The sequence below is a fragment of the Somniosus microcephalus genome, chromosome 3 (genome assembly GCF_052327205.1).
Source record: "Somniosus microcephalus isolate GS21.2 chromosome 3, FLI_Smic_1.0, whole genome shotgun sequence".
Taxonomy (NCBI): Eukaryota; Metazoa; Chordata; class Chondrichthyes; order Squaliformes; family Somniosidae; genus Somniosus; species Somniosus microcephalus.
This window is the reverse complement of record NC_140989.1, coordinates 59358134-59430222: the sequence shown is the minus strand read 5'-3', so window position 1 is coordinate 59430222 and position 72089 is coordinate 59358134. Positions and strand designations below refer to the sequence as shown.

The following is a 72089-nucleotide window of genomic DNA, read 5'->3' as shown; positions in this document are numbered from 1 at the left end:
TAAAAGGAGAGATGACCCGAGACTAGAGCTAGCGTGGGACCAGCGAGAGAGGAGGGGATAAAAGGAGCGATGACCCGAGACGAGAGCAAGAGAGGGACCAGCGAGAGTGGCGGGGATAAAAGGAGCGATGACCCGAGACTAGATCGAGAGAGGGACCAGCGAGAGTGGCGGGGATAAGAGGAGCGATGACCTGAGACTAGAGCGAGAGTGGGACCAGCAAGAGTGGCGGGGATAAAAGGAGCGATGACCCGAGACTAGAGCGAGAGAGGGACCAGCGAGAGTAGCGGGGATAAAAGGAGCGATGACCTGAGACAAGAGCGAGAGTGGGACCAGCGAGAGTGGCGGGGATAAAAGGAGCGATGACCTGAGACTAGAGCTAGCGTGGGACCAGCGAGATTGGCGGGGATAAAAGGAGAGATGACCCGAGACTAGAGCTAGCGTGGGACCAGCGAGAAAGGAGGGGATAAACGGAGCGATGACCCGAGACTAGAGCGAGAGTGGGACCAGCGAGAGTGGCGTGGATAAAAGGAGCGATGACCCGACACTAGAGCGACAGAGGGACCAGCGAGAGTGGCGGGGATAAAAGGAGCGATGACCCGAGACTAGAGCGAGAGAGGGACCAGCGCGAGTGGCGGGGATAAAAGGAGCGATGACCCGAGACTAGAGCGAGAGTGGGATCAGCGAGAGTGGCGGGGATAAAAGGAGCGATGACCCGAGACTGGAGCGAGAGTGGGACCAGCGAGAATGGCGGGGGTAAAAGGAGCGATGACCCGAGACTGGAGCGAGATTGGGACCAGCGAGAGTGGCGGGGATAAATGGAGCGATGATCCGAGACTAGAGCGAGAGTGGGACCAGCGAGAGTGGCGGGGATAAAAGGAGCGATGATCCGAGACTAGAGCGAGAGTGGGACCAGCAAGAGTGGCGGGGATAAAAGGAGCGATGACCCGAGACTAGCGCGAGAGAGGGACCAGCGAGAGTGGCGGGGATAAAAGGAGCGATGACCCGAGACCAGAGCGAGAGAGGGACCAGCGAGAGTGGCGGGGATAAAAGGAGCGATGACCCGAGACTAGAGCAAGAGAGGGACCAGCGAGAGTGGCGGGGATAAAAGGAGCGATGACCTGAGACTAGAGCGAGAGAGGGACCAGCGAGAGTGGCGAGGATAAATGGAGCGATGACCCGAGACTAGAGCGAGAGAGGGACCAGCGAGAGTAGCGGGGATAAAAGGAGCGATGACCAGAGACTAGAGCGAGAGAGGGACCAGCGAGAGTAGCGGGGATAAAAGGAGCGATGACCTGAGACTAGAGCGAGAGTGGGACCAGCGAGAGTGGCTGGGATAAAAGGAGCGATGACCACAGACTAGAGCGAGAGAGGGACCAGCGAGAGTGGCGGGGATAAAAGGAGCGATGACCCGAGATTAGAGCGAGAGAGGGACCAGCGAGAGTCGCGGGGATAAAAAGAGAGATGACCTGAGACTAGAGCGAGAGTGGGACCAGCGAGAGTGGCGGGGATAAAAGGAGCGATGACCCGAGACTAGTGCGAGAGAGGGACCAGCGAGAGTAGCGGGGATAAAAGGAGCGATGACCTGAGACTAGAGCGAGAGTGGGACCAGCGAGAGTGGCGGGGATAAAAGGAGATATGACCCGAGACTAGAGCTAGCGTGGGACCAGCGAGAGAGGAGGGGATAAAAGGAGCGATGACCCGAGACTAGTGCGAGAGTGGGACCAGCGAGAGTGGCGGGGATAAAAGGAGCGATGACCCGAGACGAGAGCGAGAGAGGGACCAGCGACAGTGGCGGGGATAAAAGCAGCGATGACCCGAGACTAGAGCGAGAGAGGGACCAGCGAGAGTGGCGGGGATAAATGGAGCGATGACCCGAGACTAGAGCGAGAGAGGGACCAGCGAGAGTGGCGGGGATAAAAGGAGCGATGACCTGAGACTTGAGCGAGAGTGGGACCAGCGAGAGTGGCGGGGATAAAAGGAGCGATGACCCGAGACTAGAGCGAGAGAGGGACCAGCGAGAGTAGCGGGGATAAAAGGAGCGATGACCCGAGACCAGAGCGAGAGTGGGACCAGCGAGAGTGGCGGGGATAAAAGGAGCGATGACCCGAGATTGGAGCGTGAGAGGGACCAGCGAGAGTGGCGGGGATAAAAGGAGCGATGACCCGAGACGAGAGCGAGAGTGGGACCAGCGAGAGTGGCAGGGATAAAAGTAGCGATGACCCGAGACTAGAGCGAGAGTGGGACCAGCGAGAGTGGCGGGGATAAATGGAGCGATGACCCGAGACTAGAGCGAGTGTGGGACAAGCGAGAGTGGCGGGGATAAAAGGAGCGATGACCCGAGACCAGAGCGAGAGAGGGACCAGCGAGAGTGGCGGGGATAAAAGGAGCGATGACCCGAGACTCGAGCAAGAGAGGGACCAGCGAGAGTGGCGGGGATAAAAGGAGCGATGACCTGAGACTAGAGCGAGAGAGGGACCAGCGAGAGTGGCGAGGATAAATGGAGCGATGACCCGAGACTAGAGCGAGAGAGGGACCAGCGAGAGTAGCGGGGATAAAAGGAGCGATGACCAGAGACTAGAGCGAGAGAGGGACCAGCGAGAGTAGCGGGGTAAAAGGAGCGATGACCTGAGACTAGAGCGAGAGTGGGACCAGCGAGAGTGGCGGGGATAAAAGGAGCGATGACCCGAGACTAGAGCGAGAGAGGGACCAGCGAGAGTGGCGGGGATAAAAGGAGCGATGACCTGAGACGAGAGCGAGAGTGGGACCAGCGAGATTGGCGGGGATAAAAGGAGCGATGACCTGAGAATAGAGCGAGAGAGGGACCAGCGAGAGTGGCGGGGATAAAAGGAGAGATGACCCGAGACTAGAGCTAGCGTGGGACCAGCGAGAGAGGAGGGGATAAAAGGAGCGATGACCCGAGACGAGAGCAAGAGAGGGACCAGCGAGAGTGGCGGGGATAAAATGAGCGATGACCTGAGACTAGAGCGAGAGTGGGACCAGCGAGAGTGGCGAGGATAAATGGAGCGATGACCCGAGACTAGAGCGAGAGAGGGACCAGCGAGAGTCGTGGGGATAAAAGGAGCGATGACCCGAGACTAGAGCGAGAGAGGGACCAGCGAGAGTGGTGGGGATAAAAGGAGCGATGACCTGAGACTAGAGCGAGAGAGGGACCAGCGAGAGTGGCGAGGATAAATGGTGCGATGACCCGAGACTAGAGCGAGAGAGGGACCAGCGAGAGTGGTGGGGATAAAAGGAGCGATGACCCGAGACTAGAGCGAGAGTGGGACCAGCGAGAGTGGCGGCGATAAAAGGAGCGATGACCCGAGACTAGAGCGAGAGAGGGACCAGCGAGAGGGGCGGGGATAAAAGGAGCGATGACCCGAGATTAGAGCGAGAGAGGGACCAGCGAGAGTAGCGGGGATAAAAGGAGCGATGACCTGAGACTAGAGCGAGAGTGGGACCAGCGAGAGTGGCGGGGATAAAAGGAGCGATGACCCGAGACTAGAGCGAGAGAGGGACCAGCGAGAGTAGCGGGGATAAAAGGAGCGATGACCTGAGACTAGAGCTAGCGTGGGACCAGCGAGAGAGGAGGGGATAAAAGGAGCGATGACCCGAGACTAGAGCGAGAGTGGGACCAGCGAGAGTGGCGGGGATAAAAGGATCGATGACCCGAGACGAGAGCGAGAGAGGGACCAGCGAGAGTGGCGGGGATAAAAGCAGCGATGACCCGAGACTAGAGCGAGAGAGGGACCAGCGAGAGTGGCGGGGATAAATGGAGCGATGACCCGAGACTAGAGCGAGAGTGGGACCAGTGAGAGTGGCGGGGATAAAAGCAGCAATGACCCGAGACTAGAGCGAGAGAGGGACCAGCGAGAGTGGCGGAGATAAAAGGAGCGATGACCCGAGACTAGATCGAGAGAGGGACCAGCGAGAGTGGCGGGGATAAGAGGAGCGATGACCTGAGACTAGAGCGAGAGTGGGACCAGCGAGAGTGGCGGGGATAAAAGGAGCGATGACCCGAGACTAGAGCGAGAGAGGGACCAGCGAGAGTAGCGGGGATAAAAGGAGCGATGACCTGAGACTAGAGCGAGAGTGGGACCAGCGAGAGTGGCGGGGATAAAAGGAGCGATGACCTGAGACTAGAGCTAGCGTGGGACCAGCGAGATTGGCGGGGATAAAAGGAGAGATGACCCGAGACTAGAGCTAGCGTGGGACCAGCGAGAAAGGAGGGGATAAACCGAGCGATGACCCGAGACTAGAGCGAGAGTGGGACCAGCGAGAGTGGCGGGGATAAATGGAGCGATGACCCGAGACTAGAGTGAAAGTGGGACCAGTGAGAGTGGCGGGGATAAAAGCAGCGATGACCCGAGACTAGAGCGAGAGAGGGACCAGCGAGAGTGGCGGGGATAAAAGGAGCGATGACCCGAGACTAGAGCGAGAGAGGGACCAGCGAGAGTGGCGGGGATAAAAGGAGCGATGACCCGAGAGTGGAGCGAGAGAGGGACCAGCGAGAGTGGCGGGGATAAAAGGAGCGATGACCCGAGACTAGCGCGAGAGAGGGACCAGCGAGATTGGCGGGGATAACAGGAGCGATGACCCGAGACTAGAGCGACAGAGGGACCAGCGAGAGTAGCGGGGATAAAAGGAGCGATGACCCGAGACTAGAGCGAGAGAGGGACCAGCGAGAGTGGCGGTGATAAAAGGAGCGATGACCCGAGAGTGGAGCGAGAGAGGGACCAGCGAGAGTGGCGGGGATAAAAGGAGCGATGACCCGAGACTAGAGCGAGAGTGGGATCAGCGAGAGTGGCGGGGATAAAAGGAGCGACGACCCGAGACTACAGCGAGAGTGGGACCAGCAAGAGTGGTGGGGATAAATGGAGTGATGATCCGAGACTGGAGCGAGAGAGTGACCAGCGAGAGTGGCGGGGATAAAAGGAGTGATGACCCGAGACTAGTGCGAGAGTGGGACCAGTGAGAGTGGCGGGGATAAAAGGAGCGATGGCCCGAGACCAGATCGAGAGAGGGACCAGCGAGAGTGGCGGTGGTAAAAGGAGCGATGACCTGAGACCAGAGCGAGAGTGGGACCAGTGAGAGTGGCGGGGATAAAAGGAGCGATGACCCGAGCATAGAGCAAGAGACGTACCAGCGAGAATGGCGGGGATAAAAGGAGCGATGACCCGAGACTAGAGCGAGAGTGGGACCAGCAAGAGTGGCGGGGATAAAAGGAGCGATGACCCGAGACCAGAGCGAGAGAGGGACCAGCGAGAGTGGCGGGGATAAAAGGAGCGATGACCCGAGACTAGAGCAAGAGAGGGACCAGCGAGAGTGGCGGGGATAAAAGGAGCGATGACCTGAGACTAGAGCGAGAGAGGGACCAGCGAGAGTGGCGAGGATAAATGGAGCGATGACCCTGGACTAGAGCGAGAGAGGGACCAGCGAGAGTGGTGGGGATAAAAGGAGCGATGACCCGAGACTAGAGCGAGAGAGGGACCAGCGAGAGTAGCGGGGATAAAAGGAGCGATGTCCAGAGACTAGAGCGAGAGAGGGACCAGCGAGAGTAGCAGGGATAAAAGGAGCGATGACCTGAGACGAGAGCGAGAGTGGGACCAGCGAGAGTGGCGGGGATAAAAGGAGCGATGACCCGAGACTAGAGCGAGAGAGGGACCAGCGAGAGTGGCGGGGATAAAATGAGCGATGACCTGAGACTAGAGCGAGAGAGGGACCAGCGAGAGTGGCGAGAAGAAATGGAGCGATGACCCGAGATTGGAGCGTGAGAAGGACCAGCGAGAGCGGCGGGGATAAAAGGATCGATGACCCAAGACTAGAGCGACAGTGGGACCAGCGAGAGTGGCGGGGATAAAAGGAGCGATGACCCGAGACTAGAGCGAGAGACGGACCAGCGAGAGTGGCGGGGATAAAAGGAGCGATGACCCGAGACTAGAGCGAGAGTGGGACCAGCGAGAGTCACGGGGATAAAAGGAGCGATGACCCGAGACTAGAGCGAGAGAGGGACCAGTTAGGGTGGCGGGGATAAAAGGAGCGATGACCCGAGACTAGAGCGAGAGAGGGGCCATCGAGAGTGGCGTGGATAAAAGGAGCGATGACCCGACACTAGAGCGACAGAGGGACCAGCGAGAGTGGCGGGGATAAAAGGAGCGATGACCCGAGACTAGTGCGAGAGAGGGACCAGCGCGAGTGGTGGGGATAAAAGGAGCGATGACCCGAGACTAGAGCGAGAGTGGGATCAGCGAGAGTGGCGGGGATAAAAGGAGCGATGACCCGAGACTGGAGCGAGAGTGGGACCAGCGAGAGTGGCGGGGATAAAAGGAGCGATGACCCGAGAGTGGAGCGAGAGTGGGACCAGCGAGAGTGGCGGGGATAAAAGGAGCGATGACCCGAGACTAGAGCGAGATTGGGACCAGCGAGAGTGGCGGGGATAAATGGAGCGATGATCCGAGACTAGAGCGAGAGTGGGACCAGCGACAGTGGCGGGGTTAAAAGGAGCGATGATCCAAGACTAGAGCGAGAGTGGGACCAGCAAGAGTGGCGGGGATAAAAGGAGCGATGACCCGAGACTAGCGCGAGAGAGGGACCAGCGAGAGTGGCGGGGATAAAAGGAGCGATGACCCGAGACCACAGCGAGAGAGGGACCAGCGAGAGTGGCGGGGATAAAAGGAGCGATGACCCGAGACTAGAGCAAGAGAGGGACCAGCGAGAGTGGCGGGGATAAAAGGAGCGATGACCTGAGACTAGAGCGAGAGAGGGACCAGCGAGAGTGGCGAGGATAAATGGAGCGATGACCCGAGACTAGAGCGAGAGAGGGACCAGCGAGAGTAGCGGGGATAAAAGGAGCGATGACCAGAGACTAGAGCGAGAGAGGGACCAGCGAGAGTAGCGGGGATAAAAGGAGCGATGACCTGAGACTAGAGCGAGAGTGGGACCAGCGAGAGTGGCGGGGATAAAAGGAGCGATGACCCGAGACTAGAGCGAGAGAGGGACCAGCGAGAGTGGCGGGGATAAAACGAGCGATGACCTGAGACTAGAGCGAGAGTGGGACCAGCGAGATTGGCGGGGATAAAAGGAGCGATGACCTGAGACTAGAGCTAGCGTGGGACCAGCGAGAGTGGCGGGGATAAAAGGAGCGATGACCTGAGACTAGAGCGAGAGTGGGACCAGCGAGAGTGGCGGGGATAAAAGGAGAGATGACCCGAGACTAGAGCTAGCGTGGGACCAGCGAGAGAGGAGGGGATAAAAGGAGCGATGACCCGAGACGAGAGCAAGAGAGGGACCAGCGAGAGTAGCGGGGATAAAATGAGCGATGACCTGAGACTAGAGCGAGAGAGGGACCAGCGACAGTGGCGAGGATAAATGGAGCGATGACCCGAGACTAGAGCGAGAGAGGGACCAGCGAGAGTGGCGGGGATAAAAGGAGCGATGACCCGAGACTAGAGCGAGAGTGGGACCAGCGAGAGTGGCGGGGATAAAAGGAGCGATGACACGAGACTAGAGCGAGAGAGGGACCAGCGAGAGTGGCGGGGATAAAAGGAGCGATGACCCGAGATTAGAGCGAGAGAGGGACCAGCGAGAGTAGCGGGGATAAAATGAGCGATGACCTGAGACTAGAGCGAGAGTGGGACCAGCGAGAGTGGCGGGGATAAAAGGAGCGATGACCCGAGACTAGTGCGAGAGAGGGACCAGCGAGAGTTGCGGGGATAAAAGGAGCGATGACCTGAGACTAGAGCGAGAGTGGGACCAGCGAGAGTGGCGGGGATAAAATGAGCGATCACCCGAGACGAGAGCGAGAGAGGGACCAGCGAGAGTGGCGGGGATAAAAGGACAGATGACCCGAGACGAGAGCTAGCGTGGGACCAGCGAGAGAGGAGGGGATAAAAGGAGCGATGACCCGAGACTAGAGCGAGAGTGGGACCAGCGAGAGTGGCGGGGATAAAAGGAGCGATGACCCGAGACGAGAGCGAGAGAGGGACCAGCGAGAGTGGCGGGGATAAAAGCAGCGATGACCCGAGACTAGAGCGAGAGAGGGACCAGCGACAGTGGCGGGGATAAATGGAGCGATGACCCGAGACTAGAGCGAGAGTGGGACCAGTGAGAGTGGCGGGGATAAAAGCAGCGACGACCCGAGACTAGAGCGAGAGAGGGACCAGCGAGCGTGGCGGGGATAAAAGGAGCGATGACCTGAGACTAGAGCGAGAGTGGGACCAGCGAGAGTGGCGGGGATAAAAGGAGCGATGACCCGAGACTAGAGCGAGAGTGGGACCAGCGAGAGTAGCGGGGATAAAAGGAGCGATGACCCGAGACCAGAGCGAGAGTGGGACCAGCGAGAGTGGCGGGGATAAAAGGAGCGATGACCCGAGATTGGAGCGTGAGAGGGACCAGCGAGAGTGGCGGGGATAAAAGGATCGATGACCCGAGACTAGAGCGAGAGTGGGACCAGCGAGAGTGGCGGGGATAAATGGAGCTATGTCCCGAGACTAGAGCGAGAGTGGGACCAGCGAGAGTGGCGGGGATAAAAGGAGCGATGACCCGAGACTAGAGCGAGTGGGGGACCAGCGATAGTGGCGGGGATAAAAGGAGCGATGACCCGAGACTAGAGCGAGAGAGGGACCAGCGAGAGTGGCGGGGATAAAAGGAGCGATGACCCGAGACTAGAGCGAGAGAGGGACCAGCGAGAGTGGCGGGGATAAAAGGAGAGATGACCCGAGACTAGAGCTAGCGTGGGACCAGCGAGAGTGGCGGGGATAAAAGGAGCGATGATCCGAGACTAGAGCGAGAGAGGGACCAGCGAGAGCAGCGGGGATAAAAGGAGCGATGACCTGAGACTAGAGCGAGAGTGGGACCAGCGAGAGTGGCGGGGATAAAAGGAGCGATGACCTGAGACTAGAGCGAGAGTGGGACCAGCGAGAGTGGCGGGGATAAAAGGAGCTATTACCCGAGACTAGAGCGAGAGAGGGACCAGCGAGAGTGGCGGGGATAAAATGAGCGATGACCCGAGACTAGAGCGAGAGAGGGACCAGCGAGAGTGGCGAGGATAAATGGAGCGATGACCCGAGACTAGAGCGAGAGAGGGACCAGCGAGAGTGGCGGGGATAAAAGGAGCGATGACCCGAGACTAGAGCGAGAGTGGGACCAGCGAGAGTGGCGGGGATAAAAGGAGCGATGACCCGAGACTAGAGCGAGAGTGGGACCAGCGAGAGTGGCGGGGATAAAAGGAGCGATGACCCGAGACTAGAGCGAGAGAGGGACCAGCGAGATTGGCGGGGATAAAAGGAGCGATGACCAGAGACTAGAGCGAGAGAGGGACCAGCGAGAGTAGCGGGGATAAAAGGAGCGATGACCTGAGACTAGAGCGAGAGTGGGACCAGCGAGAGTGGCGGGGATAAAAGGAGCGATGACCCGAGACTGGAGCGAGAGAGGGACCAGCGAGAGTGGCGGGGATAAAACGAGCGATGACCTGAGACTAGAGCGAGAGTGGGACCAGCGAGATTGGCGGGGATAAAAGGAGCGATGACCTGAGACTAGAGCTAGCGTGGGACCAGCGAGAGTGGCGGGGATAAAAGGAGCGATGACCTGAGACTAGAGCGAGAGTGGGACCAGCGAGAGTGGCGGGGATAAAAGGAGAGATGACCCGAGACTAGAGCTAGCGTGGGACCAGCGAGAGAGGAGGGGATAAAAGGAGCGATGACCCGAGACGAGAGCAAGAGAGGGACCAGCGAGAGTGGCGGGGATAAAATGAGCGATGACCTGAGACTAGAGCGAGAGAGGGACCAGCGACAGTGGCGAGGATAAATGGAGCGATGACCCGAGACTAGAGCGAGAGAGGGACCAGCGAGAGTGGCGGGGATAAAAGGAGCGATGACCCGAGACTAGAGCGAGAGTGGGACCAGCGAGAGTGGCGGGGATAAAAGGAGCGATGACACGAGACTAGAGCGAGAGAGGGACCAGCGAGAGTGGCGGGGATAAAAGGAGCGATGACCCGAGATTAGAGCGAGAGAGGGACCAGCGAGAGTAGCGGGGATAAAATGAGCGATGACCTGAGACTAGAGCGAGAGTGGGACCAGCGAGAGTGGCGGGGATAAAAGGAGCGATGACCCGAGACTAGTGCGAGAGAGGGACCAGCGAGAGTTGCGGGGATAAAAGGAGCGATGACCTGAGACTAGAGCGAGAGTGGGACCAGCGAGAGTGGCGGGGATAAAATGAGCGATGACCCGAGACGAGAGCGAGAGAGGGACCAGCGAGAGTGGCGGGGATAAAAGGAGAGATGACCCGAGACGAGAGCTAGCGTGGGACCAGCGAGAGAGGAGGGGATAAAAGGAGCGATGAACCGAGACTAGAGCGAGAGTGGGACCAGCGAGAGTGGCGGGGATAAAAGGAGCGATGACCCGAGACGAGAGCGAGAGAGGGACCAGCGAGAGTGGCGGGGATAAAAGCAGCGATGACCCGAGACTAGAGCGAGAGAGGGACCAGCGACAGTGGCGGGGATAAATGGAGCGATGACCCGAGACTAGAGCGAGAGTGGGACCAGTGAGAGTGGCGGGGATAAAAGCAGCGACGACCCGAGACTAGAGCGAGAGAGGGACCAGCGAGCGTGGCGGGGATAAAAGGAGCGATGACCTGAGACTAGAGCGAGAGTGGGACCAGCGAGAGTGGCGGGGATAAAAGGAGCGATGACCCGAGACTAGAGCGAGAGTGGGACCAGCGAGAGTAGCGGGGATAAAAGGAGCGATGCCCCGAGACCAGAGCGAGAGTGGGACCAGCGAGAGTGGCGGGGATAAAAGGAGCGATGACCCGAGATTGGAGCGTGAGAGGGACCAGCGAGAGTGGCGGGGATAAAAGGATCGATGACCCGAGACTAGAGCGAGAGTGGGACCAGCGAGAGTGGCGGGGATAAAAGGAGCGATGATCCGAGACTAGAGCGAGAGAGGGACCAGCGAGAGCAGCGGGGATAAAAGGAGCGATGACCTGAGACTAGAGAGAGAGTGGGACCAGCGAGAGTGGCGGGGATAAAAGGAGCGATGACCTGAGACTAGAGCGAGAGTGGGACCAGCGAGAGTGGCGGGGATAAAAGGAGCTATTACCCGAGACTAGAGCGAGAGAGGGACCAGCGAGAGTGGCGGGGATAAAATGAGCGATGACCTGAGACTAGAGCGAGAGAGGGACCAGCGAGAGTGGCGAGGATAAATGGAGCGATGACCCGAGACTAGAGCGAGAGAGGGACCAGCGAGAGTGGCGGGGATAAAAGGAGCGATGACCCGAGACTAGAGCGAGAGTGGGACCAGCGAGAGTGGCGGGGATAAAAGGAGCGATGACCCGAGACTAGAGCGAGAGTGGGACCAGCGAGAGTGGCGGGGATAAAAGGAGCGATGACCCGAGACTAGAGCGAGAGAGGGACCAGCGAGATTGGCGGGGATAAAAGGAGCGATGACCCGAGACAAGGGCGAGAGAGGGACCAGCGAGAGTCGCGGGGATAAAAGGAGCGATGACCCGAGACTAGAGCTAGCGTGGGACCAGCGAGAGAGGAGGGGATAAAAGGTGCGATGACCCGAGACTAGAGCGAGAGTGGGAACAGCGAGAGTGGCTGGGATAAAAGCAGCGATGACCCGAGACGAGAGCGAGAGAGGGACCAGCGAGAGTGGCGGGGATAAAAGGAGCGATGACCCGAGACTAGAGCGAGAGTGGGACCAGCGAGAGTGGCGGGGATATAAGGAGCGATGACCCGAGGCTAGAGCGAGAGTGGGACCAGCGATAGTGGCGGGGATAAAAGGAGCGATGGCCCGAGACTAGAGCGAGAGAGGAACCAGCGAGAGTGGCGGCGATAAAAGAAAGGATGACCCGACACTAGAGCGAGAGTGGGACCAGAGAGAGTGGTGGGGACAAAAGGAGCGATGACCCGAGACCAGAGCGAGAGAGGGACCAGCGAGAGTGGCGGGGATAAAAGGAGCTATGACATGAGACGAGAGCGAGAGTGGGACCAGCGAAAGTGGCGGGGATAAAAGAAGCGATGACCCGAGACTACAGCGAGAGTGGGACCAGCGAGAGTGGCGGGGAAAAAAGGAGCGATGACCCGAGAGTGGAGCGAGAGAGGGACCAGCGAGAGTGGCGGGGATAAAAGGAGCTATGACCCGAGACTAGAGCGAGAGAGGGACCAGCGAGGGTGGCGGGGATAAATGGAGCGATGACCCGAGACTGGAGCGAGAGAGGGACCAGCGAGAGTGGCGGGGATAAAAGGAGTGATGACCCGAGACTTGTGCGAGAGTGGGACCAGTGAGAGTGGCGGGGATAAAAGGAGCGATGACCCGAGACCAGATCGAAAGAGGGACCAGCGAGTGTGGCGGTGATAAAAGGAGCGATGACCTGAGACCAGAGCGAGAGTGGGACCAGTGAGAGTGGCGGGGATAAAAGGAGCGATGACCCGAGACTAGAGCGAGAGAGGGACAAGCGAGAGTGGCATGGATAAAAGGAGTGATGACCCGAGACTACAGCGAGAGTGGGACCAGCGGGAGCGGCGGGGATAAAAGGAGTGATGACCCGAGACTAGGAGCGAGAGAGGGACCAGCGAGAGTGGCGGGGATAAAAGGAGTGATGACCCGAGACTAGTGCGAGAGTGGGACCAGTGAGAGTGGCGGGGATAAAAGGAGCGATGACCCGAGACCAGATCGAGAGAGGGACCAGCGAGAGTGGCGGTGATAAAAGGAGCGATGACCTGATACCAGAGCGAGAGTGGGACCAGTGAGAGTGGCGGGGATAAAAGGAGCGATGACCCGAGACTAGAGCAAGAGAGGTACCAGCGAGAATGGCGGGGATAAAAGGTGCGATGACTCGAGACTAGAGCGAGAGAGGGACCAGCAAGAGTGGCGGGGATAAAAGGAGTGATGACCCGAGACTAGAGCGAGAGAGGGACCAGCGAGAGTGGCGGGGATAAATGGAGCGATGACCCGAGACCAGAGCGAGAGAGGGACCAGCGAGAGTGGCGGGGATAAAAGGAGCGATGACCCAAGACTAGAGCGAGAGAGGGACCAGCGAGAGTGTCGGGGATAAAAGGAGCGATGAACCGAGACGAGAGCGAGAGAGGGACCAGCGAGAGTGGCGGGGATAAAAGGAGCGATGGCCCGAGACTAGAGCGAGAGAGGGACCAGCGAGAGTGGCGGGGATAAAACGAGCGATGACCCGAGACTAGAGCGAGAGTGGGACCAGCGACAGTGGCGGGGACAAAAGGAGCGATGACCCGAGACTAGAGCGAGAGTGGGACCAGCGAGAGTGGCGGGGATAAAAGGAGTGCTGACCCGAGACTAGAGCGAGAGAGGGACCAGCAAGAGTGGCGGGGATAAAAGGAGCGATGACCCGAGACTAGAGCGAGAGAGGGATCAGCGAGAGTGGCGGGGATAAAAGGAGCAATTATCCGAGACTAGAGCGAGAGTGGGACCAGCGACAGTGGCGGGGATAAAAGGAGCGATGACCCGAGACTAGAGCGAGAGTGGGACCAGCGAGAGTGGTGGTGATAAAAGGAGCGATGATCCGAAACTAGAGCGAGAGAGCGACCAGCGAGAGTGACGGGTATCAAAGGAGCGATGACCCGAGACTAGAGCGAGAGTGGGACCAGCGAGATTGGCGGGGATAAAAGGAGCGATGACCCGAGACTAGAGCGAGAGTGGGAACAGCGAGAGTGGCGGGGATTAAAGGAGCGATGACCCGAGACTAGAGCGAGAGTGGGACCAGCGAGAGTGGCGGGGATAAAAGGAGCGATGACCTCAGACTAGAGCAAGAGTGGGACCAGCGAGAGTGGCGGGGATAAAAGGAGCGATGACCCGAGACCAGAGCGAGAGAGGGTCCAGCGACAGTGGCGGGGATATAAATAGCGATGACCCGAGATTGGAGCGTGAGAGGGACCAGCGAGAGTGGCGGGGATAAAAGGAGCGATGACCCGAGACTAGAGCGAGTGTGGGACCAGCGAGAGTGGCTGGGATAAAAGGAGCGATGACCCGAGACTAGAGCGAGAGAGGGACCAGCGAGAGTGGCGGGGATAAAAGGAGCGATGACCCGAGACTAGAGCAAGAGAGGTACCAGCGAGAATGGCGGGGATAAAAGGTGCGATGACTCGAGACTAGAGCGAGAGAGGGACCAGCAAGAGTGGCGGGGATAAAAGGAGTGATGACCCGAGACTAGAGCGAGAGAGGGACCAGCGAGAGTGGCGGGGATAAATGGAGCGATGACCCGAGACCAGAGCGAGAGAGGGACCAGCGGGAGTGGCGGGGATAAAAGGAGCGATGACCCAAGACTAGAGCGAGAGAGGGACCAGCGAGAGTGTCGGGGATAAAAGGAGCGATGACCCGAGACGAGAGCGAGAGAGGGACCAGCGAGAGTGGCGGGGATAAAAGGAGCGATGGCCCGAGACTAGAGCGAGAGAGGGACCAGCGAGAGTGGCGGGGATAAAACGAGCGATGACCCGAGACTAGAGCGAGAGTGGGACCAGCGACAGTGGCGGGGACAAAAGGAGCGATGACCCGAGACTAGAGCGAGAGTGGGACCAGCGAGAGTGGCGGGGATAAAAGGAGTGCTGACCCGAGACTAGAGTGAGAGAGGGACCAGCAAGAGTGGCGGGGATAAAAGGAGCGATGACCCGAGACTAGAGCGAGAGAGGGATCAGCGAGAGTGGCGGGGATAAAAGGAGCAATTATCCGAGACTAGAGCGAGAGTGGGACCAGCGACAGTGGCGGGGATAAAAGGAGCGATGACCCGAGACTAGAGCGAGAGTGGGACCAGCGAGAGTGGTGGTGATAAAAGGAGCGATGATCCGAAACTAGAGCGAGAGAGCGACCAGCGAGAGTGACGGGTATCAAAGGAGCGATGACCCGAGACTAGAGCGAGAGTGGGACCAGCGAGATTGGCGGGGATAAAAGGAGCGATGACCAGAGACTAGAGCGAGAGAGGGACCAGCGAGAGTGGCGGGGATAAATGGAGCTATGTCCCGAGACTAGAGCGAGAGTGGGACCAGCGAGAGTGGCGGGGATAAAAGGTGCGATGACCCGAGACTAGAGTGAGTGGGGGACCAGCGATAGTGGCGGGGATAAAAGGAGCGATGACCCGAGACTAGAGCGAGAGTGGGACCAGCGAGAGTGGCGTGGATAAAAGGAGCGATGACCCGAGACTAGAGCGAGAGTGGGACCAGCGAGAGTGGCGGGGATAAAAGGAGCGATGACCCGAGACGAGAGCGAGAGTGGGACCAGCGAGAGTGGCAGGGATAAAAGGAGCGATGATCCGAGACTAGAGCGAGAGAGGGACCAGCGAGAGTGGCAGGGATAAAAGGAGCGATGACCCGAGACTAGAGCGAGAGAGGGACCAGCGAGAGTGGCGGGGATAAAAGGAGCGATGACCCGAGACTAGAGCGAGAGTGGGACCAGCGAGAGTGGCGGGGATAAAAGGAGCGATGACCCGAGACTAGAGCGAGAGAGGGACCAGCGAGAGTGGCGGGGATAAAAGGAGCGATGACCCGAGACTAGAGCGAGAGTGGGAACAGCGAGAGTGGCGGGGATTAAAGGAGCGATGACCCGAGACTAGAGCGAGAGTGGGACCAGCGAGAGTGGCGGGGATAAAAGGAGCGATGACCTCAGACTAGAGCAAGAGTGGGACCAGCGAGAGTGGCGGGGATAAAAGGAGCGATGACCCGAGACCAGAGCGAGAGAGGGTCCAGCGACAGTGGCGGGGATATAAATAGCGATGACCCGAGATTGGAGCGTGAGAGGGACCAGCGAGAGTGGCGGGGATAAAAGGAGCGATGACCCGAGACTAGAGCGAGTGTGGGACCAGCGAGAGTGGCTGGGATAAAAGGAGCGATGACCCGAGACTAGAGCGAGAGAGGGACCAGCGAGAGTGGCGGGGATAAAAGGAGCGATGACCCGAGACTAGAGCAAGAGTGGGACCAGCGAGAGTGGCGGGGATAAAAGGAGCGATGACCCGAGACTAGAGCGAGAGAGGAACCAGCGAGAGTGGCGAGCATAAAAGGAGCGATGACCCGAGACTAGAGCGAGAGAGGGACCAGCGAGAATGACGGGGATAAAAGGAGCGATGACCCGAGACTAGAGCGAGGGAGGGGCCATCGAGAGTGGCGTGGATAAAAGGAGCGATGACCCGAAACTAGAGCGACAGAGGGACCAGCGAGAGTGGCGGGGATAAAAGGAGTGATGACCCGAGACTAGAGCGAGAGTGGGACCAGCGAGAGTGGCGGGGATAAAAGGAGCGATGACCCGAGACTAGAGAGCGAGAGGGACCAGCGAGAGTGGCGGTGATAAAAGGAGCGATGACCCGAGACTAGAGCGAGAGTGGGACCAGCGAGAGTGGCGGGGATAAAAGGAGCGATGACCCGAGACGAGAGCGAGAGTGGGACCAGCGAGAGTGGCGGGGATAAAAGGAGCGATGATCCGAGACTAGAGCGAGAGAGGGACCAGCGAGAGTGGCAGGGATAAAAGGAGCGATGACCCGAGACTAGAGCGAGAGAGGGACCAGCGAGAGTGGCGGGGATAAAAGGAGCGATGACCCGAGACTAGAGCGAGAGTGGGACCAGCGAGAGTGGCGGGGATAAAAGGAGCGATGACCCGAGACTAGAGCGAGAGAGGGACCAGCGAGAGTGGCGGGGATAAAAGGAGCGATGACCCGAGACTAGAGCGAGAGTGGGAACAGCGAGAGTGGCGGGGATTAAAGGAGCGATGACCCGAGACTAGAGCGAGAGTGGGACCAGCGAGAGTGGCGGGGATAAAAGGAGCGATGACCTCAGACTAGAGCAAGAGTGGGACCAGCGAGAGTGGCGGGGATAAAAGGAGCGATGACCCGAGACCAGAGCGAGAGAGGGTCCAGCGACAGTGGCGGGGATATAAATAGCGATGACCCGAGATTGGAGCGTGAGAGGGACCAGCGAGAGTGGCGGGGATAAAAGGAGCGATGACCCGAGACTAGAGCGAGTGTGGGACCAGCGAGAGTGGCTGGGATAAAAGGAGCGATGACCCGAGACTAGAGCGAGAGAGGGACCAGCGAGAGTGGCGGGGATAAAAGGAGCGATGACCCGAGACTAGAGCAAGAGTGGGACCAGCGAGAGTGGCGGGGATAAAAGGAGCGATGACCCGAGACTAGAGCGAGAGAGGAACCAGCGAGAGTGGCGAGCATAAAAGGAGCGATGACCCGAGACTAGAGCGAGAGAGGGACCAGCGAGAATGACGGGGATAAAAGGAGCGATGACCCGAGACTAGAGCGAGAGAGGGGCCATCGAGAGTGGCGTGGATAAAAGGAGCGATGACCCGAAACTAGAGCGACAGAGGGACCAGCGAGAGTGGCGGGGATAAAAGGAGTGATGACCCAAGACTAGAGCGAGAGAGGGACCAGCGAGAGTGGCGGGGATAAAAGCAGCGATGACCCGAGACTAGAGCGAGAGACGGACCAGCGAGAGTGGCAGGGATAAAAGGAGCGATGACCCGAGACTAGAGCAAGAGTGGGACCAGCGAGTGTGGCGGGGATAAAAGGAGCGATGACCCGAGACTAGAGCGAGAGTGGGACCAGCGAGAGTGGCGGGGATAAAAGGAGCGATGACCCGAGACTAGAGAGCGAGAGGGACCAGCGAGAGTGGCGGTGATAAAAGGAGCGATGGCCCGAGTCTCGAGCGAGAGAGGGGCCAGCGAGAGTGGCGTGGATAAAAGGAGCGATGACCCGACACTAGAGCGAGAGAGGGACCAGCGAGAGTGGCGGGGATAAAAGGAGCGATGACCCGATACTAGAGCGAGAGTGGGACCAGCGACAGTGGCGGGGACAAAAGGAGCGATGACCCGAGACTAGAGCGAGAGAGGGACCAGCGAGAGTGGCGGGGATAAAAGGAGTGATGACCCGAGACTAGAGCGAGAGAGGGACCAGCAAGAGTGGCGGGGATAAAAGGAGCGATGACCCGAGACTAGAGCGAGAGAGGGACCAGCGAGAGTGGCGGGGATAAAAGGAGCGATGACCCGAGACTAGAGCGAGAGTGGGACCAGCGACAGTGGCGGGGATAAAAGGAGCGATGACCCGAGACTAGAGCGCGAGTGGGACCAGCGAGAGTGGTGGTGATAAAAGGAGCGATGATCCGAAACTAGAGCGAGAGAGGGACCAGCGAGAGTGACGGGGATCAAAGGAGCGATGACCCGAGACTAGAGCGAGAGTGGGACCAGCGAGATTTGCGGGGATAAAAGGAGCGATGACCAGAGACTAGAGCGAGAGAGGGACCAGCGAGAGTGGCGGGGATAAATGGAGCTATGTCCCGAGACTAGAGCGAGAGTGGGACCAGCGAGAGTGGCGGGGATAAAAGGAGCGATGACCCGAGACTAGAGCGAGTGGGGGACCAGCGATAGTGGCGTGGATAAAAGGAGCGATGACCCGAGACCAGAGTGAGAGTGGGACCAGCGAGAGTGGCGGGGATAAAAGGAGCAGCAACCCGAGACTAGAGTGAGAGAGGGACCAGCGAAAGTGGCAGGAATAAAAGGAGCAGCGACCCGAGACTAGAGCGAGAGTGGGACCAGCGAGAATGGTGGGGATAAAAGGAGCGATGACCCGAGGCTCGAGCGAGAGAGGGACCAGCGAGAGTGGCGGGGATAAAAGGAGCAGCGACTCGAGGCCCGAGACTAGAGCGAGAGTGGGACCAGCGAGAGTGGTGGTGATAAAAGGAGCGGTGACCCGAGACTAGAGCAAGAGTGGGACCTGCGAGAGCAGCGGGGAAAGAAGGAGTGGCGACTCAAGAAGAGATAGCAATAAAAAAATAATCAAGGAGTGTTGTCACAGGACAGCAGTTAGGTGATTAGTGAGTGAGTATTAATATTGTTTTTCTCTCTGACCTAGGACCGTGTTTTAAACTAGGACAGGAATACTATAGCCTACCATATTTAATTTATAGCTTAACTAGTTAAACTAATTCATATAACTGTAAATAATCATTGAATAAAGACTTTGACTAATTAAATAAATAAAATAAGGCTAGACTAAGATATGGCAGGGCAGGTTGTGTGTCTGTACTGCAGTATGTGGGAGTTTGTGTACAGGACTCCTTTCTAACCCAATATGTAAAAAGCCCAACAAGGGAGGATTCACTATTGGATCTAGTAATGGGGAATGAACCAGAGCAGATAAGCAAAGTAAACTTAGGGGAACATCTAGGCAATAGTAACCATAATATAATATGCTTTAAGATGATAATTGAGAAGGACAGAAGTATGTCGAAAACCAAGTTAATAGAATGGAGAAAAGCTGATTTTGAGGGGCTGACAGTAGAATTTGAGAAAATAAATTGAGTAACAATACTGGCAAACAACGATGTAGAGCAGCAATGGGAAACATTTAAAACAGTGTTCAACTGAGTGCAGGAACAATATATTCCGCTAAAAGTGAAGAACAAACTAAACACTAATGAGACTCCATGGATGTATAAAGCCATAAGGGAACAATTGAGGGTAAGGAAAGAGGCATACATTAAGTACATGGACAGCAGGGGAGTGCATGATAAGGGAGAATATGAAGAGATTAGGAAAGAAGTCAACAAAACAATTAGGAAGGCAAAGTGGAACTATGAAACTAAATTGTCAAGGAACATAAAGCAAAATAGTAAAATATTTTACAGGCACATCAATAAAAAAAGGAAGGTTGGGATGGCAATCTGGCCATTAAGGGATAGTCAGGATAATACCACAGGTAATGATAGAGAGATGGCAGAAATATTAAATAATTATTTTGCTTCAATATTTACCAGGGAGATAGAGCAGGTGGACATGACATTGGATGATGAGGTTAGTAATGAGATAAGTGCATTTAAAATAAAAAGAGGGGATATATTAAATAAACTAATCAAACTCAAAGAGGATGAAACCCCATGCCCGGATGGATTGCATCCACGCATTTTAAAATAATCTAGGGAAGAGATAGCAGAAGCATTACTATGTATATTTAATAATTCATTAGAAAAAGGTGTAGTGCCAGAAGACACTAACTTAATACTTATATTCAATAAGGGGAATAGAACATGTCCAGGGAATTATAGACCAGTCAGCTTAACATCAGTGGTAGGAAAAATAATGGAATCCCTACTAAAGAAGAAAATAGAACATCTAGAAACCAAAAATATAATAAGGAATAGTCAGCATGGATTTCAAAAGGGAAAGTCTTGCTTGACCAACCTCATTGAATTTTTTGAAGAAGTAACAGAGAGAGTAGATAATGGTAATGCAGTAGATGTAATTTATCTAGATTTTCAAATGGCCTTCAATAAGGTACCACATATAGACTGATGAACAAGGTCAGATAATGCTGAGTCAGGGGACAAGTAGCAGAATGGCTAGTTAGCTGGCTTCAAGACAGATGTAAGAAGTCACACAACACCAGGTTATAGTCCAACAGCTTTATTTGAAGTCACAAGTTTTCGGAGCGCTGCTCCTTCGTCAGGTGACCTTTGTCAAGTCACCTGACGAAGGAGCCGCGCTCCGAAAGCTTGTGATTTCAAATAAAGCTGTTGGACTATAACCTGGTGTTGTGTGACTTCTTACATTTGCCCACCCCAGTCTAACTCCGGCATCTCCACTTCAAGACAGAAAGCAGAGAGTGGGGGTAAAGGGTAGCTATACACAGTGGCAGAAGGTGGGTAATGGTGTTCCACAATATCAGTGCTGGGACCACTGTTGTTCACAATTTAAATTAGCGATTTAAACTTTGGAATCAAAAACACAATTTCTAATTTTGTGGATGACACCAAATTGAGGGGGGGGTGCAGGGGAGATAGTCAATACTGAGGAGGACTGCAACAAATTACAGGAGGATATTAATAAACTTGCAGAATGGGCATATAATTGGCAAATGAAGTTCAACACAGATAAATGTGAGGTATTACATTTTGGTAGGAAGAATAGGGAGGTCACTTATTACTTGGAAGGTGCGAGTCTAGGTCGGATAGAGGAACAAAGGGATCTTGGAGCACAAATACACAAATCACTAAAAGTTGTGACACAGGTTAGCAAGGCCATAAAAAAAGCAAACTAAGCACTCGGTTTTATTTCTAGAGGGATAGAATTGAAAAGTAGGGAAATTATGCTAAACCTGTATCGAACCTTGGTTAGACCACACTTAGAATACTGCATACAGTTCTGGTCGCCATATTACAGAAAGGATATAGAGGCACTGGAGAGGGTGCAGAGAAGATTTACAAGGCTGATACCAGAAATGCGAGGGTATACATATCAGGAAAGGATGAACAGGCTGGGTCTCTTTTCTCTTGAAAAAAGGCTGAGGGGTGACCTAATAGAGGTCTATAAAGTTATGAAAGGTTTTGATAGCGTGGATACAGAAAGAATGTTTCCACTTGTGGGGAAGAGCATAACTAGAGGCCATCAATATAAGACAGTCACCAAGAAATCCAATAGGGAATTCAGAAGAAACTTCTTTACCCAGAGAGTGGTGAGAATGTGGAACTCGCTACCACAGGGAGCGGTTGAAGCGAATAGTATAGATGCATTTAAGGGGAGGCTAGACAGGCATATGCGGGAGAAGGGAATAGAGGGTTTTGCTGATAGAGTTAGATGAGGAAAGACAGGAGGAGGCTCGAGTGGAGCATAAACGCCGGCATGGACTGGTTGGGCCGAATGGCCGGTTTCTGTGCCATATATCCTCAGAGCTTCTGAGTTAACGAGGGGAAAATCAATTGCGGCGTCTCACTGGAAAGTAGAGAGTTAAAGACTCAGAAAACAGTTCTTCCTTTATTTTTTTGCTCACTAGAGGATGAGAACAAATCTCTTCTGTAGCTCATTGGTGTATTCCTGCTTACAACCACATAACCAATTTTGATATTACCATTCTGGCAACAAAAAAATGTCCTGCTATCCCCTCCACACGTGAAGGCACTGGTTCCATTTGGTGCCATGAGCCCTCTAGTGCTTCGCATAAGTTGCTACTCTTCACGTGTGACTCCAGATAGTGAATGGCTGTAGGCCATTCAACTAGAGGTGACATATTAGTTGACTGTAATCCAGTCATCACCCTATATCCACACATGCGCGATTCAAGGACTAGTCACTGGGCAGCGATCAACAGCAGTAACCCTGGCCCATAACCCAGAGGTGCTGAGGCCCATTGTAGTGTGCCAAGTGCTGCCCTGGCTGAGAGCAGCTCACATAGCACAGACCACAGATTTTATCTTGGACCTTTCTTGTCCACATGACTCAATTCTACACGAGACACTGAACTTGCCAATTGATCCACCTCGGGAGCTTTTCCTTTCTATTTAACAATAACTACTTAGAAAAGCAAAGAAACAAAAAATTAAGCTTCTTAACTATATTTGATCTTTGAACATATCTAGGCTAGGCCAGAGAAATCAAATGAACTCCTGTGATGACCCTTATCAGCTGTTACTAAGCCATTCACACTGCTTCAAAATAAATAATCAATGAGCTTTATTGATTATGAAATAGGGATTGTCTTTTGCCCAGTTTTGTCCTACTAAAACAGCCTTCGCTGAAAGTGATGCATTCTTGATTAGCTTCGGACACAGTTAGTCCTGTGTAGTCCTTAGTGACATTACCACATGTTAAAGTTCAAAGGGAAGCCTCTTTAGCCACACTATTATGTACTTGCTACAACTTTTAAAACCCAGTTGAAATGAAGGTGAAATATGCTGGTCCTCTTATAGTTCCCACATCTGTGCACTGCTCAGCTGCCTGTTTCTCGGTTGCTGTGCCATGTTGCCAGACTGCTGTCTCTGATTAATGAAGACGAGAGTTCTCCTCTATTCCACTCCAGATATGGCATAATACCTTTCCACAAACTCCATGTCAACATTTGCTGGAATGCAGCTGGCGGTTCCTGCTACCTTCGTGGAATGCCAGGTTGACTAAAAAAGGAAAAGAATAGGGCATTCAGTGCTACGATAATAAAAGGAAAGGAATACCCATTCAATGTTATGATAATAGGAGATGAAATGAAATAACAGTGACTTAAAATCACATCATGCTTCAGCATTGTGTCCTTGCAGTGGGTCGAGCAGTTGCCAACCCGACTGATTGCAGCAACACAATAGCAGCTTTTATGACCTTCAGCAACTTATTGCCATGAACTCAGAAAGTACTGATACTCCATGCGGAGTTTTTTTCCCTTAATGATTTCTGCCATCAATCGTAAAGACTGGTGGTGGCTCTAAATACTGTTACATTCCTCTTTTAACAGGAGAATGCCTGTTTTCATCCATAATTAATGACTCAGTATACCATGATCCAAAAATTGCAGGGACAAGTAACTTTGAAATGCACTTTCTGCGAACAAGATTCTGTTAGTGAGTTGGTAATTATGGTGAAAACAGGCGATCTCCCATTTTTCGTGAATAGAGGAATTTCAGATCTAAATCTTATTCATAATAACCAGGTCCGTTCCATTCCATTCAGTTAAATGATTCCCCTGCTCAACTAGAGCTCCCTGTAATTAGAGCAGCCGCCAGCACTTTGAGGAGCTTTCCAAAAGTGCACCGCTCTGCTGAAGGAGCTCACTGTTTCTGGGGTACAGTGCTTCACGTACTTGGCACCCACCAGTACCTTACTCAAGTGCTTGTTCTTCATGTGTGAGCCTAGGCAGTGAGCATGGGCAGGCTATTCAACTTTGGATTACATCACAGCTGAACCTGATCTTCATCAAAAACTCAAGCAGATTTTACTGTGTGGTGATCCTGACTGAACGTCGCCACACCTCCCCACCCCACCCCCCCAACCTCTCTCGAAGCCCAGGCACACTGAGGCGAATTTTAACATCCCAGCACTAACCTGGCTGAAATTAACTCGCTCAGCAAATGCGTTCTCTTTTTCTTTCTTTCCCGACCTGTATGGTTCAGTACCTCGCCGAGCAGTGTGCATCTTGTATTTGAAGGTACAGCAGCTCAGTTTTTGTCCTGGCCTTTCCCGAGGCTCTGCAATTCTCCTCCTCTTCGGGATCTATAATTTGCCCCTACAGACCATTTAGCCTGACATGAGTAGTAGGGAAAATGCTAGAATCTATTATTAAGGACGTGGTAACAGGGCACTTAGAAAATAATAATAGGATTGGGCAGAGTCAACACGGATTTATGAAAGGGAAATCATGTTTGACGAATCTGTTAGAGTTTTTTGAGGTTGTAACTAGCAGAATAGATAAGGGGGAACCAGTGGATGTGGTGTATTTGGATTTTCAGAAGGCATTCGATTAGGTGCCACACAAGAGGTTATTAAACAAATTTAGGGCTCATGGGATTGGGGGTAATATACTAGCATGGATTGAGGATTGGTTAATGGACAGAAAACAGAGAGTAGGAATAAACAGGTCATTTTCGGGTTGGCAGGCTGCAACTAATGGGGTACCGCAAGGATCAGTGCTTGGGCCTCAGCTATTTACAATCTACATCAATGATTTGGATGAGGAGACCAAATGTAATATATCCAAGTTTGCTGATGATACAAAGCTGGGTGGGAATGTAAGTTGTGAGGAGGATGCAAAGAGGCTTCAAGGGGATATAGACAGGCTAAGTGAGTGGGCAAGAACATGGCAAATGGAATATAATGTTGAGAAATGTGACGTTATCCACATTGCTTTTCTATTTTTCCTACCAGAGTATTTTTTAAATGGTGAGAGATTGGGAAATGTTGGTGTTCAGAGGGACCTGGGTGTCCTTGTACACAAATCACTGAAAGTTAACATGCAGGTACAGCAAGCAATTAAGAAAGCAAATGGCATGTTGGCCTTTATTACAAGAGGATTTGAGTATAAGAGTAAAGACATCTTACTTACAATTATATATGGCCCTGGTGAGACCACACCTGGAGTACTGTGTACAGTTTTGGTCTCCTTACCTAAGGAAGGATATAGAGGGAGTGCAACAAAGGTTCACCAGACTGATTCCTGGGATGAGAGGGATTGTCCTATGAGGAGAGATTGAGTAGACTAGGCCTATATTCGCCAGAGTTTAGAAGAATGAGCGTTGATCTCATTGAAACATACAGAATTCTTACAGGGCTTGACAGGGTAGATGCAGGGAGAATGTTTCCCCTGGCTGGGGAGTCTAGAACCAGGAGTCACAGTCTCAGAATAAGGGGTCGGCCATTTAAGACTGAGATGAGGAGAAATTTCTTCACTCAGAGGGTGTTGAATCTTTGGAATTCTCTACCCCAGAGGGCTGTGAAGGCTCTGTCGTTGAGTATATTCAAGACAGAGATCGATAGATTTTTGGATATTAAGGGAATGAAGGGATATGGGGGTAGTGCGGGAAGGTGGAGTTGAGGTAGAAGATCAGCCATGATCTTATTGAATGGCGGAGCAGGCTCGAGCGGCCAAATGGCCTACTCCTGCTCCTATTTCTTATGTTCTTATGTTCTAACCCCATTTCCCTGCCCTTTCCCTGTATCTTAGAAATGTGGCAGATGAATTCTAGATGTGGGACTTTTATATATACACAAGTAGATTTCCCATGGCATTGCTTATGGTAAGTTGGAGGGAATAGTCTCTCTATCAAGTTCATGTTCCTGTTTTCTCTGTGTCACTCCTCTTCTAATTCAATTTAACTCTTGCTTATCTCTTCTCTCTTGCTTCCCTCTCTCTGCTCTTGTGCTTCTTTTTATTTCTTCTGTTCTTTTGGATGGGAGGTGGTGTGTGACGTTCCAGGGAATGGGGCTGTTGAGGCCTTCAGGTCTCATTTTTGTGGTGACAGATGTGGGGAAATGCAGTTTGAAGGCCTCAGCCAATCCTTTCACATCCTCTATTGTTTCACCTGTCCTGGTTGCTTCCTCTTATCCTCTCATTGCCATTGTGGTGCATACTATTTCCCCTTACTACTACCTCCTCCCAGCAATCATTCACTCACATTGCATCTCCGACTGTTTTCCCCTCACCACGCACACCATATACTCCCAAGCCCCTTGCTGCCATCCTGTCTTGCCTGCCACTGTCAACTCCATCATCTGATCCCACTTCATCCCCATCCCTTTTTCCACCATCTGCTGCCACCTCTCCTCCCACCCTCCCCATGAACCCCCATATCACCTATCTCATCCATCCTGTATGACCTCCCCTCCCCTCAGCTGCCATTGTGAGAGCTGGTTGCCCCTGAATGCTGTTCCCCTGGCCCTATGCTCCACCATTCCTCGCATACAATTTTTTTCCATGAGTCTGCAGCCCTTCATCCCCCCATTCCCTTAGCCTCAACACGTTCCCTATGCCCAGCAGCCCGATGCCAAAGGCTTGTGTCTCAATCCCCTTCCCTTTCTCTTGATAAGCTGCTTCTTCTTCAGCAGTTACCCAGCAGTGAGAAACTGCCAATTTATTTTCTAAAACTCTTATAACGCTATAATTAGAATATAATGCTATGTTCTATTTATAATGCTATGAGTACTTTAAAAAAGAAACTGCTTGTTGGGAACTGCTTCCTAATGTTGGGAAACTGGCAAAGAAGGAAGGGGTTAGCAGTGAGTGGAGGAGCAGGTTGAGAGAGTAGTGAGGCCTAAACCACCACCAGGGGGGCAGAATCGGAAGTGGGGCACAGGAGGAAGGATCAACGGGACCTAAAGCAGTGCAGAGGTGAGAGAGCATGGCAGAAGCAGAAAGAGGCCTATAGTAGTGCAGAGGCAGCAAGAAGGGAGAGTAGCGTCTAATGTGGCCCAGAGGCTACAGAAGTAAGAGGTGGACCTCATATGATAGACAAGAGGTAGAAGTGGGAACAAGGTCCAAAGCAATCCCCTGGGAGACTTACAGTTTGCGTTGAACTGATAAACAAGGCATAATGGGGGCTGAGGAGCAGGGCACATTGGGAGCAATTTTGCTGCCTCCTTGGTATTTCTTGGTTGGTAGTTTTCATTCCCTCTTGCTACTTGTTGATTAATAATTTCTAGAGATAACTTTGCGAAGCACCACTGCCTCTTAGAACCACTCTAGGTATGAGTGCAAGTCGGAGAATCAGGATTGCATTGCAATCTCTCGGTCACCAACTCGCACTCACAGTTAGCGAGCCTCTGCGCTGCCAGCAGAGCGCCTCAAAATTATCCCTGTGTCTCTCTGTCTGACCATCTCCGTCTTTTGTTGTTATATCAGCGGGTTTGACTACTTTGCAATCTTAGACCTTTGCATTTGCTGCACTTATACTACCAATAGAGGATGGTTATACAACAGCAGGCAGTATAAGTATGTAATGACTGACAATTTAATATCATTATGAATCACTAAAGGTACTTTTATATTATTAGAGGAGTACAGCCAGTGGGAGACGTACACCAAACTCTCCATCGCTGCATTTCATGATATAAATACCCCTTCTCCTGGGGAACTGATAGACTCACATTTACACAGCTCAACGATTGTATGAGTGGGCCATCGGATTAAGGGAGCTGGTTTTAGGAAGGTAAACGTGGGGACCTGATTTCTCTACATTTGGACAGATGTAGCAGCTTGGAAACTGGCACATGATTGTAAAACTAAAAGGGGGACAGCAACAAATGGAGGTCGCTCTTCCCCCTCTTCCCAGACAGGAATAGCAAAAACAGAGTGTAAAAGTGCCTAAAAACAAATAGAACATGTATAAAGGCTCAAGAGAATGAATAAAGGCTTCTGCAGTTCAAACGGCAACAACATACTTTTTTAGGGGTGCTTGAAATTTTCCTCCATCAACTTTTTTTTTTAAAAAGAGCTTAAATCTGTTTTGCTGGCTTCCTCCCACAATCCCCTTCCCCCACTGGGAAGGAACATTCTGCTGTGTTTTCAACACAACATACAGCGAATTCAGTGACAGACAGGTCGACCGTGAGCACAAATACTTTCTTTCATGGTCTACGATCTGAAATGAAAGGAACAAATGAAACTTGTTGTCATGGCAGCTGCTTTTATCTCCCTCTCTGATTGGCATGCGTAATAAATACGAATACCGTAAATCTTTCTTCCACTGCAGCTCTTATGTAAGCCTGGACCTGCTCCAGCACCCTCAGCATAGCTTGTTCTATTTAGAGCCAGACCCGTCACAAAAAAAAAGATGCTAGACTTCCCAAAGGATGATTTCAGAGCTGAAAGAAGATTCTGAAACTCTTCTTAGAAACTCTTCCAAAAATATCCAGTGCTTATTTTTCCAATCAGAATTTTTGTGCCGTAAATTCGATGTCATGAGGTAAGCGCTATATGTAACATTTTTCTTTTTTAATCCTCACCAAGTTTCTGTTTCTCCCTCACCATCTGAGGGCATTAACCCTTTGTTGGAGTAGAATCCACGGGCACTTGCTGCCCTAGCATAATTTACCCAAATGACCATTAACTGAGTGTTGACAAATTAGTGAACCGACGCCCAATCCAGCCCTGTGCATGTGTGGCAGGGGTCACCGGACAACCAACTCAAGACTCCAAGGTCAATTATTGAATCCCTATGACCATCCCAGGCCTCACAAGGAAGCCTTGAGCCTCCCTTGCCCCAGGCGTCCCCTGATCGCGGGCAGAAAGCTGCCCCACCTCTCCGATCATGGCCAGAAAGCTTTCCCAGTTCACCTCCAGAAAGCTCTCCCAGATCACCTCCAGGGTCCCTCCGCCTCAACAGGTGGCCAGAGAAGTTCCTAAGCGCCCCCAGTCGCGCCCTCCTGCCTGCCGACCATGAAGTGGATCTGGCCTTGTTCGGGCGGGACTCTGAAAAATGTATTTAAAACAGCTGGGCTGCCATGTCGCCGGACTCTCAGTGTGATAAATCCATGTAGTGAGACAAGGACTCGAAGAGGCGAGGTATTAGGATTAATAAGAGTACTTTATTAACAACTGGGAAACACGTTTACAGACAGCCTGCATCAGCATTCTGGCATTCCACCTTGTGCCGACCTAAACAGGAAGCAAAACTCTGACCTTAGTAGCAGCATTGTCTACAGCACCAACTGGTGGATAACTTTAAGCATAACATCCCAGATTACTATATCCCTCCCCCCTTAAGATTTCAGTATGAATTTCTTAACCAACAACCATTCCTGAGGGTCACATAAGGAGTCTACATTCATCATGTTCCATACTTGACGAATCTAACAGTTCAGTATCAATCTCTCTGGTGGCTTGCGAGGCCTTTGTGAACGTCTAACATAAAGTCCCTGCTTGTTTGTGGTGAAGCCACCAGCTGCTCCTGAGCAGTGCTCAGAGTATCTGACTCTGCAACGATGGTTTCCTCTTGACGGATAGGTTCCTGTGGAATTATCTCTGTCCCTGGTGGTGGCACCACAGATGCACTTGGATAACTGGGGCAACCCTGTCTTCAGTCATTGCATCTGGAACCTTCATTTCAATTTCCCCTTGTCTAGGAAGTATCTGATCTACATGTCTGCGTACTACCCTACCATCTCCCAACATGACCTTGTATGATACTGGACCTGTCATTGAGTCTATGAAGCCAGGAATCCACTTTGGTCCATAACTGAAATTCCTGGTAAGGATCGCAGCTCCTTCCCCAAAACTTCGGCTCTTTGTTCTTTTGTCATGGTTCTCTTTTTGTTTGTTTTGTCTGTTTTCCATTTTCCTTTTTAGGTCTGGGTGGACAAGGTCAAGAGTGGAGCGTAGTCTACAACCTAATAACATCTCAGCAGGAGAGAGTCCTGTGGTGGATTGAGGTGTTATTCTGTAGCTGAACAGAACCCGTGACACTTTGGCTGCTAAACTCCCTTCTGCACTTTTTTTTATCATCTCCTTAAATGTTTGTACGGCTCTCTCCGCAAGTCCATTCGAGGACGGATGATATGGAGCCGAGGTCACCTGCACTATGCCATTTTTTCTCAAGAACTCTTTTGTCTCTGTACTCACAAAACAAGTGGCATTGTCACTCACCACGATCTCCGGTAGCCCTTGATTACTGAAGATCCGACGCAGGCAGTCTATAGTAGTAGTGGCGGAAGCAGAATTTACAGGATAAACATCTATCCATTTGGAATGTGCATCAATGATTATGAGGAACATCTTCCCCATGAATGGACCCGCATAATCTAAGTGCAATCTTCTCCATGGTTTATCTGGCCACTCCCAGGGGTGGAGAGGAGCCGCTGCTGGTGCCTTCCGGTGTTACTGACAAGTGCTGCATGGCTTGACTAGATTTTCTATCTCCTCATCTAGCTTTGGCCACCACAAGTAACTCCTAGCCAAGGCTTTCATACGCGAGACCCCAGGATGACACTGATGTAGTTGCTCTAGGATAGACTGTCATGCTGGCTGTGGAATAATCACTCGTGCTCCCCACAACACGCAACCATCCTGCACACTCAGCTCTGTTTTCCTGAAACTGTAGGGTGTGAAGTCAGCCCCTTCCGGATGCTGTGGCCATCCCCTCACCACATATTCTCGAACTCTAGACAGTACTGGATCTTTACCTGTCCATGTTCTTACTTGCTCTGCAGTCACAAGTGTCGTGTCAGTGTCCTCCAACATCAAAACTCTGTCCTCTGGAGCTGCACGGATAGGTGTGCCTAGCAGTGGAAGACGGCTCAAGGCATCTGCGTTCCCATGGTACTTGCCCGCCTTGTAGACGATGACATACTCATATGCCCTCAACGTCACTGCCCACCTCTGGATCCGGGGTGACACCATCTGTGGAACTGCTTTCATTTTGTTGAAAAGAGAGAGAGAAGAGGTTTATGATCGGTGCATATGGTGAACTTCCTGCCATATATGTACTTGTGGAACCTCTGTAACCCAAACATTACTGCTAACCCCTCTTTGTCTAACTGGGAATAGTTTTTTTCCGCTGGTGTTAGAGTTCGGGACATAAACCCTATTGGTCTTTCAGTTCCATCTTCCATGCAGTGTGAAAGAACTGCCCCCACCCCATAAGGTGAAGCGTCACAAGAGAGAATGATGTCTTTCTCTGCATTGTAGTGAACCAGCACATCCGACGACAGCATCAGTTTCTTGGACTGTTCAAATGAAACCCCCTGCTCCTCTCCCCACTGCCACTGTGTCTCCTTGCGCAGTAGCTTGTGAAGAGGTGCTAACACAGTTGACAAGTTTGGTAAAAACCTGTTATAATAGTTCAGCAGTCCCAGGTAAGCTTTTAACTCAGCCACATTTGTAGGAGCAGTGGCGTCCTGCAGTGCTTGTACCTTCTCCTTGAGTGGGTGGAGCCCGGTGGCGTCCACTCTGTGTCCCAGGAACACTGCCTCATTCCCCAGGAAAGTGCACTTGCTCCTCTTGAGCTGGAACCCTGCCCTCTCCAATCTCTGTAGTACCTCTCTCAGAGTGCTAAAAGCTCCTTGTCGGTTCTTCCCGTCACCAGAATGTCATCCAGATAGATGGAAACATGTGGAATCCCTTGCAGTACACCTTCGATTGTCCTCTGGAAGATAGCTGGACTAAATGAGACACCAAACGGTAAGTGGTTATATGTAAACAAGCCCTTGTGTGTATTTATGGTGACATACTTCTTTGATTCATCATCCAGTGTAATCTGCAAGTAGGCATGACTCATATCCAACTTTGTGAATTTCTTTCCTCCAGCCAGGTTTGCAAAGAGATCCTCTGTTTTGGGAATAGGATACTGCTCTAGTTTGGACACCCGATTGACAGTCAATTTATAGTCTCCACAGAGTCTTACCGAATTGTCCAGTTTTAAAACAGGTACTATGGGAGCTGCCCATTCCGAACATTTCACCGGCTCCAGTATGTTCTCTCTCAATAAACGGTCAAGCTCAGCATCTACCTTTGGCTTCATGGCATAAGGCACAGGTCATTGTTTAAAAAACTTTGGCGGTGCCTCCTTGTCCACATAAATCTTAGCTGGGGGGCCATTAAATGTGCCAAGTTCCTCCTTGAACACACTCTCATGTTCACTCAACACTTCTTGCAAAGTCAACTGTTTGCCCGCATCTATTTGATGTACTGCTCCCCAGTCTAATTTAAGTTCTTTTATCCAGCCCCGACCTAACAGGTTTGGTCCGGTACCCGATACTATAACTACAGGTAGCTGTTCCACTGTGTCCCTCTGTTGCACAGTTACCTTAGCTGTACCTAATGTCGCTACTCGTTCACCTGTATATGTTTTAAGATGCAGGCAGCAAGGCTTTAACTCTGGAACATTTGCACGGTTCCACAATTTTGAGTACTCTGCCTTGTTCATTATGGTCACGCTGCACCCTGTATCCACTTCAAAGTTCACCTTAGAGTCATTTACTGTCAGTTGCAATGTGATAGGAGCCACTTTTGGAATGTTCTCTAACATGCTATACATTATGAACATGTCCTCTTCTTCCTCAGCTTCCCCGCTGATGTGGTGTGCTCCATGTTTTTTCACTTCTCTCCCTTGGTTTTGCTGTCCTCCCCCTTTTGGTTTGGATTCCTCCACAGGTGATTTCGCCCTGCAAGCTCATTTTATGTGTCCTTGTTTCCCACACTTGTAGCACTTTACCTCCAGAAACCGGCATTCACTCGTCAGGTGATCGCCCTTGCATCTATAACATGCCTTCACATGCTCACATTGTGGTTTCTGACGCATGTTCAGCTTGTGCACAACAACCTGACCTGCAACTTGCGTAGCATTAGCCCTGTCTGAACCCTGTATTTTTATTATATCTCGGTTCGCTGTCTCTATCGCTTGAGCAAGTTCCAATGCTTTTTCATAAGTAAGCCCAGTCTCGGATAATAATCTACGCTGCATTCGGTCGTCCATAATTCCGCAAACTAGCCTATCTCGCAGCATTTCCTTCAGGTTGTTCCCATAATTACAATCTTGTGCTAATTTACGCAACACCGCTACATAGTCCATTACGCTCGCTTCCTCTTTCCTATTCCTTGAATTAAACTTGAACCGCTGTACAATCTCACTAGGCTTAGGGTTGAAATGTTCTTTTAGCAAAGCCACTAATTCAACAAATGATTTGTCTCCAGGCTTTTCAGGACTGAGCAGATTTTTCATCAAACTGTAGGTTTGGCTTCCCAGTGAACTAATCAGAATGGCTTTCCTTTTTCTGGCATCATTTATTTCATTTGCTTCGAAAAAATAACCCAACACTTCACAGTATTCTTCCCAGGTTTGTGCTTGAATATCAAAAGCGGAAACCGTTCCTACCGTGGCAGCCATGCTCTCTTCCAGCTGGTAGCTAACCGTAGCTCGTAATTTTGTTGTTTAAACGTCCTGGCCGACTTTTCTTCTTTATTCAGGGTCCTTTAGTTATCTTCGTCACCAAATGTGATAAATCCTTGTAGTGAGACAAGGACTCGAAGAGGCAAGGTATTAGGATTAATAAGAGTACTTTATTAACAACTAGGAAACACGTTTACAGACAGCCTGCATCAGCATCCTGGCATTCCACTTTGTGCTGACCTAAGCAGGAAGCAAACCTCTGACCTTAACAGGAAGCAAACCTCTGACCTTAGTAGCAGCATTGGCTACAGCACCACCTGGTGGATAACCTTAATCATAACATCCCAGATTACTATACTCAGGTTCGCCGCCCGCCTCAGGGGTCGTTAGCATGGTTCCCATCCCCACTTTAAAATCGGGGCTTTTGAAAAACATTCCCCTTTATCTCACTGAGTTTTGTCTCTTTTCCAGTCCACCATCCTTCTAATTTTCATTGTCATAGAATCCTAGAATCATAGATATTTATGGCATAGAAGGAGGCCATTCAGCCTAATCGCACTTTCCAGCTCTTGGTCCATAGCCTTGTAGGTTACAGCACTTCAAGTGCATACCCAAGTACTTTTTAAATGTGATGAGCTTTTCTGCTTCTACCACCCTTTCAGGCAGTGAGTTCCAGAGCCTCACCACCCTCTGGGTGAAAAAAGTTTTCCTCAACTCCCCTCTAATCCTTCTACGAATTACTTTAAATCTATGTCTCCTGGTTATTGACCTCTTTGCTATGGGAAATAGATCCTTCCTATTCACTATATCTAGGCCCCTCATAATTTTATACACCTCAATCAAGTCTCCTTTTAGCCTCCTCTGTTCCAAAGAAAACAACCACAGCCTATCCAATCTTTCCTCATTGCTAAAATTCTCCAATCCTGGCAATGTCCTTGTAAATCTCCTCTGTACCCTCTCTAGTGCGATCACATCTTTCCTGTAATGTGGTGACCAGAACTGTACCCAGTACTCTAGCTGTGGCCTAACTAGTGTTTTATACAATTCAAGCATAACCCCCCCTGCTCTTATATTCTGTGCCTCGGCTAACAAAGGCAAGCATTCCGTATGCCTTCTTAACCACCTTATCTACCTGTCCTGCTACCTTCAGGGATCTGTGGACATGTACTCCAAGGTCCCTCTGTTCCTATACACTACTCAGTGTCCTACCATTTATTGTGTATTCCCTTTCCTTGTTAACCCTCCCCAAATGCATTACCTCCCACTTCTCCGGATTGAATTTCATTTGCCACTTTTCTGCCCACCTGACCAGTCCTTTGAAACCTTCCTGCAGTCTCCAGCTTTCTTCCTCTCTATCAACCACATGGCCAATTTATGTATCATCTGCAAACTTCATAATCATGCCCCCTACATTGATGTCTAAATCATTGATGTATACCACAAAAACCTTTTCTGTTGTCAGCCATGGCTCAGTTGATAGCACACTTGCCTCTGAGTCAGAAGGTTATGGGTTCAAGTCCCACTCCCGAGATTTGAGCACAAAATCTAGGCTGACACTCCAGTACAGTACTGAGGGAGTGCTGCATTGTCGGCGGTGCCGTCTTTTGGATGAGACGTTAAACAGAGTCTGTGCTCTCAGGTGGATGTAAAAGATCCCATGACACTATTTTGAAGAAGAGCAGGGGAGTTATCCCTGGAGTCCTGGCCAGTATTTATCCCTCAATCAACATCACTAAAAAACAGATTATCTTGTCATTATCACCTTGCTGTTTGTGGGAGCTTGCTGTGCTCAAAATTGGCTACCGCATTTCCTACATTATAGCAGTGAATACATTTCAGAAAGTACTTAATTGGCTGTAAAGCGCTTTGGGACATCCGGTGATCGTGAAAGGCGCAATATAAATGCAAGTCTTTATTTTTCTTTTTATTCTTACTTTAAACCTGACTATGTTGTGGCCACTGTAAAATTAGTGCAACTGCAACATTAAATGTGCTGTGAAGTTAGCGTAACTGCCATATTCACAGGCCGACAATACATTTCTGGTGCAGACCGCAAGTAAGGAAGAAATTTGCTGGTCTCAGGACGGTTGCCAAGGTAAGTACTGGTCTCAGTTTGTTTCATTTTACAATGTTGATTTACAATACATGGTAACAGCAATCCATTGTAAGCTTGGCGGAGCATCACACATGGAAGAATGCACCTCATTCTGGCAACTGTTCACGCACTTCCCAAATACATGGGCATGCCGATGTTTTACCTGGGCAATCTGCATTGCTGCCATTGCAAGGCAATTGACTTTGTGCCCATTAAATCTGGAAAGCAGCAAACACGAATCAGCCTGACAACAGAAGGGCCCAGAAATTCTTTGGGGGTTCGACTGAACCTATAGAGGGAAAACAATAGAGCCCCAATGGAATTTCAGGGACAAGGTATCAGCAATGAAAACTGAAAATGCTGGCAACACACAGCAGGCCGGTCAGCATCTGTGACGAGGTGTTCACCTTCATCGGAACTGAAGACTGGATGACAAAAAGGCATTTGATTAAGGCTGAAAAAAAAGCAAAGGGAAAAAGTGGGAGAGGATGAGGAAAAGTACAGATGCACCAATCACAGAGAGTGGGTTAATAGGTTAAATGATCTGCAAACTGCTTAATAAGGAGACTTAGATGATATAAAAGATTCAGAGAGATAATGCAGCGATATGAAAAGGACAAAAGAATGTGCAAGTGGAAGCTGAAAAGACATAGGAAAGGGCAGCACAAACGAAAGTATGAGAACATGAGGAACAATAGAACAAGAGAGAGAAAAAAAAAGCACAGGCCACTGCCTCTCCCTCCATCCCCGATCACCACCACTCCCTTCCTCAGGCCACCGATCGCACCCCATCCTCCCTCCAGCCACTGCTCCCTTCCCCCCATCCACCAATCGCCCTCCCCCCTCCCAGCAACCGCACCCTCCCACCTAGCTATCGATACCCCCTCCCCCCCCCCCCACCACCGGCCACAATCGGCCCCTGGCCACCAATTTCCCCCCCCACCCCACGCCACCGATCTTCCTTCCCCCCCCCCCCACACCCTGGCCACCGATGTCCTCAGCCACCCCCCCACCCCCAACCAGCCACTGCTCCCTTCCCCCCATCCCCCCATCCACCAATTGCCCAACGTCCCAGCAACCGTTCCCTACCACCTAGCTATCGATCGCCCCCCCGGCCACCAATCTCCCCACCCCACACCCACCTGTAAAATACACAAGTTTATATTCTTACATCTGCGTGTGTGTGTGCTTGCATGCGTGCGCGTGTGTGTGCATGCATGTGTGTGCGTGCGTGCATGTATTTACATTCGCTGGTAAAGAAAACAGAGCTAAAAAAATTAGGTTTAGAAGCTTCACAAATATTTACACATTCTCCAGGTTCTGAAACAAAGCTTAAAGTCTGAGGGGTGGGGCAGAAGAGAAAACAACTGCTTCTAACCAGAGACAGTGTTGGGAAAAATCTATTTTATGTCATTTGATAAAATATTTATTCACAAAGCCAAGTTCCTAACTGAACTTCAGCTAATCTGCTCATCCCAGATATTTTTAACAAGTGCATTGTTTTCCTCACTTGCAGACAAGTTCTGTGCCTCATTGTCCAATTTTTACTGATTACGTTGTAAAAAAAACTATCCCTGAAAGTTACCATCTTTTTCTGATGAATCATTTCATAAATACAGAATTGTAGCAGCTGGTGTTGATTTAGGGATTTGCTAAGTGATTTTTCCAAGATGTGATCATTTTTGCAAGGATAAATTGATTTGGAAGTTGGCAAACAGAGTGCATTGTGGCGTGTTTCTGCCACACAAATTGTAGCTTCTACCAATTCTTTCTCCAAAAAAAGTTTTTGCATCTCCACGCATTGAACTTGTTAATGGAATAGGTTACATAAATGTGAATTTTCCAATCTATTGATGTGAAACACCAGCTGGGCATATTCAAGCAGCATTCCTTAGTTCTGAGGTATATTTCCTTAACAGTAAATAATTAGACCAAGAATTGCTTTAAGGTAAAGAGCACTTTAAAAATATTTGGGTATTTTTTTTTTTTTTAAAAGCTGTTTTTGCAAAGGGCAGCAACGTTCCCAGAGAAGTTTTTGAAAAGTTTTCTCAACGGCCCCGGCCGAAGCTGCCTACGTCTTGGGAGTTCAAGAGGTCACACGTACTTCTTCCTGCACTCAGCTAGTGAAAAGGCATTCAAAGCATTTGAAACACTGTCGTGATATTGAATTAGAGCGAGCCTTAATTCCAGCGCTAAAAGGGCCTGTGGGAAGCTGGTCTCTGCACAGGAGGATGATGGGGAGCCTCGATTATTAATCAGTGATGAAAAACAGGCCCTGTTGGTGCAATTTAAAGATAGGCCCGTCTGTTTCATGCCGCTTCAGTTGGCTCACATAAAAAAAGCAACTCAGTGAATAGTGTTTCTAGCTGTGCTTTTGTGCCTTTATGGTTGTTGCTGGTCACAAAAGGTGTTATGTAACAACCGACTATCGAAAACATTTAGTTAGAATAAGAAGTGAACAGTTTCACACTGACGGTTTTCCTTTATTAAGTTATTTAAAAAGTATTTCCAAATTCCAAGTTTGAGTCGGCAAAAAAAATGTCAGATTTCCCTTTCATTTGTACAGATCTGCAGTGTACTTGCTCTTACAATCACGCTGGGTTTTCATTTGCAAACGACTTGTTCTTTTTAGCACATTCACGCAGTTTTTAAACAAAAACCATTCCAACTCATTAAGGCACATAATAAAACATAGTTGTGTCGATACTAAAACCAACATTTGCAAAGATACATAGCAAATGGCATCATTATCCTTCACCCCTCCATAAAAGTGAAATCTACTTTCTTCAAAGCGGTTCTTATATTGGTAAGAATCAGAGATTTCACAGAAAATAGCCCGTCTATTTATTGTCTCTTCGAGTGCTAAGTAACAAAGTGCCTTTCATGTTCATTTACACAACGATTCAGACAATACAAGCTGCCATAATTGGTGAAAAGTTAGCAGTTTGATTTGTGATCAGCAAGAGAATAGGAAAGAGCGTGCAAACAGCAAAACTATTCTGTTTTGTTCCGCCCCCTCCCTCCTTCACCTCCCCCCCCGCCCCCCCCCCGCCCCCCACTCCCCCCCGCCGCCCCAGTTTTCTCCTCTGGAGTTTGCAGGTTACAATTCCACAGACCTTGGCAGCCCCTCCTGCCTCCCGCAAGTGTGAGCCCAGACAGTGAGTGTCAGTGCGTTCTTTGACCCTGGGAAGGCAGAACTGCCGACCTTGATCCCGTTCTCAGCCAACATCTGCACATAGCAGCCAGGCTCACTGGATAACAATCGGGAGGAACCCTGGCAGGTTTCCCCCTCCTGGGTCATAGTGCGCTGAGGCCGGTTGCAGCCACGACTGCTACTTTGGCTGAGAGCAGCTAACTTAGCAGAGACTGGGAATTCAATCCGAAGCCGTCTGTTTATGGGGCCACATACTATATCGGGTGGCACTTCTCCTCACAGTGCAAAACCCATTTAAAGTATTGATCTTATTCATGCTTACTGTTCAGGGTGACTTTAATGAGTCACAGTTTTAACCAACTAACAATTAAGTACAACCCCAATGAGTGGTAGTTGTTAAATCTGTCACTGGATACTGGAATGTTAGTAGAGCCTCGATTTTAACCTAGTTCACCCAGCGAGAATGGGACGAGTTCAGGACTCCCCCACTAGAGGATATAGTTTCTCCCCATCTAACCGATCAACTCCTTTAATCATTTTAAACACCTCAATTAAATCACCCCTTAACCTTCTATACTCAGGTACAAGCTTCTATACAAGCTTGGTCTATGCAACCTACCCTCATAATTTAACCCTTTAATCCCGGTATCATTCTGGTGAATCTGAGATACACCCCCTCCAAGGCCAATATGTCATCCCTGAGGTGTGGTGCCTACAACTGAACACAGTACTCCAGATGGGGTCGAACCAGAGTTTTATATAGTCGGGCTTAGTATAAATCGGGCACCTGACCCGAAGCCACCCGGTTCCCGCCGATCAGGTTAGTTTAAAATCGGGGCTTAGGTGGTGCAAGCAAATTATGGAAACACAGATTGAATTCCCCAAATCCGCCGAGCTCTCGTTTGAGTTGTTGTGTGGGCAGAAGTCAGGCGCATCTCATCAGAGAAAGCAAGAATCATTGTCATCGTCACCTGGCTTTGGGATGCATGTAATTTCACAGCGCCTGTGCTGGTCACCTCCTCACAGGCACATAGAACTTGCCACCCAACAGCCAGCTCACCTTGGAAGAGGCGGAGTCTTTCTAGGTGGTACAGAGCCCAGCAACATCAGAAGAAGGAAAATTAGAACAGAATATATAAGATTGACACTAGATAGAAGCACTCTCCCAATGGCTCAGGAAATGTACACACCAGAAAGGTTCCAGGTTTGAGGGAGTTAGCTGAGTGGCAGCAGAGATGCTCAAATTGGCCGTGGCGTAGCTGGGTCAGGGAGAGAAGAAGTGGCCAGAGTCCCTACTCCTGATCACTGTCCAGCTACCCCTCCTGGAAGTGTGCATGTGTGGATATCGGGTGAGCAGAGGATCGGACTGAGCAGTGGTGTCTTCCACACTTAAATAGCCAACCGACACTTACAACCAGTAGCCATGAAACTGCATCCCAGTAGTGCCTTCTGGAGCAGAGGAGAGAAATAGTAAAGAACCTGTCACATCTATTTGGAAAGAATAAGGTAATAAAAGCACTTGCTCTGCTTGATTTACATCTGGAATTTCCGCAGGAAGTCTCCTGTAAGTTCGCTGTATCTTCAAGGGAAGATTGGCAGAAACCCCGGAAAACAGCGTCAACAGCCGTTGATGCCGTTATTCTGGGACTGCCGCCATTCCTCCGCCAATGTTACAGCGGGAGATCGGGGAACCCCTGCGGAAATTCTACCCCTTAAAGGCCAACATGTGAGGATTTGATAGCTGAGGACGTTTACTTACACGGGATCTTATGACCAATGTCACACTGTTACACTGTCAGAAAGGATTGTGTCTCTACTACTTAGTGGTACAGTCAGTTGAGGCTGATATTGGGCCTGGAGTTTCCTCCGCATTTGCGCCAATGACATGCGGAATCTGGGTGCAAACCAATTATGTAGCTTAAAAGATGGCAGACCTTTGGGCGTAAGTGAGTTACACATGTAACTGCAATAGGCCCAAGTCTCCTCGATCTTCTACAGTCTTCCATCAAACCCTCCACCCACAAAACTGGCCATGCCCCTGACTCTCAAATACGAGTATCCTCCAATTGCGCTCGTTCAGGGGGGGGCTCTGAACATTGCAACCTGATTTTCAGGCGCAAGAGGAAACAAAGTCATTTTCTGGTCTTTTAATTGCAATTTGTTGCGCGTTAAAAAAAAAATAATCCTCACTGAGACCTGCTCTGTATTCTCTGTTTCTTTGAATGCATTTTTATGGTGTAAGTATAAGTCACATTAAAAATTGAAAAGCTTCCCCGATTGCAGTTTCCTAAACATGCTGTGCCTGACGTGCATGAATGATGGTTAAATGAGTTGAACCTTAAAATTTTCACACTCAAAGAAGGGAAATATATGGTGTGGATTTGGTGTTTTCCTTGGACACTGATTGTTTGCGCCGATTTTTGCCAATTTAAAGTTTGTGCGTATTCTAATGAGATTGGGAGGATACTGGAGCATAACTTAACATTGGCAAAACAGGCGCATTTTCGGGTCTAACTTCTGGGTTTCCAGGTTGCCACCCATGGAAGAAAGTCCAGGCTTAGAATTGGTAGCAAGAAACAAAGTCATTTTTCTGGTCTTTTAATTGCAATTTTTTTGAGTGCTTTTTTTCTAAATTCTGTTTCTTTGATTGCATTTTTATGGCATAAGTATAAGCCACACTAAAAATTGAAATCTTCCCTGATTTTCAATGTTTAATTGTTGTGTTTTATGATGGAATAAAACACAATTATGTAATCGATTTAAATGACTTATTTTCATTTAAATTCTGCTATTTAATTGAGCGCCAACCAACTCAATTACAAATCTGCTTCTTCAATGTTACTGCAAAAATTATCGTGCTACTCCCTTGTCCACACCCACTGTCCACGCATGCACACTTTTAGCAATCGGTCCCCTCAAGATTGGGAACCCTGGAGGATTATTTCCTTCTCTAGGCCAGAGATACCTTAAAGAAGAAGTCAGCAACTCAGCACAGAACTAGGTTTGAACCTGGAAGCACCCTAGTCTATATAGCTCAGTGCCACACAACACTGGGACCAACCGATTGAGATGATAAGTGAGGTCATTGCAATTTATTTTCAGTGACATGACTAGTTGATCTTTGGCATAGTGTCATTAAAATGTATTCAGGAGTGTTATAACCCAGTAACAGAGGATAGTAATTTTTCAGTAGAAAACTCTTGTCATCACTGTAAAGCATCATACTCTTGTAAAAATATTCCTGTTACATTATACAGCTGTAAAGGGAAGGGGGAGGTAGCACCAGTCAGGGGGGGAAATGGTGGAATATATCTGACTTTCATCTGTGCTTGTTAACTGTACTACACAATATAACAGTATAATTGTGCTCTATTCCTTTGTTTACTAAATGGGTCAAATGTCATTTTCTGGCACAATTTTGTTTAGTCCTGTTTATGACAGCAGATAATGTCGAAAGCTCACGTAACATAAGCAGAAGTCCAATGAGTAATTTGTCAGATTACACAAAGTAATCCATTTTTAGCAAATGATTAAAAGCATATTTTGTAAAAAGTAAGACATAAACGTAGCTAATCTGTGTCTCGAAGCTTGTCAAACTTGAATGCAGAGGTTTAAAAGCAAAGTAGCCATGCTTCATATTTACATTAGTTTATAGATGTATTTGAAAATCTTCAATTCCTGATGCATTTTTGCATTAAACTTTGTTAAGACAGGTACTCAGGATTAGATATTTGCAAAAAACTGAGTTCAGCAAGCTCCCCCCATGGCTCAGCATGTTTATCCAAAGAATAGCTGAACAACACAAAGCGGGGAGGCTGTACATTCGATCTCCAGTTCCTGTTCTGTTGGCCGTGGCTCAGTGGGTAGCACCCTCGCCCCGATTCAGAAGGTTGTGGGTTCAAATCCCACTCCAGAGACGTGAACACAAAATCTAACGCAGTACAGAGGGAGCGTTGCACGATCAAATTTTGCGTCTTTCGGATCAGATGTTAAACCAAGGCCCCATCTGCCCTCTCGTGAAAGGTACTATAAGAATGCAAGTTCTTTCTTTCCTTTGAGCTAGTTAATCTCTGGACTATGCAAGGAAAAAATCAGTTGTTCCCCCTGCTGGAAGAGCAAATGTGATGTATATTAAAACTGTCTGGCATGAGGTGAAGCCAATGGAAATATGAAAACCTGCGTTAAACACACACTCTGAGTTCATTATTCATATATAAGATTAGTGGTACACACATCACCAAAGTGAGAAATGTCAGTGATGGAGAATAGGAGACTTTTTCATTTTGGGCACCTAGTGCCAAAATTCACATATGAAGCATAGCATTGAGGAGTAAAGCCTCTTCTATTCTGCCCTCATGAAAATAACAACTCCAACTCCCCTGAGATTCTGCCCTGTTCGCACTGGCCCTTCAGATTCCAGTAAAGGACGTCATGAGAGGACCTTCTGCCCAGAGTCAACATGGTTTTCTGAAAGGGAAATCGTGTTTGACAAATCTGTTAGAGTTTTTCAAAGATGTAACTACAGTAGTAGGATGGATAAGGGGGATCCAGTGGATGTGGTGTATTTGGATTTTCAAAAAGCATTCGATAAGGTGCCACACAAGAGGTTATTACACAAAATTAGGATGCATGGTATTGGGGGTAATATATGCATGGATTGAGGATTGGTTAATGGATAGAAAACAGAGAGTAGGAATAAATGGGACTTTTTCAGGTTGGTAGGCTGTAACTCGCGGGGTATCGCAAGGATCAGTGCGTGGGCCTCAGCTATTTACAATCTATATTAATGACTTAGATGAAGGGACCGAGTATAACATATCCAAGTTTGCTGATGATACAAAGTTAGGTGGGAAAGTAAGCTGTGAGGAGAACACAAAGAGGCTGCAGAGATATAGACAGGTTGACTGAGTGGGCAAGAACATGGCAAACGGATTACAATGTGGGGAAATGTGAAGTTAACCACTTTGGTAGGAAAAACAAAAAAGCAGAATTTTTTTGAATGGTGAGAGACTGGGAAATGTTTGCACTCAGAGGGACCTGGGTGTCCTTGTACATGAATCACAGAAAGTTAACATGCAGGTACAGCCAGCAATTAGGAAAGCAAAGTATGTTAGCTTTTGTTACAAAGGGATTAGAGTATAAGAGTAAAGAAGTCTTACTACAATTATACAGGGTATTGGTGAGGTCACATCTGGAGTGCTGTGTACAGTTCTGGTCTTCTTACCTAAGGAAAGACATACTTGCCTAAGAGGGAGTGCAATGAAGGTTCACTAGACTGGTTCCTGGGATGAGGGGATTGCCCTATGAGGAGAGATTGAGTAGACTAGGCCTATATTCCCTAGAGTTTAGAAGAATGAGAGGTGATCCAATTGAAACATATAAAATTCTTAAGGGGTTTGACAGGGTTAATGCTGGAAAAATGTTTCCCCTGGCTGGGGAATCTAGAACACGTGGGTCACAGTCACAGAATAAGGGGCCAGCCATTTAGGACTGAGATGAGGAGAAATTTCTTCACTCAAAGGGTTGTGAATCTTTGGAATTCTCTACCCCAGAGAGTTGTGGATGCTAAGTCATTGAGTGTATTCAAGACAGAGGTCGATACATTTTTGGGAATGAAGGGATATGGGGATAGTGCGGGAAGGTGGAGTTGAGGTAGAAGATCAGCCATGATCTTGTTAAATGGCGGAGCAGGCTCGAGGGGCCAAATGGCCTACTCCAGCTCCTATTTCTTATGCCCATCCCCACATCATGAGGGCTTTCTCGGTGAGTTGCCAGGCTACCCAAGAGATCCACTCTTTAAAGGCTTTAGCAGAACTTAAGCCAGCTGAGAGCTGCCTTGAGTCCTGCTGTGGGCCTTGAGAGGCTCCAAACCTTCACTAGTGAAGCGTAATTGATCTTGGAGGGGGGCAGGGGTTCCCCTCTGCCACACTTGCACTGACAGAAAGTGGACCCCCATGAATTTCAGGGCGATAGTTTATGTTGCTGTCTTTGTATCATGCTGATGTTCTGATGTAGAACAAAGAGAAGCTGAACAAACCAATACTGAAACATACATTTATCACTAGTTTTCTATTTATCACTCAACAGTCAAAACCTCTCGTGCAACTCAGATGTCTAGTTTCTGACAGGAACTTAACGGTCATACTATCTCTCCATGACCAACCACCTCCTTCCTCCCTCTACCTTAAAAGAAAACAGACGCTGTGAATTAAGAAATCCGTAACAAGGAAAGGAATTTCTGGAAATAGTCTTCATGGCACTCTGAGGCAGCTCCATTTGTTGTTTTCTGCGGGATTATCCAGCTGAGGCTTTTGTCATATTTTTTGGGGTGCTTTTTCCCCCCTCATCGAGAAAAGGATTTTAATGCTGAGTAATGGAACGGTTCTAATTTTGGACACATGGTTTCACTATCAAACAGATCAGATTTACCATGGATAGAAGCAACATACAATTTTTTCTACTCCGCCGATGTACCTGAACCCCAACATTAGCAAAATACCTTCTATTGCACCAGCTGTCAATGTTTTAATTGAGCAAAAGAACCATCCCCTGAGTGAGATTGCCAGTCTGTGCTGAATTATATACATAGGTTTGCGCTGTAGATCCATACTTACTGCTCAAACTCAGTTCATGTAACAGTGTCGGAAATAAAAGCTGCGTTTTCTTTTAGTTACAAAGATGTTCGAAAGGTTTCTGTCAGTATAATGAGGGCCTGACCCTTGAGTTAAGGGGCACTTGCATCTCCATTTTGCTGTAATCGAAGACAGTTTTCTAAAAAAAACTAGTTAAATAATGTGTTTCATGTTAAATTTTGTGTATTATTCTTTCGAAACAACTTACAAACCTGCTGTCAGCTGGTTTGGCACCCTTAAGTGAAGTTAACAGTGGGAATTGAATTAATGGTGAAGTTTGAAGGTTGTCCTCGCAGTGTTCTGGCAGGCCTGGTGACGTATCTATATAACTGCTCCAATCCGACATTTTGTCTCTTGTTTTGTTCCTTCCTGAAGGAGGTGAGTGTTGCTGGACTGCAATTCCATGGACATTTGTAGCTCTACAGTGCCTTGCAAAAGTGGCCATTCTTCAGTAAATGTTGGCAGACTATTCAACCATAAAAGGCAGCAAAACTTACTCTGATGCTGTCCTCACTTGACACCCACATGCATGCACTTTCTAGCAAGGGTCACTGGGCAGTAAACATGGATGCATTTTCCCCTCCCAAAGGAACACGTGCTGAACTATGATATGGGCTGGAATCAATTACTATAGTATCATGCAAAACCTGTTCATTGTTGCATGTTTATACGTACCGTTTCCCATCTATTTTCTCTGCAAATTTCTGTCCTTCTGAGGGTTTCATTGTTCAGGCCATGTTTTACTCTGATTTGCTCTGTAGTGGTGTGTAGGTTTACTGCCTGGAGTAATTTCTGAAGATTATCTTTCTCTTTCTTTCTGTATGCAAAGCAATTCCACCTTAAGATAATGCAAAGAAAGAGGCGGCAGAAACAAGTACAAATAGCCGCCTTTGATTAATGTCATGACGGTGATTTGTGTAACAAATCATTGACAGGATAATCTGTTATGGTCCCCTTACCAGTCCTTTCTTTAAAGACCGAAACTGCTGTTAATAATCACTCAAGAAACTAGCCAACAGAAACCCAGAACCATTTTAATCTTGTGATTCTAAGGTGCAAATATGGGTTCGATCAGTCAATCATGGGCGAGTGATTTTACTGTATGCTTTTCAACAGAGGGAAATCACTTCTTACAGAAACAAAGGCAGATTCAATTACTTCAGTTATGAGATTTCCCTCAGGACTTGAAACTTACACCCATGCTGATAAATATACATGTACGGGGGGAAAATAAATACATTTAATCCATAGAGGGATTAGTTCAAGTAAAGTATGGAGTTCATTCTAGCCTGAGACAGATTACTTCGCCAATGTCTAGAATGGGAACAACAAATAATATAGATTTTAGCAAATTATGCAGTTTATTTTGTGAAGTTGATGCAAATTCCGGGTTAATGTTTCGCGCGAGGAAGATAATTTACCGAAAACAAAACACAACAGTATTTTTCTATTCAAAACATGATGGTAGGAAAGGCAGCACCTGGTTCAATCTCCAGTTTGTACTGAGTGAGCTGATCTTACCTGGCTAGCAGTTGGGTGGTGGGGGAGGGAGGCGGAGGGGGGGGTGGGGAGGGGAGGGGAGGTATCCACAAATTGGCCTCAGTGCCCCTGGATTAGGGAGGGGGGAAAAAAGCAGCCTGTGTTCTCATTCCTGATTTCCATCGGGTGATCCTGCTGGACAGCACATATCTATGGGTGTTGGCTCAGGTGTGACTTTGATGCTCACCTCAGTTAATCAGGCCTTCCTGTGTTCAGTGCCTAGGCTCCCACATAAAGAATGGCCACTTGAGCAAAGTGCCAGAGGCTTCCTGCACCTGTGGCACCATACACCACAAGAGTCAGCACCTTCAGGAGGAGGAGGAGGAGGAGGATCGAAAGAAGAATTGGGAAAAACCTATGATAAGCATACATTACCCTATAATAACATTCGGTATGTGATGTTATTAACAAAGTTAAGTCAATGTGAGAGAATTTGCCCTATAAATTGGTTTGCAGCCAGCTTCTAGCAATGGCAGCCGTGCAAAATTGGCCCTCTTACATCATCAGGACGAGACTGACATTCTTGGGACGCCACTCACGCCCCAGGAGGAAGTGAGCCAGTCATGAAGAAGGAAAAGATGGGCCTGCGGTGATGCGGGCACCAGGCCTACGGTAAGTCCGGTGGAGGCGTGGGAGGGGGGTGAAGGAGACCTCCTCCTGGCTCTACAATCAGGTAAGTAAGTCAAACATTATTTAATTACCTTTTTGGCAGCAGCCTCCAGTCGGCCCTTTATAGACTGTTGGTTTGGCTGCTGTTTGCCTCAGAAAACTGACCGCATGATGCATGCTGCGGTCAGTCACAAACAAATTTCACGAAGGGACCCGAGATAGGCATTAGATCCCGATTTGTATAGACAATGGGCCTATTGCCTGTTTCAGACAGGCGCCAAGGATAAATACAGGGCACTCTAACCAATATGGCATTCACACGCCGCACGCCACATTGGACCCTTCGACACCCGTTTTACGCCTGAATAACATGCACTGCACAGTCCAACTTCTAGACCCTGAAGAGAGGCAGTTTACTTACAACAATTTACATTTAGCAACACCTTATTAAGTAGTAAAATATTCCAAGGCATTCTACAGAGCAGAAGCTGCACAGTAATGGAGGAATCAGAAGTGTCCAAAAACATGGTCAAAAAGATTGCTTTCAACAGCCTCATCAAAACCGGAGAGAAATAATGCAGTGGAGAGCTTTAGGGAGCGAGTGCAAAAGAATAAAGCTAAGCTGGCTAAAGGCTTTGCCATCAATGGTGGAGTGAAAGGAGAGTGGGATGCATGAGGCCAGAGTTGGAGGTTAAAGGGTATATGTAGGGCTGGAGGAAATTGCAGAAGTAGGGAAGGGTGAGGTCATGGGGGAAACAAGGCTGAAGGTTTTGAATTCAATGTATTAAGGAGCAGGAGTGCAATGAAGGGCAGTGATGACAGGAGTCATAGGAACTTGGTGCAGGATGGAATGCAGGCCATCGAGTTTTGGACAGGTTGGAGTTAATGGAGGATGGCACTCGAGAGGCCAGTGAGGGGGCTTTGAAGAAATCAAGTCTGGAAGTAACAAAAAACATGGCTAAGCATTTCCGCAGTGATGGGGATAAGGCAAGGTGAAGATGGAAATAGGCTATATATTTGTACCGATATAAATATACGTATGTGGGGAAGTAAAGTCACGCACCATCCTGACTTTAACATATATTGCTATTCCTTCATCATCACTGGGCCAAGATGTTAGAATTCCCTACCAAGCATCATCACTACAAGGAGGACTATAGCATTTCAAGGCCACCACCACCCTTAGGGTAAGTAAGGATGGCCATTAAGTGCAGCCCATAGCCCGAGAACACATTAAAAAAAATGTCAATTCTGATTCAGCTGTAGCTTAGTTGGTAGCACTTTCGCGTCTGAGTCAGAAGGTTTTGGGTTCAAGTTCCACTCCAGAGACTTGAGCATAAAAATCTAGACTGACACTCCAGTGCAGTACTGAGGGAGTGCCGCACTGTCAGAGGTACTGTCTTTCGGATGAGATGTTAAACCGTGGCTCCGTCTGCTCTCTCAGGTGGACGTAAAAGATCCCAAGGCACAATTTTGAAGAGAAGGCGAGTTATCCCCGGTGTCCTGGCCAATATTTATCCCTCAATCAACATCTCTAAAAACAGATTATCTAGTCAATATCACATTGCTGTTTGTGGGAGCTTGCTGTACACAAATTGGCTGCCGTGTTCCTACATTGCAACAGTGACTACACTTCTAAAGTAAATGGGCTGTAAAGTGCTTTGGGACATGCTGAGGTCATGAAAGATGCTCTATAAATGCAAGTCTTTCTTTCTTTTCCTTTTTCTAGGTTCAAAGATCATCAAATTGTGTGCTCTCCCTGGTCAGTGAAATACAATTATGAACCATTAATAAAAAATATAAATATCATATCAAATAATAGTAAAGAAAATGTGAAGAAAAATATTAAATTGATGACATGTCATATCACATCTGTTTGTATCCCCATTGATTAGGATGTTTAACTATAGCATCTCTTGTGGTATGACATTATTGCAATGGAGTGATGGACAGAGACTCCAGCTCCTCAACTCACAGTATTGTGCGTCTCCAGTTTTAGCAGTGGCTGTCAGCAGAGGTGTTAAATGGAAGAGATACATACCCAAAGAGAGTGGGAAAACAGAAAGCGAGTCAGCCCAGAGCACTCACACACACCTCCTACAGAGTGGCATTGTCAGTGGTTGTTTGCAGTTGGGAAACCCTTTCTCCTGAGATATTGTTATAATTAATAATGGCGCTGCAGTGGCTGGAGTGGGAGTTCCAGAGAGAAAAAAGGTTGATAATAGCATTAAAAAAAACTTTGTGTTTGTTCTTGACAAGCAAATGCTCTGACTATATCACAGCTCACTTCCAAGGCTGACACTTGCTAAATGTTTAAAATTAACAAAATAAGACAAAGATGACTTACTTGTTCCTTATATTAAATGTGGTGATAAACGTTCTGAAGCACAGTGGCTGCTTCACATGTGGTTCTAAGTCTATTGTTCTGTACCTTCATTTAATAACTATTCTTTTAAAACAGTAGTACAAGCACATTGGGAAGACTGATTTGGCTCAGTAGAATGGCCACCTGCAGAGTGCCTATGTGAAAAAAGTTTTCTTCAAATCAGCTTCTAAATGATAATAGTCAGGACTACTGACTCGCAACTATTTAAAACTTTTCAATTGGTATTTTTTCATTCCTACTTTGCTTTCAGGCTTTACCAAGGCTTCTCCTCTGATTTAAATGAGGAGAATTTCAGTTCCAAGGGTCTGCTCTTTTCTTTAATCACAAGGAGGGCTCCTAATTCTGGGCTTTAAACTGTGTTCTGCAAAGCATAATGAATCTGCCTTCATATAAGCCCAGACAATGGTCTCATTCAAGGCTCAAACCCTTCCTCCTGAGATATTGTTATAACTAATAACTCCTGCCAGCTGTGCTGAAGGGAACTTCAGCTCTGTGGGAGAATGAACAAGCTCCATCCCTCAGAGGATTTGAAGTAACTCTGAGCCGAAATTGGATTATGAAGGGGGAAAAGGTCATTGTACGCTCACAACTTATCAATTTATGTTACACCAAATGAGTGAGCATATTTATCCCATTATCCATGAGTTAGCTGGAAGGACATTCATAAAAGAAGTTTGTACAAACAACAAGAAATTTCTTGGAGTAAACTAAAGAGCAAGGGAAACAATTAGACCTCAATCGCAATATCAAAAGCAGGCAATGGCTGCAAGCAATTTAGGATTGATCAGACAAATAATGCATCGTGCAGTATTAATTATCTAAGCTGACTGATTTCTTTTATAGGCTACACACAGAATGTCCTTGCAGGCTTGTGGATATCACACCGTGCAAAAAAAAACCTGCTGCTTCCTCAATCCAAGTGTTGATCTCGAAAGAAAACTTTCCATGGCAACAGGTCAATGTGTTTGTCTCCTGGCTCTGTGAAATGTGAGAAGATACAAGCCTGACACCATATTTCACTGCTGTTTGTGCCACCTTTGTGTTTGCATCTCACTGTAAATTATAAAGTGGTGTGACCCTTTGGGGCTGATGGGATGTAGCTGGTATGATAAAGAATTAGGATTCAAAAAGTCTAGTTTATAAGTAGGATGATTGAAGAAGGAAGCAAAGATTAATCGAGGAAGCATCCTGCCTCTAAATCACTCCAGCATGTAAACCCCTCCCCCAAACTGTAGTTCATGCTGAATTAACTATGGGTTTCATTACCTTTTAAGTAAAATGTGAAGTTATTTACTTAAGCTGTACCAGCCTATGTATTAAGAATATTAAATTTGGTGACATCATTTAAAAAGGAAAAGGGACAAGAGATTTTTAAAAATTGAAAGGAAACATAAATACCTACATAAACTAGTTGATCTATTATATTGTTTATGGACAGTCTAGATTCTGAAACACAGTTGTGATGGAGTTGTATTTAATCTAGCCTGCTCCTTTAAGGCCACTAATGAGGTACTCCCTGTGGATAGGTGGTCTCAATTGGCCAATGATGGCTGGTGAACTCCTGTGGTCACTTAGTAAGTAGTTAATTGCAGCTGCTTATAAATTTCTAAACACCAGGTCAGAAGAACCAAGCATTAAGTAACTGGCTTTCTTCCTCTTTTTAAAATTGTTCTGAGTCTGTATCAAAGTGTAACACTTTAAAGTGTGATGGACAGAGTGTTATGGACATGCACTAATGTATATCTATAATAATATATTAAAAGTCTTCTGTCTGGGATGCACTTCTTGTTTGTCACACTTGCACTATCACTTTTGCTATCGCACTTTGTTGATTAGCTCAATGAAAAAAAGGAACAAAAATCAGAACTGAAGAGGAAGAGAACATATTAAGTAGAAGTGAGGAATACAGCTGGAAAACTGTCAAGGAGAAAAAAAGAACCTATGAAAGTAACCAATCTTGAATGACTTGTCAGGAGAACCTCCCAATAAAAAAAGAAATAAAAGGTTACCCAATCAAATGATTCAAAAAATGTTTGGAAAAAAAATTGCCCATTCCTTTTTCTCAGTAACTGAAATTTCTAGTGTCCAAAGTAAGGTTTTAACCTAAATAATATCAAAAAATATTGGCCCACATTTTGCGGTCGACGGCGTAACTAAGGATTACACCACCGGCATCTGAACCAAATGTGCACTTACCTGCTTGGAACCCCCCTCCGAGAAGCTGCTGTCGGACGCTGCAGAGTAGAGGGCAGTATAGTGGCCCAGGGTCACACCATGTGCGTAAACGTACCTGGAATCATGTGGGCCGGTGCACCAATCAGCAAACAGAAGGTCTCTCATTAATACTATTAGAGATCGTAGGGCTATTCTTCATTTAAATTCAGTACCCTGTACTTTGACAATATATTTAAAATTGTGATTTTTGGGGTTTGGGTGTGTGCAGAATTCATTGTTATTTTGTAAGTCATCTACATTTTCATTTTTTTCCTCCCAGCAAACCATTTTAGATTCTTCAAAAATCTATTGGAAGACAGTTCTTTACTTTTCATGGACAATAAATATAACTGTAATAATCCTGTGGGCCATATGTAAATGCCTCCATTTCCGGCCTCAGAATCTCAAAGATAGCAGCCTCACTCAGAACACCACCCAACTGACAGTAAGTTTGAAAGACTGGCTTGTAGTTTAAGCTTTTAAAATTAAATATAAACTTGGATTTGTCAGGAGGTATCCCCTTACACTATGCAAACAGATCGCAAGTTCGGGATTTAGCGCGAAATCCCAAACTTGCTGTCCATTTCAAGGGTGGTACGATGGAATACGCTGAGAGTACGCTGTCAAACTGCCCGCAAATTCTGCCCCATTATATTTCACAATATTATGATTAAATTTACCAATTACATTTTCTTTTGTGTCTTTTATTACCATCATTAAAGTTTTGTTAAAGCTTCTCCCATTCTCCTGGGCTTACTTAATATTGTTGACCAAAGATGAGGCTCTGTGAACTGAAGGCAAGTCCTGTACTCTGCCCACGTGCACTGTATACATTTCTTCAGATGTCATGGTAGCATTTAGTCAGCCCAACTGTTCTTTCTTCCAACGTGAAGGAGAGGTGTGGTGGGAGGTTACACCATTGAGATGTACATACAGACTGCAGGTACAAATGGAAACGAGTACACACCATAGGGTACATTTTCCAAGGCCCTGCATGCCTAGTGGGGCCTTGTAAAACATCATGTATAAAGCCTCTATTCACCATATGTACATTACATACAGCAAATGTTTGTTGCTTTTAGATTTGGCTCTAAACCCTTTGTGTGAATCTAATTCACCCTCTTATAGTTTTATGGACCTTAAGTGAAATGAACTGTGACAGTCTCAACCCAATTTCTACTAGATGCAAATTCACAGCACAAAATTTCTCATAACCCAACACAATCTTACGTATGGATAGTTAGTGTAGGCAATGGGAATGGCACAGTAGTGCAAGTATTGAGCGTTGGTGTAAAATTGGGATTAAGGAATATTTCGGGGGCAAAGTAGAAGAACTCTACTTCTACAAGAAGAACTTTATTGTGCATCTAACTCAAGAAACCTTTGACGTGGAAAGGCTTGATGTTGACAGTGGAAACCAAAAGTTTTGCTGCCCGCTTCTCAAAAAGCACATTTTTTCAAAAGAAAAGTTTGAATATGTTTAGTGTTCTGTCCTGATTTGCCCATTAAATAAGCAACACAAAGATTTAAAGATATATACATAATGGTTTTTGAACAACTTCCCCTCAGGGCTATTGAGATCTGATGATCTTGATGTGGGAGGAGCGGACAGCAACTCGCACAGGAGTGGGAGTTGGAGGCCTGTTAGATAACAACTGCCTGGCTCTCAATTGTATCCTGCCACTCAGCTGCTCAGCCATTTCGGGTGGAAAGTAGCAGCTGACACCGTGGTGCTGGGGGGTGGATGGGGAGGAAAACCGGTCGGTCAGTTAAAATCACACATCAGCGGGAACAGAATGGGATGGAGCCATTTCATTTGAATTGCTCCACCGCTCCTTTCCTGCCAATTGAGGAGAATGAAAATCGCCCTTTGACATGAAATGAATGAGGTGGAAACATTTTAAAAATCATTTTGAAATATCCAACGACAGAAAATTCTCTTCGTATACTATTAATGAACTAGTCCTTATTTCAGTTCAAGTACTTCTGTTGCCTGGGCCCTAAGCTCTGGAATTCCCTGCCTAAACCTTTCCGCCTCGCTACCTCTCCTCTTTCCTCCTTTAAGACGCTCCTTAAAACCTACCTCTTTGACCAAGCTTTTGGTCACCTGCCCTAATTTATCCTTGTGTGGATCGATGTCAAATTTTTTGTCTTAAAATACTCCTGTGCAGCTACGTTAATGGTGCTATATAAATAACCAAATAATTTGTTTTTGTTATGTAGATTGAGGGATAAATATTGGGCAGAGATAGCAAGGATAACGCCCCTGCTCTAGGGACTTGAACCCACAACCTTCATGACTCAGAGGCAAGAACGCTACCCACTGAGCCACAACTTACACTTCGGATTAATTAGTTCAAATGCCAGTCTTGACCAGCCCAAAAACTCAAATGTCCGCAACATGATAGTTTCATGAACTGGACTGGTGGCTGGTAGCTGTGGGAAGTGTAACGTCCGTGTGTAATTGAGACACGGACTGTAGGAGTTGGTTATAACAGGTGTTTACTGAATGGAGACAAAACTGGAACTACTATACAAAGTTACTACACAGGCTTATATACAGGGGTGGTCACTACTGGTACTGCAGTATACAGGGGCTGCAGAATATAGTTCCTTCTTCAAGGTACATACACTACAGGAAGGAAATGAAAACAGTTGGCCTTAATCGCAGAGATATCAGTGGCCTAGATTTACTTGTCAAAAGGAGAAAATGTGGTAGCAGGAGATAGTGCTGCAGAACTTAAAAGGGAAAATCTAATGAGCAACAATACAAATAAAAGTGAGTGAGAATGTTCAGTTTCCATTTCATGCATAGGCAAAACTATTTTTTGCTACCTCTTTGTGAACTTTGTATCAAATTTACCACAATGGGCTAAAACATTTTTACTGTAGAATCTACATTCAAGATTAACCCAGAATTGAATGGTGTGGGTCGGTCTTCAATCAGAGGTCATGCATGAGAAGGTTCACAGTTTCAATCAGTCATCAATGGTTATGAGTCATAGCTGGAGAATTTTATGAAACTCAACAACTTGACCACCAGTTCCCTGAAGAGGAGAAGCTAGAAGCTTTCCAGCAATCTGCAAGTCAACTTCGTGTCAGTTTCACAAACTAAAAATCAAGCGTCCGACGGGCATCAAACACTTGAAGTGATTTTAAAGCTGGCTCCCTGGGTAATAGATAACTGCCATAATAATACAATCCTTTTTTCTTAATCGGCCAGAAGTTACTATCAAAATAATGGTGAGGCTAACAGCACTCACCGCTATTTATACACAATTCACTTGCCAACTTCAGGCGGGGGCAGTTTCACAGAATCACAGAAATCACAGAAACCCCACAGTGCAGATAGAGGCCATTTCAGCCCATCGAGCCTGCACCGACACATGTCCCACCCAATCCCCATAACCCCTACACCAACACCAACACATATCCCACCCTATCCCCATAACCCCACGTATTTAATCCCCCTAACACTAAGGGTCAATTTATCATAGCCAATCAACCTAACCCGCACATCTTTGGACTGTGGGAGGAAACCGGAGCACCCGGAGGAAACCCACGCAAACACGGGGAGAATGTGCCAACTCCACACAGACAGTCACCCGAGGCCGGATTCGAACCCGGGTCCCTGGTGCTGTGAGGCAACAGTGCTAACCACTATGCCACCATTTCTGTCCAAGATGCACAGCTCCGCCATTAGCTTCCTGAAAACAGCATCTTGCTGCCTTAATTACCATTCAAATGTATTGAATGGCATAATGGTCCTGTACTTACATGGTAGATATGAACTAATCTCGCCACAGAAAGTTAGGGTCGGTCCATTTCAGTCTAAGTACCCTTTTTAACAACATGATTAATCTTACTAGCAAACAACCTCTCTGGCACTGAAAATTTATTATTACAAATGTGGAGTCTCATTCCTTCAGATTTTAATTGTTGGAGATTTTTTTACCTTTAATTTCTGTCTCTTTTTTCTCTCTCTCTTAATCCAATCTTTCTTTCCCTCTCTTTATTTTCTTTCTGTGCCAGATTAAACATTGAATTCACTATTCTAATTGACACTTCCTGGTTCAGACTCTGAGCTGTTCAATCCTCAGTCCTTCATTCTGATTGGTTATGGTGATGTACATTGCTTGCCCTATTCACACAAGTCCCAAATGCCCTGTAGAGGGCGCTGCACCGTTTCCATCTCCCATTTACAGCAACTTGCAGCGCAACTCTCATGGAAATTAAACGGGCAAGGGCAAGTCTAACAAACGGCATTGGCCAGTTACACTTACTTCTGGCCCAGTATGTTCTCATATCATTTCCAAGTCACTTTCTTCAACGGGATGATCAGAATGGTCTGAGGGCTCCACAACTGCAGTACAGGAAACTCTTTTTTATCCGGCACCGACGGGACCGACGTGTTGCCGGTTTATCAAATATTCCGGATGATGGAGAGGGTTATCTACCGAGGCTATTTTTAACAAAGAAAAATAAAAAAAATCAAGAAATGTGCAGTATACAGTAGTTGGGTACTCACCTACAGAATGTTGTGTTAAATGGATGGTGGAGGATGCTTGATTAAGTACAGTACTGCCAGTTGAGGGTAATCCATAACTCTTTAATTACTTAACAGTAAAACAAAACTTATAAACGACTGTACAGTACAGTATAAAGTACTGTACGGTGGTTAACTGTACACTTATTCCAAGTCAACTGGTTCATCAGGAATATCCATGTCAGCTGGGTCATCAGGATCATGCACTTCAACAGATTCTTCAGGCACTTCCACTGCTTCAACTCTTTTGGAAGCTTTCCTAAACATGTCCCGGATGTCTGCTTGCTTAGTGGACTCTTGCCTTTTTTGTAGAAAGGTGGAATGCAGAATATGGAGTTGCATAACTTCTTGGGCAGAGTAGCAAGGATGCCTTTCAGCAAATTTGAGGAATAAAGCAAATCCTTCTGCAGCTTTAGCCCAAGAAATCATCTTCTCTTCAGAAATCTCATCCTCTTCACTTTCCATCTCACTTTCCTTTTCTTTCTTTGGATTCAAAACATTCTCCATTATTTCATCATCACTTAGCATATGCACAACAGCAACTTCTCTATCTGCATCAACCCACTGCTCAATATCACTTTCACTGAGGTGACGTAGAGGGTTTGCTGGGTGTACATTTTTCACCATGCCAGCCATTTCCATTACTGTACTCCTCTTGGGACGAACATTGAACCCATGAAATTCCTCTTCTAAAGAAGAACCTTCAGCAAACATTACAGAAGGCCACAATTTGCGCCAGGCTTGTCTCAAAGTGTGACCTTTCACCAAGTTCCAGGAACATGCAGCATTAAAGATGGCCTCTTTAAGATTGTATTCCTTCTGAAATGCGTGAATATTGTCATCTTGCCTTATCAGTTTACGTAGGAAGTCTTTCTTGTAATGACACTTGAGATTTTGGATAACGCCCTGGTCCATGGGTTGTTTGAGAGAAGTTACATTTGGTGGCAAATAAATGGTGAAAATATTTCCCGAAACCAACTCGGATTCATGCGGATGGGCTCTACAATTATCAAGCAATAAAATGCATTTGCTATCTTCAGGTTTCCCTATTCTACGGAAATGTTCCCTCACAGATGGAACAAAAATATGATGGAACCAATTCAAAAAGATTTCCTTATCCATCCAAGCATTTCTTTGAGCTTTGTACTCAACAGGTAAGTGCCTCACATTTTTAAATGCACGGGGATTTTTATACTTCCCAATGACAAGAAGTTTAACCCGGTGTGATCCAGCAGCGTTCGCACATGTTAGCACGGTTACACGATCTTTACTTTTCTTGTAACCTCACTAGCCTCACTAACCCCAGCAAGCGTTGATTCTGACAAAAACCTGCAAAATAAGCCAGTTTCATCGGCATTATATAGCTGTGCTGGCGATAAATCATGTTGCTGCACAATCCAATTGAAATAATCGCAGTATTCTTCTGCGGCGTCGTGATCAGCTGATTTCTTCTCCCCGGAAATATCGAGTCGTCGTATCCCGTGCCGTACCTTGAAGCACGTTAGCCATCCCTCAGAGAAAGCACACTTGTCAGTGAGCTCCATCTTTGCGTAGAAATCCTTCGCTTTTTCGATTAGCATGGGTCCAGAAATCGGAACACCCTCTGAACGCTTAAGAGAAAACCACTCATAAAGCACGGTATCCAGCTCTTCAAGCTTAGGCTTATGAAGCGTATGCCATTTCACTACACCCTTAGATGTCTCCGAGCTTGAATAAAACTTGAGCAGCTTATCCTTCTGCGATTTGATGTCATAGATTGTTGACGAACCGATTTTGAATTCATTCATAATGTTGATACGCTTCTCTCCCCTTTCTAGTCATTGGCATATGTCGATTTTCTGTTTTAAAGTTAACACCACTCTCTTCCTTTTGCTTGGACCAACTTTTGGGATTTCCATAATGCAATGCAATGAATACCAGCAGCGTGGGAGACACACAGTACCCCTGTAAAATGGCGGATCAGAAGAGACTGCCGGCAGCGCGGGAGAGTTAGACTCCTGTTATTGAGGTGTTCCGACTTACGACAGCGCCAAGAAGCCGAGTAGTGGCAGTTTGGAGAACTACCCCCACTGAATAACTCAGCCACCGCGGGAGACTCGGACTCGGACTCGGCAACATTGCTGGTTATTGAGGTGTTGTTTTCGGAGCAAGAATTTTGCCGGTTAATAGAGAATTCCGGATATTTAGGTGCCGTTTAAATGAGAGTTTCCTGTAAATGTTGACCAGTGGTCAGATCAATTTCACGCATGGTCTTGGAACTGTAACTCAATTAAGAATGAGATCCTTAACTGTTCAACTTTAAATAATGTTTAAAAAAGAAAAATGGCTTGAGCCTAATGACTACTGCAGTGCAGTGGTTTCGATATAACATCCTCCGTGACAGTGACTATGGTGCACTGTTCCTCCTCATCCTTCTTGATCTCTCTGCAGCCTTTAACATGATCGACCATGCAACCTTCCTCCAACGCCTTTGCTGCATTGTCCAGCTGAGTGGGACTACACTCGGCACATTCCACTCTTACTTATCCGATCGTATCCAGAGAATCTCCTGCAATTGCTTCTCTTCCCTACTCCTGCACCATTATCTCAGGAGTCCTCCAAGGAACTATCCTTGGACTCCCCCTATTTCTCATCTACACGCTGCCTTTCAGCAACATCACCCAAAGACATGACGTCAGGTTCCACATGCATACTGACAAAAATCTAGTTCTACCTCACCACCACCGCTTCTCAACCCCTTCACTGCCTCTGCTTTGCCAGCTTACTTGTTTAATATCCAGTCCTGGATAAGCCACAATTTCCTCCAATAAACATTGAGAAGACCAAAGCCATTGTCTTTGGTCCCCGCCACAAACTGTTTGATCACCATCAATTCCATCCCCCTCCCTGGCCATGTCTCAGGCTGAACCAGACTGTTTGCTACATTGGCATCCTATTTGACTCTGAGCCAAGCTTCTGTCCCCACATCCTCTCCAACACCATGACTGTCTACTTCCACGTCCATAACATCAGCAGTCCCAGCACCTGCCTTAGCCCATCTGCTGCTAAAATCCTCATTCATGCTTTTATCACCTCCAGACTTGACTATTCTAATTCTCTCCTGGCCGGCCTCCCATCGTCCACCTTCTATAAACTTGAGCTCATCCAAAACTCCGCTGCCCATATCCTAACCCACACCAGGTTCCGCTCACTCATCACCCCTGTGCTCGCTGACCTACATTGGCTTCTAGTGCACCAATGCCTCAAATTTAAAGTTCATATGTTCAAATCCTTTCATCGACTCACTCCTTCCTATCGTTGGAACCTCCTCCAGCCCTACAACCCTCCGAGAACTCTGCGTTCCTCCAACGCTGGCCTCTAATGCATTCCCCACTCCCTTCACCATTGGCGGCCGTGCCTTCAGCTATCAGTTCTGGAATTGCCTCCCTAAACCTCTCTGCCTTTCCACCTCGCTCTCATCCTTGAAGACCCTCCTTAAAACATGCCTCTTTGACCAAGATTATATTTCTTAAGGCTAAAGGGATCAAGGGATATGGAGAGAAGGCAGGGACAGGGTACTGAATTTGGATGATCAGCCATGATCTCATTGAATGGCAGAGCAGGCTCGAGGGGCTGAATGGCCTACTCCTGCTCCTATCTTCTATGTTTAGTTAATCACCGCTTTTAACATCTCCTTCTTTGGTTTGGTGTCAATTTTTGTCTGATTAAGCTCCTGTAAAGTGCTTTGAAACATTTTCCTACGTTAAAGGCTCTATATAAATGCAAGTTGTTGTTGCTTATTCTTTGTAACAGATTCCACAGAAACACTGTGAATTGTTCAGTATTTAAAAAATACATGGAATACCATGGCAAACAATATATTTGAAAGGTAAACCAGCTTCTGTTTGGGCAGGATAGGGGGCTTCCTCATCCCCCCACATCTTCCATTTCCAGCCAGGCCGCTAAAAGGATTGAAGAAGTGCCAGAGAGCAAACAAGTGCTGACAGCCATTGTTGGATGTGGCTCCAGCTGTTGCAGAGGCATCACATTATCCTGCATCCAAAGCTTCAGTGCCAGGATTGTCCCAACAGGGCTGCACAACCCAACAGCAACCTGATACCCCAGTTGTTTCTCTCACTCAGGGAACACTTTGACACAGACTTAGATTGCAGAGTAGACAAGCTTATGTTATAATGTCAATGGAGAAGCATGGCGTAGAGCTAAGAGCACATTTGCAATGTATTAGCACAAAATAAATATTGGCCTTTCAATTTATCCTTAGTGTGTGTAGTGTTTGTTCGATACGGTCTTACAAAATGCTTAGAAGTACTGGGAAGGGGTTTAAAGATGGCAGTTAGTTTGAACAGAGAACATGTGGTATGTTCTTGGAGGCTCCGATTTGCAGGATTTAATTGGAAAAACAAACTTGGTCAGAGACAGGACACGCCCGTTACTGTAAATGGTTGTCATTCACACAGTTCAGCCCCAATCTCCCTGCCTTTTCATCATCACACTCCATCCCACCAGCCTCCACATTCAACATATCATCCTCTGCCATTTATGCCACCTCCAGCGTGATAGAAACATAGAAGATAGGAGCAGGAGTAGGCCATTCGACACCTCAAGCCTGTTCCACCATTTAATGAGATCATGGCCGCTCATCCAAATTCAGTACCCTGTCCCTGCTTTCACCCATATCCCTTGATCCCTTTAGCCTTAAGAAATATATCTAACTCCTTCTTGAATATATTTAATAAGTTGGCCTCAACTGCCTTCTGTGGTAAAGAATTCCACAGGTTCACCACTCTCTGGGTGAAGAAATTCCTCCTCATCTCTGTCCTAAATGGCTTACCCCTTATCCTTAGACTGTGACTCCTGGTTCTGGACACCCCCACCATCGGGAACATCCTTCCTGCATCTAGTCTGTCTAGCCCTGTTAGAATTTTATAAGTTTCAAAGAGATCCCCTCTCATTCTTCTAAACTCCAGCGAATACAAGCCCAATCGACCCAATCTCTCTTCATACGTCATTCCTGCCATCCCAGGTATCAGTCTGGTGAAACTTCGCTGCACTCCCTCCATGGCAAGAACATCCTTCCTCAGATAAGGCGATCAAAACTGCACACAATACTCAAGGTGTGGTCTCACCAAGGCCCTGTACAACTGCAGCAAGACATCCTTGCTCCTGTACTCGAATCCTCTCACTATGAAGCCCAACATACCATTTGCCTTCTTAACCGTCTGCTGCACCTGCATGCTTACCTTCAGCGACTGGTGCACAAGGTCACCCAGGTCTCGTTGCACGTCCCCTTCTCCCAATCTATTGCCGTTCAGATAATAATCTGCCGTCCTGTTTTTGCCACCAAAGTGGATAACCTCGCATTTATCCACATTATACTGCATCTGCCATGCATCTGCCCAATCACCCAACCTGTCCAAATCATCCTGGAGTTTCTCTGCATCCTCCTCACTGCACACACGCCCACCCAACTTTGTGTCATCTGCAAACTTGAAGATATTACATCTAGTTCCCTCGTCTAGATCATTAATATATATGGTGAATAGCTGGGGTCCTAGCACCTATCCCTGTGGTACCCAACTAGTCACTGCCTGCCACTCAGAAAAAGACCCGTTTATTCCAACTCTTTGCTTCCTGTCTGCCAACCAGTTCTCTATCCAAGTCAGTACCTTGCCCCCAATCCCATGTGCTTTAACGTTGCACGCTAATCTCTTATGCGGGACCTCATCGAAAGCCTTCTGAAAGTCCAAATACAAAACATCCACTGGTTCTCCATTATCTATTCTACCAGTTACATCCTCAAAAAATTCCAATAGATTAGTCAAGCATGATTTACCTTTTGTAAATCCATGTTGACTTTGTCCGATCCTGCCACTGTTTTCCAAGTGCTCTGCTATTACATCTTTTATAATGGACTCTAGCATTTTCCCCACTACCGATGTCAGGCTTACTGGTCTATAATTCCCTGTTTTCTCTCTACCATCTTTTTTAAATAGTGGGGTAACATTAGCTACCCTCCAATCCATGGGAACTGTTCCAGAGTCCATATAGAATTTTGGATGATGACCAGCAATGCATCTACTATTTCTAGGGCCACTTCCTTAAGTACCCTAGGATGTAGATTATCAGGCCCTGGGGATTTATCGGCCTTCAATCCCGTCAATTTCCCTCACACCATTTCCCTACAAATACTGATTTCATTCAGTTTCTCCCTCTTATTAGATCCTATGTTCCCCGACATCTCTGGGAGGTTATTATCCCACCATCAAACACATCTTCCCCTTTCCTTCCATCCGCGACACCCGGTCTACTCCTCAATCACCCCCAACACCCCATCCCCTTCCCCTGGCACCTTCCTGAGCAAGCGCAGGAGATGCAACATCTGCCCTTTTACCTCCTCCCTTCGCACTGTCCAGGGCCCCAAACACTCCTTCCAGGTGAAACAGTGATTTACTTCTACTTCTTTCAATTTAGTATACTGTATTCGCTGCTCATGATGCGGTCTCCTCCAGTTTGGGGAGGCCAAACACAGATTGGGTGATCGCTTTACGGAACATTTCTGTTCCATCCGCAAACGTATTCCTGAGTTTCCAGTCGCCTGTTATTTTAATTCTCCACTCCACTCCCACTCTGACCTCGGCCTCCTACACTGTTCCAATGAAGCTCAACGTAAGCTCGAGAAACAGCACCTCATCTTTCTATTAGGCACTTGACAGCTTCCGGACTCAACATTCAGTTCAACAATTTCAGATCATAACCTCTGCCCCCATTTTTTCGGACAGCAGCTGATGCTGATGATTCTGAAATTCCCACTTACACCTCCTGTAGACCCATCTTTTGTTTCTTTACTTGTCCCATTACCATCTCCTTTCACCTTGCACCATCATCCCTTTTGTTATTTACTCTCTCCTGCCTTCTGCATATCACAGACCTTCCCTTTTGTTCTTTACTTCCAACCCCGCTTTCACTGCCTCTGTACTTGCTTAAAACCTGTTACATCTCTAACTTTTCCAGTTCTGATGAAATGTCATCAACCTGAAATGTTAACCCTATTTCTCTCTCCACCGATGCTGCCTGACCTGCTGAGTATTTCCAGCATTTTTCTGTTTTTATCTCCCTCCATGTTGCCCTTCTATTCCTCAGCCTCTTCCTGCAATCTGCATGTTTTATGGCATGCTCACTCCTCTTTGGATGGCAAAATTGCACACCATGCAGCAGACTGGCCTCCTCCTGAAGTCCCCACCATCACAGAAGCAATCTTCAGCCAATTCGATTCATGCCACATGATATCAAGAAACGGCTACGTGCACTGGATACAGCAAAGGCTATGGGCCCTGATAACATCCCAGCTATCGTGCTGAAGACTTGTGCTCCAGAGCTAGCCGCGCCTCTAGCCAAGCTGCTCCAGTACAGCTACAACACTGGCATCTATCTGACAATGTGGAAAACTGCCCAGGTATGTCCTGTCCACAAAAAGGACAAATCCAATCTGGCCAATTACCACCCCATCAGTCTACTCTCAATCATCAGCAAAGTGATGGAAGGTGTCATGGACAGTGCTATCAAGCGGCACTTACTCACCAATAACCTGCTCACTGATGCCCAGTTTGGGTTCTGCCAGGACCATTTGGCTCCAGACATCATTACAGCCTTGGTCCAAACGTGGATAAAAGAGCTGAATTCCAGAGGTGAGGTGAGAATGACTGCCCTTGGCATCAAGGCAGCATTTGACCGAGTGTGGCATCAAGGAGTCCTAGTAAAACTGAAGTCAATGGGAATCAGAGGGAACGCTCTCCACTGGCTGGTGCACAAAGGAAGATGGTTGTGTTTGTTGGAGGTCAATCATCTCAGCCCCAGGACATCACTGCTGGAATTCCTCAAGGCAGTGTCCTAGGCCCAGCCATCTTCAGCTGTTTCATCAATGACTTCCTGCCATCATAAGGTCAGAAGTGGGGATGTTCACGGATGACTGCACAGTGTTCAGTGCCATTTGCAACTCCTCAGAAAATGAAGCAGTCCATGCCTGAATGCAACAAGACCTGGACAACATTCTGGCTTGGGCTAATAAGTGGCAGGTAACCTTTGCACCACACAAGTGCCAGGCAATGACCATCTCCAACAAGCGAGACTCTAACCATCTCCCCTTGACATTCAATGGCATTACCATCACTGAATCCCCCACCATCAACAATGGGGGTCACCATTGACCAGAAACGTAACTGGACCGGCCACTTAAATAATGTGGCAACAAGAGCAGGTCAGAGGCTAGGTATTCTGCAGCAAATGTCTCACCTCCTGACTCCCCAAAGCCTTTCCACCATCTACAAGGCACATGGAATATTCTCCACTTGCCTGGATGAGTGCAGCTCCGACAACACTCAAGAAGCTCTATACCATCAAGGACAAAGCAACCCGCTTGATTGGCACCCGGTCAACGATCTTAAACATTCACTCCCTCCACCACCAGCGCACTGTGGCTGCAGTGAGTACCATCTACAAGATGCACTGCAACAACTCGCCAAGGCTTCTTCGGCAGCACCTCCCAAACCTGCAACCTCTACCAACTAAAAGGACAAGGACAGCAGGCGCAAGGGATCACCACCACCTGCAAGTTCCCCTCGAAGTCACACACCACCCTGACTTGGAACTGTATTGCCATTTCTTCATCGTCGCTGGGTCAAAATCCTGGAACTCCTTCCTTAACAGCACTGTGGGATTACTTGCACCACACGGACTGCAGTGGTTCAAGAAGGGGGTTCACCACCATTTCTCAAAGGCAATTAGGGATGTGCAATAAATGCTGGCCTTGCCAGTGACGCCCATATCCCATGAGTGAATAAGAAGAAAAATAGTGATGATTTCAGAGATGTTAGCAGCCCACATATAATGTGCTCAACATTAACTTTGGTGATGGCAGGTGCTTCATTGTGTCTGCATTCTGATGCTGTGTAAGGGGTTCTAATTGGGTTCATGGGGCTACAAAGGATCATCTTGGTCTCCAACAACCATTCATTCATTCTCTTGAGACTTTCAAATGCTGCAGGCAGCCTGGATTGATGCAGAATAAAAGCACTTTGGCTACTCACTGGATAACGGAGTTCACATTTATGTTGTCTGAAAGCACCTGCACATTAATGGAGTGGTACCTCTTCCTGTGGTACCCCTTCCTGGTCATGTATGCATTTGGGTTGACATGTGAAGCTTGAATGGTCATGAGCTCTATCTATAATGCCATGGGACCTCTGCCAGGTGGTGAACGTTCTGCGCCCTTCTCCAACTAGTGCCTTCTTTTCACTGGGAAAATAATAACAGTATTTACTCTAGTGAACATGCTTCTTGCAGGTTACTTCCTTAAAACGGGGAATTACAGACCGGTAAGCCGGACATCGGTAGTGGGGAAAATGAGAGAGTCCATTATAAAAGATGTAATAGCAGAGCACTTGGAAAACAGTGACAGGATCGGACAAAGTCAACATGGATTTATAAAAGGTAAATCGTGCTTGACTAATCTACTGGAATTTTTTGAGGATGTAACTGGTAAAATAGATAAGGGAGAACCAGTGGATGTGGTGTATTTGGACTTTCAGAAGGCTTTCGATAAGGTCCCCCATAAGAGATTAGCGTGTAAAGTTAAGGCACATGGGATTGGGGGCAAGGTATTGAATTGGATAGAGAACTGATTGGCAGACAGGAAGCAAAGCGTTGGAATAAATGGGACTTTTTCTGAGTGGCAGGCAGTGACTAGTGGGGTACCGCAGGGATCGGTCCTTGGACCCCAGCTATTCACAATATATATTAATGATTTAGACAAGGGAACTAGATGTAAAATCTCCAAATTTGCAGGCGACACAAAGCTGGGTGGGCGTGTGTGCTGTGAGGAGGATGCAGAGAAACTCCAGGATGATTTGGACAGGTTGGGTGATTGGGCAGAAGCATGGCAGATGCAATATAACGTGGATAAATGTGAGGTTATTCACTTTGGTGGCAAAAACAGGAAGGCAGATTATTATCTGAATGGCAATAGATTGGGAGAAGGGGACGTGCAACGAGACCTGGGTGACCTTGTGCACCAGTCGCTGGAGGTAAGCATGCAGGTACAGCAGGCGGTTAAGAAGGCAAATGGTATGTTGGCCTTCGTAGTGAGAGGGTTTGAGTACAGGAATAAGAATATCTTGCTGCAGTTGTACAGGGCCTTGGTGAGACCACATCTTGAGTATTGTGTGCAGTTTTGGTCGCCTTATCTGAGGAAGGATGTTCTTGCCATGGAAGGAGTTCAGCGAAGATTCACTAGGCTGATACCTGGGATGGCAGGAATGACGTATGAGGAGAGATTGGGTCAATTGGGCTTGTACTTGCTGGAGTTTAGAAGAATGAGAGGGGATCTCATTGAAACTTATAAAATTCTGACAGGACTGGACAGACTAGATAGAAATATAGAAACATAGAAGATAGGAGCAGGAGTAGGCCATTCGGCCCTTCGAGCCTGCTCCGCCATTCAATGAGATCATGGCTGATCATCCAAATTCAGTACCCTGTCCCTGCCTTCTCCCCATATCCCTTGATCCCTTTAGCCTTAAGAAATATATCCAACTCTTTCTTGAATATATTTAATGAACTGGCCTCCACTGCCCTCTGTGGCAGAGAATTCCACAGGTTCATCACTCTCTGGGTGAAGAAATTCCTCCTCATTTCAGTCCTAAATGGCTTACCCCTTATCCTTAGACTATGACCCCTGATTCTGGACTCCCCGGCCATCAGAAACATCCTTCCTGCATCTAGTCTGTCCAGGCCTGACAGAATTTGATAGGTTTCGATGAGATCCCCTCTCAATCTTCTAAACTCCAGTGAGTATAAGCCCAATCGACACAATCTCTCCTCATACATCATTCCTGCCATCCCAGGTATCAGCCTGGTGAATCTTCGCTGCACTCCTTCCATGGCAAGCACGTCCTTCCTCAGGTAAGGCGACCAAAACTGCACACAATACTCAAGGTGCGGTCTCACCAAGGCCCTGTACAACTGTAGCAAGACATCCTTGTTCCTGTACTCAAACCCTCTTGCTACGAAGGCCAACATACCATTTCCCTTCTTAACCGCCTGCTGCACCTGCATGCTTACCTTCAGCGACTGGTGCACAAGAACACCCAGGTCTCTTTGCACTTCCCCTTCTCCCAATCTATTGCCATTCAAATAATAATCTGCCTTCCTGTTTTTGCCACCAAAGTGGATAACCTCACATTTATCCACATTATAGTGCATTTGCCATGTTTCTGCCCAGTCACCCAACCTGTCCAAATTGTACTGGAGTTTCACGACATCCTCCTCACAGCATACCCTCCCACCCAGCTTTGTGTCATCTGCAAATTTGGAGATATTACATCCAATTCCCTCGTCCAGATCATTAATATATATTGTGAACAGCTGGGGTCCAAGGAGCGCTCCTTGCGGTACCCCACTAGTCACTGCCTGCCGCTCGGAAAACGACCCGTTTATTCCAACTGTTTGCTTTCTGTCTGCCAACCAGTTCTCTATCCAAGTCAATACCTTGCCCCCAATCCTATGTGCCTTAATTTTGCACGCTAACCTCTTATGCGGGACCTTATCGAAAGCCTTCTGAAAGTCCAAATACACCACATCCACTGGTTCTCCCTTATCTATTTTACCAGTTACATCCTCAAAAAATTCCAGTAGATTAGTCAAGCATGATTTACCTTTTGTAAATCCATATTGACTTTGTCCGATCCAGTCACTGCTTTCCAAGTGCTCTGCTATTACATCTTTTATAATGGACTCTAGCATTTTCCCCACTACCGATGTCAGGCTTACCAGTCTATAATTCCCCGCTTTTTCTCTACCACCTTTTTTGAATAGTGGGGTAACATTAGCTACCCTCCAATCCATGGGTACTGTTCCAGAGTCTATCGAGTTCTGGAAGATGACCAGCAATGCATCTACTATTTCTAGGGTCACTTCCTTAAGTACCCTGGGATGTAGATTATCAGGCCCTGGGGATTTATCGGCCTTCAGTCCCATCAATTTTCCAAACACCATTTCCCTACAAATACTGATTTCTTTCAGTTCCACCCTTTCATTAGGCCCTATGTTCCCCGGCATCTCTGGGAGGTTATTTGTGTCCTCCTTTGTGAAGACAGAACCAAAGTATGTATTTAGTTGGTCAGCCATTTCTTTGTTCCCCATTATAAATTCCCCTGATTCTGACTGCAAGGGACCTACGCTTGACTTCACCAATCTTTTTCTCTTCACATATCTATAAAAGCTTTTACAGTCAGTTTTTATGTTCCCTGCAAGCTTACTCTCATATTCTATTTTCCCTTTCTTAATTAATCCCTTTGTCCTCCTTTGTTGAATCCTAAACTGCTCCCAATCCTCAGGATTATTGCTTTTTCTGGCCAATTTATATGTCCTCTCCTTGGATCTTATGCTATCCCTAATTTCCCTTGTTAGCCACGGTTGAGTTACCTTTTTTGTTTTATTTTTATGCCAAACTGGGATGAACAAATTCTGTAGCTCATCCATTCGGTCTTTGAATGTTTGCCATTGCCTATCAACCGTCAACCCTTTGAGTGCCATTCCCCAATCAATCCTACCCAACTCGCTCCTCAGACCATCGTAGTTTCCTTTATTTAAATTGAGGACCCTAGTCTCTGAGTCAACTACTTCATTCTCCATCTTAATGAAGAATTTGATCATATTATGATCGCTCCGACCGAAGGGGCCTCGTACAACAAGATTGCTAATTAATCCTTTCTCGTTACATAATACCCAGTCTAAGATGGCCTGATCTCTGGGTGGTTCCTCGACATATTGGTCCAGGAAACCATCCCGTAAACACTCCAGGAATTCCTCCTCCACAGTATTGTTACTAATTTGGTTGGCCCAATCTATATGTAGATTAAAGTCACCCATGATGACTGCTGTGCCCTTATTGCACGCTTCTTTAATTTCCCTTTTAATGCCATCCCCAACCTCCGCATTACTGTTTGGAGGTCTATATACCACTCCCACTGACGTTTTTTTCCCCTTAGTATTTCTCAATTCTACCCATACAGATTCCACCTCATCAGAGCTAATATCCTTCATTACAATTGTGTTAATCCCTTCTTTAACCAGTAATGCTACCCCACCTCCCTTTCCTTTTTGCCTATCTTTCCTGAATATCGAATACCCCTGGATGTTGAGTTCCCAGTCTTGGCCATCCTTGAGCCACGTTTCCGTAATCCCAACCAAATCGTATTCGTTTACCTCTATTTGCGCAGCCAATTCATCCACCTTATTACAAATGCTCCTCGCATTAAGACACAAAGCCTTCAGGCTTGTTTTTTTAACGCTCTTAGACCTATTAGAATTATTATTTACTGTGGCTGCGTTTGATTTAAACCGTTGATTTCTCTGACTGCCACTTTTGTTTTTCTCCTTCCTATCTTTTGCTTTTATCCTTGTTTCCCTTTCCTCTGTCTCCCTGCTCAGGTTCCCAACCCCCTGCCATTTTAGTTTAAACCCTCCCCCACAGCACGAGCAAACACTCCCCCTAGGACATCGGTTCTAGCCCTGCCCAGGTGCAAATCGTCCGGTTTGAACTGGTCCCACCTCCCCCAGAACCGGTTCCAATGTCCCAGGAACTTGAATCCCTCCCCCTGGCACCATTCCTCTAGCCACGTATTCATCTGAATGTCCTTCTATTTCTACTCTGACTAGCATGTGGCACTGGTAGCAATCCTGAGATTACTACCTTTGAGGTCCTGTTTTTTAATTTATCTTCTAACTCCCTATATTCCGCTTTTAGGACCTCATCCCGCTTTTTACCTAGATCTTTGGTGCCTATATGCACCACGACAACTGGCTGTTCACCCTCCCCTTCCAAGATTTTCAGCAGCCACTTGGTGACATCCTTGACCCTTGCACCAGGGAGGCAACACACCATCCTGGAGTCTCGTTTGCGGCCGCAGAAACGCCTGTCTATTCCCCTTACAATTGAATCCCCTATTACTATAGCTCTACCCCTCTTTTTCCTCCCATTCTGTGCAGCAGAGCCAACCCTGGTGCCAGGAAGTTGGCTGCTGCTGCCTTCCTCTGATAAGCCATCCCCCGCAACAGTACCCAAAGTGGTGTATCTGTTGGAGAGGGGGATGGCCACAGGGGACTCCTGCACTACCTGCCTGCGCCTAGTACTCTGCCTGTTGGTCACCCGTTCCCTTTCTTCCTGTCCAACCTCTACCTGCGGTGTGTCCAACTCCGTAAACATGCTATTCACGATGTCCTGAGCATCGTGAACGCTCCAGTATGCATCCAATCGCAGCTCAAGCGCCGCAATGCGGTCTGTCAGTAGCTGCAGCTGGATGCACTTCCTGCACACGTAGTTGTCAGGGACACAGGAAGTGTCCCTGAGTTCCCACATATCGCAGGAGGAGCATATCACAGGGCCCGGCTGTCCTGCCATGACTTACCCTTTAATTAATTGAATTTAAATTAAATCAATCAATCCCACTATTACACTACAGTTAACTGGTTTACCAACAGTCCCCGCTACACCAGAGAGACCTTAGAAACTATAAACCAGAGTTAAAGTTTAAAAAAAAGAGAAATACTCACCAACCAATCACTTACCTGCTTCCTGGTGACGTCGCACTTTGATTACTTTTTACCTCTCTCCCCGGCTGTTGAATTGGTCGGGCCTCACTCACTGCCGCCGATTTTAAACTGCCGCCGATGCTCAGTGTTCCCACGCAGGTCCGCTCTGGTCAGGCCGCTCCTCACTCACTGCCGCCGATTTTAAACTGCTGCCGATGCTCAGTGTTCCCACGCAGGTCCGCTCTGGTCGGGCCGCTCCTCACTCACTGCCACCGATTTTAAACTGCCGCCGATGCTCAGTGTTCCCACGCAGGACCGCTCTGGAGGGTGTTCCCGATGGTCGGGGAGTCCAGAACCAGGGGTCACAGTCTAAGGATAAGGGTTAGGCCATTTAGGACAGAAATGAGGAGGAATTTCTTCACCCAGAGAGTGGTGAACCTGTGGAATTCTCTGCCACAGAAGGCAGTAGAGGCCAATTCATTAAATATATTCAAGAAGGAGTTGGATATATTTCTTAAGGCTAAAGGGATCAAGGGGTATGGGGAGAAAGCAGGGACCGGGTACTGAATTTGGATGATCAGCCATGATCTCATTGAATGGTGGAGCAGGCTCGAGGGGCTGAATGGCCTATTCCTGCTCCTATCTTCTATATTTCTATGTTTCTATTCTGGCAGATGTTCACTGTGGTGGCCTGGAAGGATTCTGTAACAGAGAAGCCTAATGCCATTCTGACTTTCACATTCATGGAAAAAAGCTGCAAGAGTTCTTGAGGTTGTCAGTAAGTTAGCCTGCAAGAGGTGGCATACCTCTGCTTCTGCACTGAAACAGAGTTGATGAAGACAGGTCTCCTCTCACATACCCGGGTAGGTGTGACATGGTCTGTAAAGATGGGTCCTTGGGTATTGATGGGAGTGAACATACCACCTGAGTTGTCATTAAACCAACAACATTTTTAAGTTCTATTTTGAGAAACCCAGTTAGAACTGTGACTCTGATAATAAGGACACATACTAGATTTATAGTGTTATTATGTGAATGGTAATATGAAGGCCCTGTCTGAAATCTTTTTGGATTCCAAACTCTGCTGTTAATAGCATCAAGGGCAGGCAAAGACAAGTAATGACACGATACATAAATCACTGGAAGGGCTATGCTTCTGACACTTGTATGTTTGAAAGTCATCATGGTGCCCTTTGAATAACAGCCATCTTCCTCTGACCTTACCCTCTTTCCATGAATTTGTAAC

The 72089-nt window shown here is 47.7% G+C and overlaps 1 long non-coding RNA gene across 1 annotated transcript; it reads left to right on the top strand.

The window, feature by feature from the left end:
- The first annotated feature begins 28038 nt into the window (after window positions 1-28038).
- LOC147121088 (uncharacterized) lies at window positions 28039-51400 on the top strand. The gene is made up of 3 exons (XR_015076440.1): window positions 28039-28162; window positions 31280-31374; window positions 50341-51400. It is a non-coding gene; the product is annotated as an uncharacterized LOC147121088 (long non-coding RNA).
- The last annotated feature ends 20689 nt before the right edge of the window (window positions 51401-72089 follow it).